The following is a 72089-nucleotide window of genomic DNA, read 5'->3' as shown; positions in this document are numbered from 1 at the left end:
TAACGCCGATGGCTTAAGTCGAAGCCCCTAACGTAGGAATCAGCCTCAAAATTGTTGGTTACTGATGTTTTTCTTCCTGAGGCAGGATTTTTTTTAACATATTGCTTTTGTTTAGTGTTTCAAAGTGATGATATGCTTTCTAGTGCAATTTTCCAATTTGTGGACGCGTTCTGAGTGATGCTAGACTACTGTAAGGAACTAGGCAGTGGTATAAAAAGGGGAAAGAGCCTGGCAGGGCTTAGTGAGGGTTGTGCCGTGCTTGCTGACTGAGCGGTTGAGTTTCAGCGTAGTTCTAACGCTTGCCGGGAACGAGAACAAAAATGTGAACTCTCCCGAAGTCACTTTGCAGTGTCCCGTGCGAACCTGAACGAGAGAACGAGGCCTTCTCTGTGCGCTGCGCTCAAGAAACGTCGAGGGACGCCCGACTTCGGTTATGAGCATCATCGAGCGACATCCCTCCGGACAGCGGATGCAGTCCCCTGTCCATCGGGATCTCCTTCCCCCGGCGGGGCGGTCTGTTGCGTTTCGCCTGCGACACGCGGTTTTGCCGGCGCGACTGCGGCGGGGCGGCAGACATTTTGGCCCGATCGTCGTCGCCGCAACGCTCCCCGCCAGGTGTTTCCAGGCGTTTCCAGGCATGTTCCGATGCCACGTGTCTTCATGTGCGTGTGTGAGTGTATGTGCCATTGTGCCCGAACCAGGCGATGCGAAAGCAGGGATCACCCTCTCATTCCAGTCATTGTGCCCGACCGGCAGCGCTACGACAGTGTGCGTCACCATTAGCCCATTGTACATTCACGTGCTCGTCTATTGAGGGGTTCCTTCTTGCCCTCAACTGCGAGAGTATAAAAACAGCTGCCCCCGGACGCCAAAAGGAGGGCTCCGATTTCTTCTGTTGAGTAAAGTGCTTTCCCGTCTCTCTACTTCGGTCAACCTGACCGCCAACTCTTTGCAATGTTAAAATAAACAAGTTGTTTTGTTGTTACCAGTCGACTCATGCTTTGCCGGGACCTTCGGATGCTTCCAGTTGTACCCCAGGCCGCCAGGCCAACGCTACCCTTGGGGCTTGCGACCCAGGTACAACCACGGGCGTCAGCGCCGAGTTCCCAACAACCGATGCCATCGGTGGGATCCAAACAGGACTTTAACGCACATCATTCGCTTTGGGAAATAATATTGTAGATTTGCGCGGCAAAGAACTTGTCGCTGCCGCGGTTGCTGCTGATTTATGTGCGGCGAACGATGGAAAACCGACTTTCTTCAGGCCACCAGATTCATAGAGTGTCATAGACCTCGTGCTAAACTCTACAGACATTTTGGTATACTCTATAATCTACAATGGCCCCAGACAGGATGGGCAGAGACTATTTCCTAGTCTTCACAAACATGATCGGATTTAATACAGCTGGCCAACAATTATGTACTGTGACACACTGGGACACATACAGATGAGTGTTGGACGAATCTCTTGGTAAGCTGGTCAAATATATGTTGCGGAGGAAAAGAGTGGCTATTTCAGCGTTGAAACTGCCAGGTCAGTTCCTTACTCCTCACTTATAGACCGTTTTTTCGTAGGCGCCGCCATATTGTGAGCTCAGTGGCGCCGCCTATGAGCAGCGCCATACTGGCTTGGGTGAAAGCGGTCTTTTGCATGGCAGGTATACGCTCGGCGGTCGGTACTGCCGTTTGTTTTCGCGGTCGTGCGCTCTGTTTAGTATGACGTGCGTATGCTACGTGGTAAACGGTTCTGTGAGACGTGCTGAAGTGGTTTAAGGAGTTATGGCCGGAATTTCTGCTGGCGTTGAGGTGGACGGAACACGCAGCGCGATGTGTGCGCTCATATTTGAGCCTACGATCAGCCTCGGAGATCAATTGTGTATTTCTGAATGTTCTAGTCATTAATGTGACCTTATTGCAGTATTATCCTCTAATTCTAAGCTGCGGTTTAGGAGCCATGAAACATAAGCGACGATCGTAACAGCGTGGGTACCGTTCTGCTACGATAGGAGCTGTGATGTTATACTTTGACAAGCGTTCAAACCGTTCGCTGCAGGTTACATTGCGTGACTACTTGGTTCGATGGATGAGGTTTTTGCCCCTGAATAAAATAGTTTTGATAAGTAATAGCAGCATACTTTACAGTCTGAATTAGGCTTGTCCAGCAAAGGGACTGTTTACGAACTGCGCGAGCGTCCTAAGCAGTGGTAGGTGCTGGATTACATATATCTTTGTTCTATATACCGCATGATCCAAGCATATGGCATCAGCGGATATATATTCATAAACGTTGTGCGGCGTGACTATGCGAGGTCCTATTGCGGCGTTAGCCCGTTTTCTCTTGCTCTTGAAAGATGATGATAACCGAATTTTATTTTCGGTTGTGTTCGTTCCGTTCTCTACGACGCACTCACACGTATTACGGAAATTTTGTCCTCAAAAATAGGCATCGCATTCTTTTTATGCGATTCTTCATATATTATGGCTGTATGCAGGCCAAAAAGGCAATGCCGAAGCGCACAGCTTACATATGTATCGTGCTGGTTCACCAACCGCAGTGATCGCTGTGCTGAGCAGCGCCATCGGCCTCATGCAGGAAGGCTAGCGTAGACATATGGTAATTTGAAGCCTACTAGAATTGAAATGCGCGAGAACGATGCCGGCGCACCACAAATATTTGATAGCGCCTGCAGCTTAGATGTTTCGTGGTTGGCTTAGGTTGGCCGTGCACGAGCATGAGCTCTTATGCTTTATGTTTTACTCCCTACGCCAAGCAATCAGATAGTGAGCAGATTTACCATTTCATGCTGCTAATACAGAGACACCACTTTCCTTTGTTGAATTAAAACCGATACAAGCAAAATAATTCACAACACATACACACACCGCGACTGATAATGTGCGTACACCGCGGCTGATAAAACGTGTCACATTTTTGCGCCCCCAAGAGATATTTCCGCCTACTGTAGTTACCGATGCACCGAAAGGCTTCCCTGACGACCTTATATGAACGGACATGGCGTAAATTTCACAAAGTACCATCTAAAACAACTCGAAATCGTTCCGCAGCACGCGACAGCAATACTTTCAAGCAGCGCCGCGCCGGATCGCCCAAGCCAGAGAGGAGGAAAGGCTCTCCGCGCGCCCTATCCTCCTCGCCCGATGAAACGGTCTATAACTAAAGAATCTCTACGCAGCGCGTAGGAGAGCGGACCCGGAAACTAAAGAGAAAGAAAGGGAAATCCTTCTGCGAAAACGGAATATAATAGAATAAACGCTATTATCCTTCGTCTCACAAAAAGGTTGAGACGAGTTCAGTGGGCTGCTTTCTGTGAGAGATTATCGGCGTTTACTCCCATGACAAGAATATGAAAAGTAATCAATAGCCTATCCGGAAAGATTCGCCGACGCAGGCCATTCAAAGCACTTGCTTTAAAGCAAGGAAACGATTTACAAACCCTTGCAGAAGATTTTGCAGATGTATATAAATCCTACAGATTAGCCGGAGTGACGAACCCTCTGTCATCTCATTGATTCCATACGATGGATATGCCATTCACCTTTTGTGAGTTGGATTTGGTGCTTAGCAAATTAAGAAGACGCTGTGCTGTGGCTCCCGAATAGATCAGCACTAAGATGTTGCCAAACCTGCCATATCAGCAAAGGCAAGCCCTTCTCGACATATTTAATCACCTTTGGAGTACAGGAGAGATCACAGAAGCGTGGGTGGTGCCAGTGCTCAAGTCTGGAAAAGATCCTGCTAACCTTGCCTCACATCAGACAGAAAACGTAATGCGTAATGCGTAAGAATGTGAATGGAAAGACTAACATGTACGAGTTTAACTTGGTATATTGAACAAGGAAGTACACTGCCACCGTGTATGACCAGATTTCGCCCACGATTGAGTGTACAGGACAGAGTGTTGGACTTACTAAGCCACATCGAGCACGTTCGCGTCGGCGGCCTTTAGGTACTCGCCATCTTTATGGACGTTGCTAAAGCATACGACTGTGTGCTTCACACAGACATCATCAACAGACTTAAAGTCCTGGATGTCTCTGCAATTACTCTTCGATTCGTCTATGAATTTCTCAGAGAAAAACATGTTCGGGTTAAGCTCGGAAATATAACGAGCGAAAGGAAACGCATTTACCTCGGCGTCCCACAAGGAAGTGTCTTACCTCCACTGCTTTTTATCGTTTCCATGTCCACCCTTGTAGGCGCACTGAAGGTTAAGGGCACAATTGGATGGCAGATAAAATGTCCATGTACGCGAACGACATATGCATTTGGATCTTAGGGTACCAACACAAATGTTTGGCCTGTACATCCCAGGGCGCAATCTCGGTCATCGATCGTCACTTATCGACGCTTGGCCTATCTTTATCATCAGAAAAATCTGCCTTCATGCTTTTCCCGGGATTGATGTGAAAGTCAAGTCGCCTGTTGTTGAATATTAGAGGCCACCCAATTTGCCGTGCATAGAGTTCGATTCCTGGACATCACCATCGACAGCACGCTACTATGGTGACGCGCAGTTGAAAGTACTGTGGCTGCATCAGTGCAAAGACTCAATGCACTTCATCGCATGGCAGGTGTACGTTGGGGAAACAATCCTATGTCTATGCTTAATCTGAACGCGGCGCTGATAACGAGCCGCATTCTCTATCAGCTGCCGCTGATATCACCATCACCGAGCCAATTCGAGCCCTTGGAAGCAGTGCACATAGAGGGACTTCGGTTGGCGATGGGAGTACCTCAGGCCGCTTCAAACAAGAAGGTTAGCAATGAAGCGGAGGCTCTTCCTCTCCGCCTTTTGGCATCCCAGGCCTTGTTGACGCTGGGCGAGTCCCCCGCAGGTGCGGCGCTTCTCTGGCGGTTAGGAGCAAGAACTCGCTCACAGTTCCATGCGGCGCTTAACACCTTTCGACTTTTAGGATTGGAGTGGCCTAAACGGGGTCTCCTCGACCTGCTATGGTCTTTCTACGTTTCAACATGGCCAGAGGTGTTAATTAGGGGAGCTCAGATAATTTTTTGGGAACGCGTTTAGCCCTAATCGACATCGATATTCTTGAGATAGGCAGCCTATTTCTGTCTTGCCGAGAGCTGGCCACCCCAAGAATGCAGAGAAACAGAGAGAGGGTATAGGATGTTGTAAAACGTTGCGGGGATCATAGCAGCCGGTAGGCGTATCGCTCGTGCACGCCGACCAGTGTTTGTGCGCGCGTGTGTGCCTGTGTATTGCCAGGGAGATGGATACAACGAAGCGAGGGCTGGGCCCTCGAGATGCGATGTGACAGCAGCCATCACTTTAAGAACATTCGCCGAGGCCGCGACCGAATATCGGCGCTTCGGGCAACCTGACAGCTGGCACACCCTCAAGTCGAACCTTTTGGTGGTGGAGGTGTTTGTTAAGTTTCAACACGTCTAATGGCGTAACTTATACGTTTGCCACGAGGCAACGCCCACCCATCCATCAGCGCCTACCAAGAAGTCAACGAAGCGTTGACACCGACTTCTGACGGATCCACAAAAGACACCGCCCCCCCCCCCCTCCCCGTCACACACATTGTCTAACAACCTGAACTATTGATGAAAAGGGCCAACGTCAAATGCTACCGAAGAACGGCGCCGCCTTAGCATTGCCAGAGTGCTACCCTACCACCTATACCACACCATTGGAAGGGGGGGGGATTTGCTGCGGTTGTGGGGATGCTGCGGAGCGTTGCGATAGCATGGGTGTGGTATAGCAGCCGATTCGACCATGATGGGCTGCGATACAGTCATCAGATTCCCTAGTCGAGTCGCCTAGGGAAGACGATGGTATTAAAAGCGGAGACGTTTCGTGCAGTGGGGCCGATGTGTCTTGATGTGAACTCGTATGTTTAACTTGCTTCTGCATGGAGTAGGCTTCCGTAACTGGAGCCGTGAACCTAAGGTCAAGTAAACCCTTTTTCCTTCATTCCTACTACTGGACGTAGTAGTCGATGGACTTTGTGGATTCCTTGCCCTAACGCCACCTCGAGCCGCAATTGTCTCTGTGGGACGTTCCCTGCAGCCTCAGTGTACCACACCAAGTGGCGAAACGCACCATTTCAACTGCCGAAGCAAAGTTTCTTGAGCTAGACCACTTGTGCACAGCGTTTCAAAGCCACCTACGAGTGTTCAAAGACGGGTTGGTGTGTGCACAGATAGCTACGCAGTGGCATTTTGCATAAGCTCCCTTGACGTGTCATGGTCTGACCGCCTGGATCGCGTAGTTTCTTCTACAGCAGTAGAAAGCGCCGCAATTACCGCGGCCTTGCGATAACTACGCGCTTATTCCGCACATGACATCGGGGTGTGGACGGAATAAAAGTCATCGTTGCAACGCCTACACCGTGGCCTACCTCTAGACAAGCTTACAAGGCAATCTCTGGCACTATATGGCAAAGTTCTAATAAGTAAGGGATTAACCACAACATTTCAATGGATCCCATCCCACGTAGGAACTGAAGGAAATAAAAAAGCTGGCGCTCTTGCACGCCTGGCACTGACATGTGTCCCAAAAGTAAGAGCGCCAAAGATGTTTAAGAACCCTAAGGATGCAATCCGCATTGAGTTTTAGGCGACCAACCAGACTGCACACCAAGCCTGTGTTTTCCGGGGCTTACTCGGGACGAAGCAAGGCTGTTGTACTGCACCCGAACGAATCCCGTGTACACCCCGGCTTGGTTATTCAAGACTGGACGATGCGCTGCCCCGCTCTGTGCCTTCTGTGGTGATATTGGCGACATCGAACATATCATTTGGCTACGGCCGCAGTTCGGCACAGAAAGAAAAGCGATGGTCGACAACCTGCAAAAGAATGGTCTTTTGCACATGACATTTGAAGACGCCGTTTTCCAGGAGGGCCCGCTGCTTTCAGCAAGAGAGTGTAACGACTGCTGATTGCCTTCATGTGAGACAAGGGGCTCTTCGACACCTGGCGACCCACATAGTGACACTCACAGGAGGCTGAGGTGGAACAATTGCCTGCTATTTATGCCAGGCTAATCTCGCCTGCTGCAAACACCACCACCACCGCCACGCTGCACTGAACGCACCAAACAAACGCTACCACCACCACCACCTCCTATGCGCGGGCGCGACATACGGGGTTGTGCCAAAATTTCTCACCTCCTAAAAGCGTTAACACATGTGTAGGGAATATCATGGCGTCGCACCGGCCCCACAGCACAGTTAAATCAAAGCACTTTCAGATTGTAAGCAATCTTCAATAGTCTGAGAAGATTTAAGGCAAAAGTCATGCGCTGTGAAGGTGATCTCGTGTGACTTTTGTTTACGCGCCACAATTGTCGAAAATCCTGTGGTATAATTCAGTCAAGAACGTCAGATCTGGTTTGAGGAACTTTGGAAAGAATGAAAAAGTGGAGAAGGAAAGGCAGGGAGGTTAACCAGTTTTCCTTAACCGGTTTGCTACCCTACACATGGGAGCGGGATGGGGTGATGAGAGATGGGGAGGAGAGAGAGCACATAACACAGCACACACATCGTCAGTTACAGTCCGTCACTCTTGCGCGCTACGCGACATCACTGTCACAGCCGCTTGTACAAGCCCGCCTCTTTCATAATCCGAAGTAGTCCCTTCGTCACCTTCAGCTGCGATGTCTTCTGTCGGCGATATGTGAAAATAGTTGCGACTGCCAATGGTCTATTGTCAAGGTGCGCTGGAATGGACGCCAGGGACTGTCTCTGAACTTTATATTCCGGACAGTCGCACACAATGTGTTCTAGCATCTCCTGGCAAAGACAGGCATTGCAGAGAGCGTTGTCGGCCATTCAAATGCGAAATGAGTAAGATTTCGCGAAGGCCACCCCTAGCCATAAGCGATAAAGCAGAGTGGCCTCACTTCGGCGGACTCCAGTTGGCATACAGAGATGCATCAAAGAGGGCACGTCGTATTTACAGATTTACAGATACTGCTGTCTCAATACATGAGACATAGCAGGAGTGGATACACTAGACCAACACAACATACAATGAATTTGAAACGTAATTACAAAATATGGTCAGATAATTCTTTCAAACACTCTTCATTGGGGTTTTTCCGCAAGGAACCTGCTAGGTTGTTCCAAATTTCAACAGCGCTTGAAAAAAACGATTACTTAAAACAATTTACAAAAGACTGGAAAGGAACAATATTAAGTGGGCGTGAATGGCGCGTGGCACGCCCAGTGGGATGACTGAAGGAAATCGGGGCATGAATGCAACTGTGGCCGTATACAATCTTATGTAGCAAAGCGATACGTTTAAGTGTGCGTCGATGAGCCAAGGGTTCTATTAATAATGCGCTTGCGTGAGATGAGGGAGAAAGGTTTCGGTCATATCGGCGAAAAAAAAAAAGATCAAGGTGACTCATGAGCGCGAGCGGTAGTTCGAGGCTCGGCTGAGCGCTCTTGGGCGCGGGCGGCCAGGAATGGGGCCTGCTGGCGTGGACTGAGGGACCACGCCGTTCCAACATTGGCACCCGTAACGTGGGGCCCCGGCTGCGTTCCGGGACGGACCGTGGTCGGGGGGAATGTGGGCGGCGCCCCTTCCACGGCCAGCAGTGACGCCTGCCTAGCCTGTTGCGTGACCATCTCCGCGGTGCGAGTTGCAGCTCTGGCGTTCGCTGAGGAGCGTTTCCGGCGGCTCCTTCTCTGTCACCGTCATCGGGTCTGGCATGGGACATGGGGGCGGAGCAGTTTCCTAGCTAAGCGCTGCTGAAGCTCCTGGCACCTTTATAGAAGGGACCTGCCGGCGCGGTTACTACATCAACGCGATAAGTTGTCCAAGCACAGAGACCACTCGTGGCGCCAAACCCGGCGGCGACGCCGCGTCCAGCAACTCGGAGATGTCGGAGAGCGACGACGACTGAACCGTTGACGCTAAGGGAGCCGCCAAGGTACGCAAAGGCAATCTGTTGAAGAAAACGGCTGGGAAGAACCACTTGTCGGGTAGTGAAGCCGAGAACAAGAGCGGCGCGTCGTCCTCGTCCGAGCCTGAGGAGGACGAGGTCTCGGTCTTTGGCGGTGGTTCCTCGGCGCCATGCGGCGGCAGCGGCAGCGAAGACGACAACGACGATTCCGAAGAAGAGGCGTTCAGCGACGGCTACGACGAGAACCTCATGGGCGCTTGAGGTCAATTCCCAATGGTAGTGAAAGCGGCACCATTCGAGCGACTATCATCATCATCTGTGATCTTCCCCTCCTGTTAACTGCGTGGTGCGGTACCGTGTGGCCTCTGTGCGCTGGAATGGCAGTGAGCGGGCGGCTGCTACTTCAGGCGACCTCCTGCGTGCACTTGTCAGGAAGACGTTGAGGAGGAAGACCGGATGAGGTGTGCCTCCGGGAATGGTTTAGGGCTTTTTGGTTCCTGCAAGACCTCGACAACTCGGAGGCTTAACTGGTCTGCCTAATCTTCGCCGAGGGGTACGCCCGGGAAGCCAGCCAGGTTTAGGGCCTTCGGGTTTCTGCAAGACCTTGGTGACTCGGACGTTGCCTGCTTCGCCGATCATCGTTCGGTGCAGCAGTCTGCAAGGTTTGCCCGCTGCCGGGGGTTCGGTGCTGTCACTGCAAGCCGCCGTGGTCCAGTGCAATCATCGCCTTCGCAGAGGGAGGGGCAGTATGGGAACTCCGGCATCGGAGCCAGCAGTCCAAGAAATGGAGGTCAAAGCGACTCGTGAGCATGAGTGGTGGTTCGAGGCTCGGATGGGCGCTCTTGGGCGCGGCCGGCCAGGGCTAGGGCCTGCGGGCGTGGATTGAGGGATCGTGCCGTTCCCGCAACCTAAATGTACGGGAAACATGACGGCGACGGCCCAAAAGCATGCCTGGAGTGTGGATATAGTTGCTATCCCATTAATATGTCGTAAACAGGAGTCAAAGGAAATGTTTCATTGCGAAAGCATTATATGCTTAATCCGGCGAGCGTGCGAGGTTAACCCCTTTTCGTACCAAAATCCACGTTACCAAGTGATGACGTCACGTTGGCGGCGCTGAACCTGCTGCAGCTCGCACAACGAAATCCCACGCTCAACAGCTGCGGCGTCGGAAGGACGCCATGGCCCACACCAGAAAAAAGTGAGTTCACCCACTTTCAAAACCGACTTGGCGCACTGCCAAAGCTGACTTGATCGACCGCCAGAAATTCGGTGGCCCACCCTCAAAATTGCCTTTGGCCAATTTGAGCACAAGACGAAGTGAAAATTATCTTGTGGGAGAGCTGCACTGCCTTCGCATTCAATGCACATAAAGAGACTTAAGTGCCTCTAACTTGTCGACCATTTTCTATGCGTGCTGGCAAACAGTGCTCAAAACAGCCAGTAAGGCTGCGACGGGGGCTAGTTGGTGCCTGTAAGGGGCAGTTGTATTAGCTTAAACTGTGTAAGTAAAAACTCATGTTTCGATTTCCGTTTCTTTATTCATGGCCACTTCCCTTTTTAATGTATCTTTGATTTGGTTAATGTAAGTAAGTAAGTTAGTATGTGAGTGAGTGAGTGAGTGAGTGAGTGAGTAAAGCAAGTAAGTAAGTAAAGTAAGTTAGTAAAGTAAGTAAAGTGAGTAAGTACAGCAAGCAAGCAAGTAAGTAAGTAAGTAAGCAAGCAAGCAAGTAAGTAAGTAAGTAAGCAAGCAAGCAAGTAAAATAAGTAAAGTAACTAAAGTAAGTAAGTAAGTAAATAGAAGTGCTGCTAGCGGCAGATATAAGCGACAGACTTGTGGTACTTGTGTAAAGCAAGTCACCGCATGTGGGCCTTACGAAGACAACTCACTACTGAGAAAGCAAACACCTTGAATGTGCACCCGGAGTTCCTGTAATTTGTTAATTTGGCTGCGGCATGCACTCTTACGTCGTAAAATTGCTTGGGAAATATTGCTTTTTCTTTTGTCCTACAGAAAACACGGCTCAATGAAGAATGATTTAGCATGCAAAAGAAGAAAACTAGCCACCCTATTCTTGACTACGAACAATTCTTAAATTGCTCGTTTTATTTCCGACTACAACAGGTGTTTTCTTAGCGTGGTCAACGCAGTCTTGGTCTGCTCTGTGCACAAAATCGTGCGGACTCGTTCGTCCCTTAGCGAAGAGTTGTTTGCAGCGGCTTGGCCGCCAAATCGCTCTTCACCTCCCGGGTCAAAGGTATCAGAGCGCCGCGTACGAGGTTTACGGCAGAGGAACGCAAGTAGAATCCTATCGGGGTCAGGGCTGAGCCTAGGAAGGAGCACTTTGGTAAACCTAGCACAAGTTAAGCGGCATATGACTGACGAGCACGTGCATATACGTTAAGCGTCTAATTAACCCAGATATCACCGTCGGATGCGGGAAAGTAGCCGGATTCCCATTGCACAAACGGCCATCTGGGTACGCCGATCGAAGGGGCTTAGTTGCTCAGTGATCTGAAGTTCCCGGTCGTTAAAGTTAGAGCAGATACGAAATTAAGCACGTGGCTTGGAGAAACCTTTGGGCGGAAAAGCAGTGCCGAAGTTCCGGCGAAGACATTCGGAAAATGGCTTAAAATATACGATTTCTTGAAAGCCCCTAAAGGTTCCCAGAAAATCCGCAGGAAGAAGAACGACCTACATAATTTGCTACCAGCGCTGGACAGAAACAGCGCCGGCCGTCCCCCACCCCTCCCCCCCTCCCCCCTTTCTTTAACGGCGTTGAAAGGAAGTATCGCTACTCTAAATAAGTTGTTTGCCTTGTGGTGCGCTCTGTTGCTTCTTGGAATAATAGATGCCACGTTGAAGATATGCAATCATTGGGAAAAAGAGTTCTGACCGTGTTAGCGATCCCGTTACGCCATTTCGTTTGATGTTCTTGCGCTTCATGTCTGCCGCCTTTCAGCACTTTTCCGTTTATTGGAATTGCTGTACATACCGAGCCTTCCGTGCGCGCACAAGAAAACCAACGAAAAAGGAAACATGGGAAAACACACGTTGGGCTATAATTCTTATATGATTCCCTCAACTACAGCGTATTTAATAGCTACTTGATTTGCAGAACAATAATATCAATCATCTAAGCAATTAGTTAGTCTATCAATAAATATAATGCAATTGTAGTGCAACTCGTTCAACTGCAATGTCAAGATTTGATAGAATGTGGATAGTTAGCACACAAGAGGCAATACTTACAATGTCGGCTAATTATTAAGCCGAAAGCACTTACCACTGAGGAGAATATATTAAGAAGCTGAGGAGGAGAGCACACGTATGACGCTGCCATTGATCTAACAACAGGAACAGAATAAGCCTTGCTGTCGCTGCTCGTCTCTGTCTTCTTGCGGTTTCATCTCAATTGGCAGGAAATAAATCTGCTCCGAAAGTGACACTAATTATGTTCATATTGCATGTTTTGTTGCCTAAAGTTAAAGAAGCTTGGAAAAGTTGACAGTGACTTTCGCATACGCTAAAGAGAATGAAAGCAATAGCCCGTGCACTCAAGAGACATTCATTACATTACCAGACATTTTCATTCGAATACGTTACATCCTATTGTTTTCTCCCACCAAAGGTCGTTGGTTCGAGTGTCTTAATTAACTGTATATTAATCAATTGTCTCTTAATTAAATTCGTCTTAATTAATACTGAAGGTCGTGGGTTAGACTCTCGACCTTCACCATGTGAATTGGAGTCGAACTTCGTGATATGGCCGGTTCGCCTATATCCATGTTGGGTGCCCGCGAAACCCGCAAATACACGCAAAGTGCCGCGCGACAGACCGCTCGAGGCACTTTGGGCATTCGCGGGCTTCTTTCGCGCTCGGAAAAGCACGTTTCTGTAGCACGTAGCGAGCGACAGAAAGCTGTATCGGGAGTTTTTGATGTTGCTCTGCAAATTTATCATTGGCACTTTTCATCCAATTATAATATTTTTGAAGTTGATCGATTAATACTAATGATCTAATTAGGCGGAATGAAGAAAATGCGGGTATTTCTGACCGACGGCAAACATCACCTTGGTTCTTTGCAGCTACATGGCATTTGCGCGTTCTTAATGTTTGGCTCAAGTTAAGTGGGGCACCCTGTATAGGTTGTCTCGCACAATACCTTCGAGCATGTCGCTCTCGGCTAAACTCGCGGTCCTCTAAAGCTCGAAAAATGTTGGGTAGGTGACATCAATTACTGTTTGTAGTTTACACTAACCAGAAGAAAGTATCTCGTCCCTCACGGATGAGCTACGGATGCCACGGACTGCCAAATTTGCTGAACAAGCGGCGAAATAAATAGACCCCTATGTTCTTTTCGTCTGCAGAACTCCTCTGCTCGCTGACGGCACAACATTTTTTTGTGTGTTGCGTATTTGTGCGTAGTAGAACATCGTTGCATTTTCCTCGTATATGCATTTTGCGCGTGGTCATGCGAGCACCGGGCGTCGCTGTTACTCGGCTACCTTGCGCAAGGACTGCCTTGGTCGACCTAATGCTGCTGAAGAAGAGTACGAGCTCGTGCGTGGCGGTGAATTGGTGCCAAACGCAGATTTAGACGCGCCAAGTGAGCATACTGCCTCATCTGTGACCTACACGAGCGATGTCTTGCACAGCCAGACATGTTATCCCCGCAATTGCTATTGCTAGGCCACGAGCACCCATCTCTGTGCCAGACAACGCATGCTTCCTTTGATACCACCCGGGCGCCGCGGCAATTAGGCGCTGCCCACCACGCGGAACAAAAGCCTCCGGGCCTCGACGCGCGGGGCTCGAAGAAGAAAAGGGGCCGAAGGGGGGCGGCCGGCGCTGGTGCGAAGAACAAGAGGCCCGATCACGACAACCGGCCAGGGCGCGCTCCGGCCGTGACCTAACGATGCCATTTGGAAACAATGCACTTCTTCCGATTGCCGTCGCAGAAACCTGCGCGCAGCAAGGGGCTATAGGCCGAGCTAGGGGAGGGCGCGCAGAACGGTGTTATTTTCCAACGGTATGTGGGACACCCGCGCCAGCGTGCGTGCAACGCAGAAGACGGCGTGCTTATCGCATGAGAACGCAGAGTGGTGCCTTCGACGCGGATTCTATTCATCATTATTCACCATCCACGTTAAGTAGCGGGGGTTACTGCTGTGGGAGAGTGCGGAAAAAAAGAAGCTTGGCAAGAAGGTGTCACCTATTCGTGGAGAATTAAGAATTGAAAACAAAGTATTTTACTCGGTCGAATCCATAAGCAAAAGCGTTAAAGCCTAAAAAAAAGGAAGGATTAATCCCCATCTGTGTAAGAGCAGCTTATCACATCCGCAATATATAGGGATCGACGTGATAGCTCTGAACTGCATAAACGTCTCTGAGTAACCGATGTACATGCGGACAGCATTAAAACAAAAAGCGAGATTTTGAAGGTATTGCGGCTTCAGCGGGCCATACATAGCTGAGTTAACAGATGCAATACCGACGTTTTATTTCCTTTCTATGACGTGTATCCTAAGCTTAGATAGGGCTGTTATGGGAAGGGCGGTGTGGCGATATTTCTTTTTAATATCACGTACCGGCCGTTCCGGAACATTTTTCATCGTCAGTGCTTGCGCAACAAACTCTCTTGGTGAGGTCGCAATATTGGATTACACACGTAATAGAACTGAAGCTTCGCCTTTTTTACTGTATGAGGAATAATGAGAACTGATTTAACCGAAGAAGAACGAAGTCACATGGTGAGCTTCTGGAGAACAAACAGACTATATTTACGAGAACGTCTACAACGCGTCTTCGCTGCGTAATCTCTCAGTCCGTGCTGGCCTGGTTTCCTAGCCGACAGTCTTCCTGCGAGGTGGCAACCAGGGCCCGCCTCGCGTCTGTAAAACCGCTGCGGGGCCTCAGTGGCAGTGGTGTTGCGCTGCTAAGCACGACGTCGCGGGTTGGATTCTGCGGAGGGAATCGAACGTGCGCGTGTGCATGCGCGTGTGTTTTTATACAATAGTATAATAAGCGGAAATTTAAATTTATTGAACAGAATAAGGTCCTCTGGCCTCGTGTTAGCAACCTGACTGTCAGCATGTGTGAAGTGAGGAGGTCCAAGCGTAACTTCTGACAATTCAATTACCATTGATTCTTGACAAAAAGAAGTTTAGCAGGTGTTGCACTCTTGTAACACAAAAAGGCGAAAGCCTGCTGTACATTTGGTAATACGAAAAATTATGCAATCGACGGTAGGCTTCTTTATAAGACGTGTTGAATTAATGCGTTAAGTTATACGATCGGGGCTAGACTTCTTGCCAGACATAACGAGCCGCAATGGGAAGTGCGCGCGTGGCGACCTCCTCACGATAAGGCGCAGCGGCGCGCGCTTCTTCCGCAGCGGCGTACTTGCGCAGCCATCCTCGCCAGACGCAAGAGCGTGCACGCTCCTCCATCGCTCGCCGTCGACAACCGCCGCCGCCGCTCCGACTGTGACGTCAGTGCGCAGAGCGCAAAGCGCCGGCTGTTCTACGCAACACCTGGCACGACAGCAATTACTAAACTTAAAATTCGACGTACACTTAAGACTGCTTACGTGTGGGAATGCGAACGCATTAAGCCGTTCGTAGGTCTTGGAACGTCGTCAATGCGCTCATTTTATACACTTGTGACGTGGCCGAAATGTACCAGATATTGTACCAGATCCAGACCGAAATGCACCAAATTTTCTTTTCGAAGCTACTAATTTAATTTGTTTACAGGAACCTCTCCGAGAAATGTGACGTCAATTCCTGCATTTTTTAAGCGTTTTTACTTTTTGCGGCTCTGGCTATTTTTCGTCAAGGCGCAGTTTGTCACCGGGTCGGCGGCCACCAAGGTCACCGCCAACACAGAGACCTAAGGGTTTCACCTTAAAAATACAGTGTGCAACGCTCATACTTTGCAGGTAATTAAACAAGGAGGTGTCACTTCTAGTATGACAAATAGGTAGTCCTCAAGCATGGCTACGGAATACTATTTTGTTCTTGTTCCGTGTACACATTTCATGAAACAGGCCTCGCTAGCGCAGACACGGCGACATTGCTTTTCAAACGAAGAGTGCCACTTGTATCTGTATTTAACACTGACGCAAACACGTTTTCACACACATTACGACGGAACAATCCCTGGTCATCATGAGTAAGCCGATGTGACGTCACCAGTCCGTGGAAATCTGTAGTTCAATTCTTATGCGTTACAACACGTCAGTAATCTAGTATGTTCAAAACACAACCGACGGTTCCCGCATTTTCGTATTAGACTGAGTGAAATGACTGATGCTGCTGCGGACGCGAACGGGCCTGTTTACAGTAAACCACGAAGTAGCGATCGCCGTGATCTCCACGTGCACACACTGGCGAACGCTAAAGTGCTAGTTTCTTCAAATTCCACGAGGGTAGGCCACTGATGATCACGTGATGAAGAACTGCGCCCTCGATGTTCACCGATCCGGCACACATCGTCCGCCGCGGTCGTCGCTGGGGCTCGCCGCCTGCAGAGCGAAGGGTGCCATCGCGATGGTCTCGCGCGAGGAGACCCCATTGCTGCCGCCGAGCATTCTGGCACGGCAGCAGACACGCTGTCCCCTACAACCACCGGTGGACTCGAAATCCACGAGCGCCGGCTGCTGAACGAGCGTCACGTTGGCCTCTGTTCCCTGGGTTGTTAGCTCGGGAACCATTCCGCTCGTGGCCACACCGGGGCTGACGTTCTTGGATGGACAGCGGCACACCTGGTACCTGAGCGCGTTCATCAGGTTCCGGTTGAACAGCAGGTAGATCCACGGGTTCACGCAGCTGTTCAGGCTGTTGAGCAGCATCAGGATTGTCACGACAGCGTCTGCGAAGCGAAGAAAGGAAATGGGCACAGTGCTTCAATGGAAAGCAGAGAGAAAGGAGCCCGTAGAAGGTCGACGAAATTGACCTAATGACCGTCCATGTCAGCCATGTCGGCCACTTCTAGAAGATACCACTATTATAGATAGAGTTAAGCGCGAATGTGTAAGACTAATAATAGAAACGGAGCACATCCTCTCGGTCGCTGACCAATGCATCAACAAACCGTCACTGTCATTGTCCGCGAGAGAGTTGGATTATTTGCGCACGGCATAAAGACTGAAATGAATTTTCCACATGTGATTTAGATTTTCTTGTCTTTTCTTGTTGTATTGGTTTTAAATAAAGAGAAAAATCAGACATCCACCCAATCGTAGCAATTGCTACAAAGGAAACCCATACGGGTTCCTCGAAAGAAAAGCCTCATAGTTGAAGAAAATTCGTCCTGGTCCGGGATTCGAACCCGGGACCACCGCCTTTCCGGGGCAGCCGCTCAGAGCGGCTGCCCCGGAAAGGCGGTGGTCCCGGTGGCGCTGGACGGTGGTCGGTGGTCGGTGGCGGTGGTCCCGGTAGCGCTATACAGATACGTTTCAATGATGACCTAATGAAGTTCTAGCGTCGTTTAGTGTGCGCCACTGCCTTATCCTTTCTTTGAATTCCCTGAATGTTTATTGTTTGCATTGATTTCTTTAACAAATGTGTAAGCCCACACTCACTCCCTTTTTCAGTATACTTTCAGGTATTGTAAGGTATTCTGAATAAAGAGATAAATAAATTAATGAAATTGAGCAAATGAATGCCAGGTCATTAGCCCCCTTATTTTGAGCGAAACACAGGTCCACTGAACTAGTGAAGACAAAAAAATTCTCTTAACGAAGCCATACACAAAAGAGCTCCAACGTTCAAGAAATAACGTGAACGCATTGAGTCAAGTTCACAAAGTATTTAATCTGCGTTTAGACACCGCCTACGCATAGTGTGTGTTACCAGCCACAAAAGTTAAGTAAAGAAAAAGAAGAAAGCGATAAAGGTATCGGAAGAAGATGCTAAATTCGCATCCAAATTTGGACTATTTTCCGACTGCTCCGGGATTGAAACCTTATTATCCGGATTATCCGTATCCGGATACCGCCAAAGTTTATCTATTGAACGGATGACTGACGATACCCGCGCGTAGCGCTGTTCAGGCGTAAAAACAGGCTGAAGAGAAGTGCGTTAAAATGAATGCGTATATTAGTCGCAGTGAGAATCTTTAGAAACTGACCCTGGCAACGAAGTCAAGGGTTCGACGGAAGCCCATCTCGTCGGGATAAAACATGGCGCAATAAAACAATAGACACCGACAAAAAAATGCCAAAAATGAATAAATCTTCAAGATGTTTCAGCTTCGCTACGGAAGCCTTGTTCACAATGGGTTGAAGGAAAGTTCATGGAAGTTTCAGCACGTGACGTAAGCAGCGCGTGTACGACCCATTGTGAACAAGGCAGTGCGTGTAGGACCATCCTTCAACCCAATGTGAACAAGGCATCCGTAGCGAAGCCGAGACGTCTTAAATATTTGTTCATTTTTAGCAATTCTTTTGGTCAGTGTCTGTCGTGTTATTTCTTCCTGACCCTGGCAACATTTGACACCCGAACTCTTTCGAGTGAAGCTAGCTTAGCAGGGCTCTTTGAGGAACCATCAGGCATTGTTTGGGATATCTTTCCTTTTTTATCATTGGCTTTAGTTAATTTAGAACTGGTGAGGCCTCTACAGTGCTGACTAATCGCCACGTCCTTTGCTATAGAGGACTTCCAGATGAGAAGCAGTACGGAGTAGGATTCCTAATCCATAGGGACATATCGGGCAACATTTACGAATTCTACAACATTAATGTGAGGGTAGTAGTAGTCGTAATAAAACTTAAGAGGTATAGATTAAAGGTAGTAAAAGCCTATGCTCCAACGTACAGTCATCATAATGATGAAATAGATCAGTTTTATAGACAGCTCTGAACCAAAAGAGATATTGCAGTTTCGTAAACTCTAACTGTTGCAGCACCTCAAACAGCCAAATGTGATGTACGAGCCTACCGCTTGCGTAATGAAGTAATGGTTACAAAGTCTATAAGCGTTTCCCAAATGAATGGTGGCGTGTTTCAAGGTAGTGTGTAATGCATCAATTTTATTCGTTTATATGAATCAGTATGTGCAGTGCATACAAAATTGTGATATCTTTTTTTATTTCTTCGTTGTATTTGCAGTAGATCAGTTTTACGAAGATGTTGAATTAGCGTTGAGAAAAGTGCGAAATCAGTATACTGCATCACGGGCGAATTCAATGCAGAAGTGGAGACAACTCAGGCTGCTGAACAAGCAATTAGAAACTGCGGCGTCGATTCTAGGAACACTCGAGGAGAAATGCTGGTACAATTCGCGGAAATGAACACCTTCTTCAGGACAATTCGCGGCTGCGGATAATGAACACCTTCTTCAGGACGCCTTGGAAAAATAAAGTGGACATGGAAAAAAGCCCTGATGGAGAAACAAGAAATGAAATTGATTTCATACTTTCTGTCGATCCCAGCTAGTGTAGGATGTCGAAGTGTTAGGTACGGTAAATTGCAGTGATCATAAGTTAGTGAGGGCAAGGATTCACCTCGATTTGAAGAGAGAGGAGTAAAATTGGTCAAGAAGAAATAGGCCAACCTAGACACGGTAAGGGTAAAAGCAGACCAATTAAGGCTGGTAACAAATATGCAGCCTTAGAACCGAAAGATGAAGTTGACAGAAACATAATGAAGGAAACCATAACTAGGCTGGCTTCAGAAGCAGCAATTGAAGTGGGAGGTAACGCACCAAGGCAGCCAAAAGGTAAGCTCTCCCAAGTAACGAAGGACCTAATAAAGAAACAACAAAGAATGAAGGCGTCAAACTCAAGAGATCAGACAGAATCCGCAGAACTGTCAAAACTGATTAACAAGGAGAAAATAAAGGATTTTCGAACCTATAACATAAGAAAGCCTGAGGAAGCAGTAAAGTATGCACGCAGCATGAAATCAGTGAGAAGAAATTTGGCCTAGTACAAGCCAAGATACATGTCAGGCCGCCATTGGAATCTGAACCTGGCAACGTTTAACGCTAGAACGTTATCTATTGAGGCGAGTCTAGCAGTGCTATTGGAGGAATTAGAGGGCAGTAAACTGGATATAGCAGGTCTCAGTGAAGTTAGGAGGACAAAAGAAGCATATGCAGTGCTAAAAAGCGGGCACGTTTTGTGCTACCGGGACTTAGCGGAGAGACGAGAACTAGGAATCGGATTCCTTATTAATAAGGATATAGCTGGTAACATACAGGAATTCTATAGCATTAACGAGAGGGTGGCAGGTCTTGTTGCGAAACTTAATAACAGGTACAAGTTGCAGGTCGTACAGGTTTACGCCCCTACATCCAGCCATGATGACTAGGAAGTCGGAAGCTTCTATGAAGACGTGGAATCAGCGATGGGTAAAGTCAAAACAGAATACACTATACTGATGGGCGACTTCCATGGCAGGGTAGGCAAGAAGCAGGCTGGAGACAAGTCAGTGGGGTAATATGGCATAGGCTCTAGGAATAACAGGGGAGAGTTTATAGTAGAGTTTGCAGAACAGAATAATATGCGGATAATGAATACGTTCTTCCGCAAGCGGGATAGCCGAAAGTGGACGTGGATGAACCCGAATGGCGAGACTAGAAATGAAATAGACCTTATACTCTGCGCTAACCCTGGCATCATACAAGATGTAGACGTGCTCGGTGACATGCGCTGCAGTGACCATATGATGGTAAGAACTCGAATTAGTCTGGACTTGAGAAGGGAACGGAAGAAACTGGTACATAAGAAGCCGATCAATGAGTTAGCGCTAAGAGGGAAAATAGAGGAATTCCGGAACAAGCTACAATACAGGTATTCGGCCTTAACTCAGGAAGTGGACCTTACTGTTGAAGCAATGAAGGACAATCTTATGGGCATCATTAAGGAGTGTGCAATAGAAGTCGGTGGTAACTCCGTTAGACAAGATACCAGTAAGCTAGCGCAGGGGACGAAGGATCTGATCAAGAAACGCCAAGGTATGAAAGCCTCTAACCCTACAGCTAAAATAGAACTGGCAGAAATTTCCAAGTCAACCAACAAGCGTAAGACAGCTCACACAAGGAAGTATAATATGGATAGAATTGAACATGCTCTCAGGAACGGAGGAAGCGTAAAAGCACCGAAGAAGAAACTAGGAATAGGCAAGAATCAGATGTATTCGCTAAGAGACAAAGCCGGCAATATCATTACTAATATGGATGAGATAGTTCAAGTGGGTGAGGAGTTCTATAGCGATTTATACAGTACCAGTGGCGTCGACGAAGATGATGGAAGAGAAAATAGTCTAGAGGAATTTGAAATCCCACAAGTAACGCCGGAAGAAGTAAGGAAAGCCTTGGGAGATATGCAAAGGGGGAAGGCAGCTGGGGAGGATCAGGTAACAGCAGATTTGTTTAAGTTTGGTGGGCAGATTGTCCTAGAAGAAGTGGCCACCCTGTATACGCAATGCATCATGACCTAGAGCGTACCAGAATGTTGTAAGAACGCTACTATAATCCCAATCCATAAGAAAGGGGACGCCAAAGACTCGAAAGATTATAGACCGATCAGCTTACTGTCCTTTGCCTACAAAGTATTTATTAAGGTAATCACAAATAAAATCAGGAACACCTTAGACTTCTGTCAACCAAAGGACCAGGCAGGCTTCCGTAAAGGCTACTCGCATTGAAAGATATCAGTAATCTCATCAGTAATATCAGGACATCAGTAATATCAGGATATCAGTAATAAAGACATCAGTAATCTCTAAGCTATAGTTAAAGCATTGGAAGAATTCTATACAGACCTGTAGAGTATCCAGAAGAGCCACGATACCTTCATTCGAAGTAGTAATGAACAGGTTACAGAGACTCCTATAACTAGCGATGAAGTTAGAAGGGCCTTGCAAGAGAGAAAACGGGGAAAAACGGCAGGAGAAGATGGAATAACAGTCGATTTAATAGAAGATGGAGGAGACATGATGCTTGAAAATCTGGCCGCCCTCTGTACGAATTCTCTTTCGACTTCAGGGGTCCCAGAGAACTGGAAGAATGCCAACCTTATACTAATCAACAAAAAGGGGACGTTAAAGAATTGAGCAATTATAGGCCTATTAGCTTACTCCCAGCATTATGTAACATATTCAACAAGATAATCCAACAGAATAAGGGCAACCTTGGAAATCAATCAGCCAAGGGAACATGTTGGCTTCTTGAAGGGATACTCTACAATGGATCGCAGCCATCTTATTAGTCAGGTAATCCAGGATTTCAGGGAGTACAATCAGCCTCTCTATACAGCTTTCATTGATTACGAAAATGACTTTGATTCAGTAGGGATACCAGCAGTTATAGAAGCATTACGTAAGCAAGGAGTACAGGACGCTCAGGTAAATATCTTGGAAAATATCCACAGAGATTCTACAACTACCTTAATTCTCCACAAGAAAAGTAGGAGGATACCTTTAAAGAAAGGGGTGAGACACGGACACACAATCTCTCCAATGCTTTTCAATGCATGCTTGGAAGAAGTATGCAAGCTATGAAACTGGGAAGGCTTAGGAGTAAGGATCAACGGCGAATATCGCAGCAACCTTTGGTTTGCAGACGACATTGTCCTGTTCAGCAGCACTGGGGACGAGTCTAGGGTGGCTAGAATGGGGAGGTGTGAAGACCGGCCTCCGGAAGCTGGCCCCAAAACGCGTTCCTGCCACGTGACGGCGCTGCCGGCCGGGGCGCCGTTTAGGGCGCCGTAGTTTCTCGGGGCGTCTGCATACCTCCGAGCGGGAAAATCATTTGGTAGCGCTTAGTTTTTGCGTTTGAATTCGTTAAAATGTGACCAGACTTTTTTCTCTACATTGTAGATGCTGAGAGAACTTAATGATATTTCGCTGCTCTCATTCCACATGGGAACAGCGAGCACCGACTACGCAGCCGACACAGCAACGGTTTTTGCGACCACCTCTTGCCTAGATTAGCGCGCTTATGCCTTACCGAAAATATAGTTCATAGGAATTGCCGCGCAAGGCGAGTGCATTGGAATAACCTTGAATGTGTCGCCCGCACATAAGTCACATATTTGGGATTGCAACATTACTTTAAATGGAGGAAGTTCATGCAATATATCAGCATTGTGGTGAAGAAATTCTAGAAAGTACAAAGCGCTTGCGACTTAATACATGTTTATTGGAAATAACACAGTTATTGCATAACATCACATTCTTATAAAACGCAGGGCTTAACCTCCTTGGCTTTGTTGTGGATGACACACTGATTTAAGCTTTTGAGGAAAAAGTGAATACGTGTTATACAATAAAACCTAGAAACTGATCCAGTTAGATCAGCGGAATGCCTCCTGCAGCCAATCTGTGGCATATTGGCTGCTAAAAACAAAAATTCTTCCCAACTTTTGCGTGCAGTCGCGTAGTGCTAAATGCACGAGTGAACCTGTCCTCGAGTGTCTGAATGACGATGTATAGACATGCTGAGGGATACAGAAGCCCCCGAGACGCGGTCCCGTATGACAACAGCAGAAGTCGGTCGAGAATACAAAGCTTGGACCATCTGCCGAAAACCCACACTAAAACCAGCCCCTTGCAGAACACGGAAAAGGTACCTATGGCTAATGATGCCGAAAGCCTTCTCCTGATCGAAGGAGCAAAGAATACCGGAAGTTTCCTGGTATTTCCCTCCAGGAGAAAGTCCCTCACCGCTAAACCGTGAAGCTGAGTAGAGCGCCCCTGGACACTATACATGCCCGGTATGGACCCAAAACAGTGCTGAGCACTGCTGTGAGTCGCGTACACAGGCACTTTGCTATGAGCTTATAATCGCAGTTCAGAAGCGTGATTGGATGCCATGCTCTCAGATCGGAGCTCCTCGACTCGTCCTTACAAAGTAGAGTGATTAGCCCCTCTCGTTGAGACGCCAAGTCCCTTCACCGAGTAGCCTGTTCACCAGTGATATGAACGGCTTCGCTAACAGTGTCCAAAATTTAACATAAAATTCGACTGTCAGACCATCGGATCCTGGCCTGCGATTACGCTTCATAGACTTCAAGGCCGAAAATAGCTCGTGCTCATCTATGGCTGAGTCGCACGCTTGTGGTGGCTCAGCTGGTGAAGCAAACGGAAATACAGCTGGAGAGGCAACTAGAGAGGCACACAAGGTCATGTAAAACTGCCTCGCCAGTGCAAGAACTCCATCTGGTGAGTCGACTATGCTACCATCACTTGGATCTATTAGGGAAAGAGAGTTGTGTTCTTCCTTGAAATATGCTTACGTAGGACATTTCTGCTGCACCACGCTTCCATTTTCCACAGCTCTGCTCAGGCTGTGGCCCTCAAGCCGTCCCAGCGTCGGTGCAGGAGAATCCGAAGTTCCTTTCGGAGTGAGGCCAGAGCCGAAGCAACACCAGGCCCGCCGGACAGTGGCCTCGAGAGCAGGAGGATCGCGTCGGAGACGATTTTATTCGCCCCACGCTCCTCGTGCGCTCGAAGCTTGCCCCAAGACCTGAAGCACTCACGCACTCTGACCTTCACGTCATCCCATTCTGTGCCACTTAGATTCGCTGTGTTGTGAAGCGATCGAAATTTAGGAAACGCGAAAAAAATACAGCTGCACTATACCGACCACGAGAATTACTTTGCACTGCACCGTGGCCTACGAGACTGATAAGCACACGGCGCTCCCGCGCTAGCCACCCTACCCGCGCCCCCGACGGAAGCGCCAAATTTTACCCCAGTGGGAGGAACGCGTAGCGGGGCCTCCCTAGGCAATGGCGGCGGCGCCGCGGTCTTCACACCTCCCAATTCTAGCCACCCTAACGAGTCTCAACAAATGAATAAGGACTTATACAGAGAGAGTGTAAGAGTGGGGAAGAATAGCCTAGCAAGGCAAAAAATTTTCAGGATTGCTAGTCATCCTCTAGAGTCTGTGAAGGTGTATATTTACCTCGGTCAATTACTTACAGGGCACCCTGAACATGAGAAGGAACGTTACAGAAGAATAAACATGGGTTGGAGTGCATACGACAGACATTGTCAGGTCCCGATGGGAGGCTTACCATTATCATTAAAAAGAGAGGTGCACAATCAGTGAATTCTACCGGTATAATATATAGGGAAAAATGGAAACTGAAATAGAAGCTGGAGAACAAATTAAGGACCGCGAAAAGCGCGATGGGACGCAGAATGTTAGGCGTAAGGTTAAGACACAGGCAGAGAGTGGTATGGACCAAAAAGCAAACGGGGATAGCCGATATTCTAATTGACATTAAGAGAAAAACACGGAGTTGGGCAGGTCATGTGAAGCGTAGGTTAGACAAACGGTGGACCACAAGGGTTACAGAATGAGTGCTAAGTGAAGGGAAGCGCAGTCGAGGATTGCAGAAGACCAGGCGGGGGTGCTGAAATTTAGAAATTTGCTGGTGCTAGTTGGAATCGGTTTCTGCGGTAAAAAGAACAGCGAGCTTGATTAGCTTCCTTTATGAGGTCCTAATATTGTACGTAAAAACGAATACTCTAGTGCTCAGAAAGATTTCTTATTTGCAAGTTTTAATGGCAACGTTCAGTCATGGTATAGAGTACCACATTTATTTTGACATGTTCGCATTTGACTTCTAAGGTCGCAGATATAGTTTCTTTTCTTATCTATTTCAGCTTGCTTTCTGCAAGTATTATGCGCAAATTATTCTTCTTCTCAATCATGGGACTAGACTCCCGTCTGTAATGCTCGTACTCTGCTTGAAATTAGATTGTGTTGCGTTGTTCTCCTTCCCCTTTTCTTTCTTTTCCTGCTTTCTCTTCTATTACTCGCCACTTTAAGTGGGTGGGTGTGATATCTGTTTTAGGAGACGATTGCTTACCATTTTCTCTTTTTCTTTGTGTTATTTAGATAAGCTTTTATGATTACCACTGTGTGCGTGAAAATGCCGTAATATAGGTTGGACCTCGATTGCTGGGTCTTTATTGTGGGAATCGCGAGCGTTGTCTGAACCTGATAGACAAAGTTTTATTTTTCTGCGCTATTATAGGTCACGGCGATGCGGATGAGCAGATGGCTTGACAAGGACACTCTAACGTCAGTGACAGCCATTGTCGCCATCTGCATAAGAGAACTCAACAGACGGACGGACAAAAAAAAAATAGAGTCAACCTTTAGCTGCTGTCATAGTAAACGCCGAGAAAGGCAAGCAGAGAGAGAGAGAGAGAAGGGAAGAAGCTGTAGCAAGCAGCTTGCTAGAGAAACTGGCAACTGCGTGCGTGATTAAATTGTGATTTGTGAGGTAGCAGTTGGTATTTGTTTACTGAAGTGTCGTGATTGGTCTTCGCAACAACAATAAATATTGAAACGATACACTGAAACTTTAGGGTCGTTAGCAAATCGTCGAATTTATCCAACAAGTGTCCAAGGAGATGTCGAAAAGGTTTTTCTTGCACTGTATATATCTTATTTGCATGGACGGGTTCGTGGAAATCGTATGACACAAACACCACATAAACTCGTCCGAGTGTCAAAACCAGCCCACGCAGCATCTTCCATGAGTGACGCAAAAACAACCGAAGAAAGCGGGCTTTCAACGTGCCCAGTGCCCGATGAAAAGAGTAGTGCCAGACGCTCCATAGTGATAGTTGATGAAAAGCGAAGAAGCCGATGAAAAAAAAAGGAGATGATTGAAAAAAGAGCGCGATAAGCGTGGGACGAGACACGGCACGCCTCCGTCTCGGCCTTCGCGTCCAACCTGAATGAACCCGTACATTTGGGCCCAGGCACGTCGTGCGTATGACGTAAGGAACACAGTTGATTGAGTGGTTTTTCGTCCATCACGCTGCCACCGATTGCGCCGGTGACGTACGAGGATTCCGGCTAAGTGGGTTGTGAGCGTACACTCTTCTGTGGGGAAGCAATAACGGGCACCGAAGTTAGCCGTTCGGTCAACCGAAAAAGCTGCCCAGGCAGCATTCGATGGCGCAAGCGGTTGATCAGAGACGGTGGCTAGTACGAAGGAACGACAGTCACTCTAACCTTCTTTCTGAGTACATTGCTGCGCATTTTGCGCTACGGCACGGGGTTGAGTACAAATACACCGCGAAGCTAAGCATGAGTTGCACCAGAACTCCCGAATTTAGCCTTTGGATGTGGCTGCATGCAGTCGGCGATATCACACGTGCCCTGCGGATCCAGAGTTCTCGGCGAAACGTTGCCCAAATTCTGCATATTCTCTGCGCCGTTCATTGTGCGTGCGTGTGTGTGTGTGTTCAAGCATACTATGGAGTTCGATCGGTCTTTAGGTCCCCTTTCCCCCTTCTCCAGTGCAGAATATCCTACCGGGATCAGCCGGGCTAACTTTCCGGCCTCTCCTTTATGACTTCTCTTTTTCTCTTACTTGGGTAAAATATCCCATACTAGGAAATCAACGAGGAGAATCAAGAGAATCGAGGAGCTCAAATAACAGCTACCTGTAGTCAACAGATATTGAAGCCAAAAAAATGCGTGGAGAATATTTATCGCGCTTCTTATTTGAAATGCTAGAAATATTAGGTAACAAGGAAAGGATAGGAACATATACCTTGGAGTTTGTTCAAGTACAGAACAGTGCCTTACAAGAAGGTCATTCAAGGGCACTAACAAGAAGGATATTGAGAATAGCCGGAACAGACTCGTTCAGAGTTGAGGTGGCGTAGCGTGCAACATTGTTCTAGTGAGTAACATCGACTGCTCTGAAATTTACGGTGACACGTATATATGCACAGGACGCCCAATTAATAGTTACATTATCAACTCACATCTTTCGTAATGTCTCTTGTTCTTCTCCGTTACTAAAACGTGGCAATCCTTATGCAGCCACCTCAGTATATATGAATAACTTGTGAATACGGCTTTCGAAGCATTCGTAAGCAATGAAATAATTTTTAGGTAGCAAGCTGTAAATTATTAGATCGCATTTTTTGGCTTTAAACAGTTTAAGAGATACAATATATAGAATTGTGTTGTCTGTCGTTGGTCTAAACTGCCAAAGACCTAAGCTTGGTGGTTAACTTCTTTTTATTTGTCTGTCTCGGCTCTAAATGAAAAGTCAGTTTTCTACAATCAGTGTGATTCAGCTTTAAATGCAGCAAGTATTACTCAAATATATTCCGCGCTTGGGAACTAGGAGCATCTCTACTCTTCATCTGTGCTTTACTAAGGAAATCGTAGTTGGCGCGGAGGGCCTCAGGCCCTCTTAAGGGACTCGGGAGCGAATGTATTGCTAATAGTGGTAATTCTTGACTCACATATAGAATGTGAAATTCTTGCAAGCGCGAATTGCTTTCTTCGAGCAAACGACGATAAACTTTAAACACACGCTTCCCTAAAATTCTCTTATTCGTTACTTTTCGTTGAACTAAAGATGATGCTGCCTCGAGAAAAATCAGTGAGAGCAAATATTGTGAACTAAGCGTTTATTACCAACAAAATTAATTTCATACCCTCTATTAACTAGAAATCGGTCACATTGACTGGATGCACAATATTGCACCAATCCACGTTGTACGGGGAACTGCCAGTGGTTAGTTCAGTGCTTGCTCGATGTTATTCTCTTTGGTGTGTCGTCCAATTTGCGGGGCTGTCATTCTAACCTGCTCAGTAAGTCTCGCATTCTTTCGTAACATCAGTTTGTTTCTTTTTTGTCTGTGGTGTGCCCAAGTATCAACTAAAACACGTGTTCACTTCGGCGCGCTTAAAGCCTGCGTATGGGTGGTGTCCAAATCGCACAATCCAATGATTCCGTCTTTCGAGTGACAGAAGCTGATTTAAAAGGTCATGACTTTGTACTGCAGGTGTCGGAAGCAATCACTGGAGCTGGTAATACGTCATGGCCACCATGCTCCGCACAACACCAATTAGTGCTTCCTTGAAGGCCGGCTCTATGTGCAGCCCGTCCGGCTTTTTCATAGCTTGACTCTTTATTCCAGGCAGAGACAAAAGAGAGCCTGACAGCTCGAGCTGCTGCATAAGTGTGCGCAACGTAGCAGCTGGTACATGTTCTCACGCGTAATGCATGGCGCCGAATCACCGCCAGTTAGCTCACGCAGGAGAACTCGCATCCCCTATACTGGCTACCGTGCACAAGCTTCGATGCTCACTTGATGTTTTTGTTGGAATGCTCTTATAACAAATGTTAGAAACGCGAACGATTTTCACTGCTGATAAAATATTTCTCTTCTGCGCAAGAGAAACTTTGCTATTACGGAGCACCGAAAGCTACAATAAGGCTATTACGCACTGAACATAGAAAATGGCACCCCGCAGCGTCCCTGACATTAACGTATTGTAGCTTAGAACGACAGAAAGCTGAGCTAGTTGGTAAGGATTCATTATGCAAAAGAAGGTGAGGCGTGCAGACAGGACACAAGAGAAGAGAAGTGGACAACGCGAACGACGGCGTTCGTTTTGTCCACTTCTCTTCTCTTGTGTCCTGTCTGCGCGCCTCACTTTTTTGACTAATGAACCGTAGTGTAGGTTGATTCGGCGACGCTGCCGATACAACTGCCAAAGTTCCTATAACAAAGGGCTACAGTTCAGGTCTACATTTGGGTGAAGCCTGATTGGATCCTGATCTCTCATGTCTGATCCAACTGCGCACGTCATTTTTTATTTAAGCTCCTGTCTCTCTGGTGTATACATCACTGTCAGCACTCCGAAAACACTTCTTTCCGTCTTTCGGTCTTGCTTTCGCGAAGACGCAAACAGAAACCTGCAGCAAGAAACCAGGCTCTAGGAAGGATTGTCGCCCTACCGCCGCTGTCCAAACACTGCACAAATGGGACGTTCAATAATTCTTCGATCACGTATTTGCCCCTAACTAGCGCAAGGCAGGACATGTTGCAGTGCTTGTTCAGACAATGGCTCGGGTTTCGGTGCACAAGTGTCCCTGGATCTGAAAAAGACGATCTTTGTCAGCACCTCCCTTCTGTCGCTGCTGGCTCTCGAGAGAATAAGTGCTGCAATATACTGTAGTCCTCGCGCACACGGCTGGGAGGGGCAGGGGCGCGTCTCCGACAGTTAGTCACCTGGCGAATGCGGCTCCTATGCGTCGTGCCGCTCTCTGATTCAGCATTCCTACAGGGTGTTTCACGGAACACTTTCAGAGATTAAAAAAAAAGTACCTCCGTCAAATAGCAGCTTTCTAGGCCATGAGCTGGTATGCTCGAAGAGGCGGGCATGCATAATCGACTAATTAACAAAAATCACTAATTATGTTTATTACTAATTACCCTGTGGCACATACTGCATTTTACAAATTCTAGCCTGTGAGACCTGCAAGGATAAACACTTGAAGATAATTGTGTGGATGACACGATTTACGAGGTATGCGCCGTCAAACTTGCGGTAAGAATGCACTGTCGTTCCACTTTCTTTCTTACAAAAACGTCGTTTTATGCACTTAAGCTCAATAGTGACGGGGACGCCAATTCCTTTCGCCGCTAAGTACGGGAATTAATATCTAGAAACTGGTGTGTACATTCAGACAATTCGTTCTAAGTGGACACACTTTGCGAACTCCCCGGTTAGAATTTTTGTTAATTAGTCGATTATGTATCTCAATTTTTCGTGACAGTAATGTCCGCCTCTTCGAGTAGACCAGCTCGTGGAACATAATTATGCTGTCTGTCAGAGGCAATTATTCGAAACATTTCAATGTATTTGCTGAAACACCCGGTATTGCCTTCCTCATTGCGGGAGTAAGGAGACTGGGAAGGATGAATATTTTGTCCGTTTTAGGGAGAAACAATGAGGTGGAGCTGTCAGCTGCGCTGTGCTGACATTCAACACTGCTTAGCTAGGTTTAGATTACATGAACAAAAATGGAGGGCTTGCAGTGCGCTTGCACTACCTGCCACGCAGGCCGATTTGATTCTTGAGGTTTGATATGGAGGTTGCCCGATTTGATATGATATGACATGATATGATATGATATGATATGAAGGTGCCGATTTGATATGGAGGTTGCCCCATAAATAAATTACAAAATGGCACGTTGTTGCCACCGCGCTCTTCGCTGTGCAATTTGAATTTTTAGCGAGGCCGCTTCTTAGAATATAAGGCGGGGAAATTTGTCGTATGGGCTATGGCGGTATGTGTGTAGCGTATTGAGGCGGGTTCAGCTTTGGCGACGTGACGTGGGCATTTTAAGTTTCGTCAGCGCAACACAAATTACAACTGTTTTTGTTAGGGCGACTGTTGCTCTGACGGATATAAGTCCGCATGTTGTTTTACTGGCGAATACTAGGGCCCTTGTCGAAACGTTGGCTGCGTGCTCAAGCTTCCATTTTTCATAGCTAATTTAGTCAGTTAGTTATTTATTACACGCAGAAATGGTAACTGCTACTTGGGTAGCGCGACAAGGCTAGAACATGTATGAATGAACCATGGAACATGCGATGCTCTTACAACTAAATTTTTATTGAAAATCAAACACCTAAACACGACAAAAACTGCCAAATTCATGCTATTTTGCCAAGTGACAATAATTTCAGCGGAAGCACGTCGCAAAACGAGAGAGAGCGGCATGGAGGCATATCACATAACCATAGTGAAGTCTCACTTAATTATTATAGAACTCGGAAATAGCTATATTATTTTTTGTTTATTAAGCTGTTGTTGTCTTGCTGATATTGTTCTCTTATAATCCGTTGTGGGGCTATAATGACAATCAACATTCGCTCGCTCCCATCTTGCCTTTCTCAAAAGGTAATCTTTTCTCATTTTTTAAAAACAATGACCTCACAAACACTCCGTACAGATGGTTAATCCGCGAAGCTGGAACATACGACCCGGTGTTTATCACTGGGTTAATCCCGACGGTTCAGTAAACGACGGTTTGGTAGGCTGCCGGATCTTCGGTACACAGTTGCTGTTTGCGCTCGGCTGCAAGAGCCTTTTCTTGTGCCCGGGCTGCATAATCGGCACGGCGTAGACGAGCTCGTTCCCGGTCCTGTTCGCGGCGTTGGTGATTGAAAGCTGCCTGCTCCTCAGAGTACGTATGCCGGAGAGAAACTGCTGCGCGTGTGATCGGCTGCGCCGGAGAGCAACGGCGTCCCTACTGGCGCAGCCAATCGCGCGCCTCTCTTTCTCTCTCTCTCTCTTTCTGTGTGCGTGCGCATGGAGTTGTACTGGAGGAGTTTTCGGCGTACAGGCGACAGACGGACGGACGGGCGGGCGGAAATTTCAGCTAGCCATGTATAGCTTCGCTGTAAAAGTCAACCGAGTCTTGAATTACATTCTGTTGTAGTAACCGCCCACCCCTTTAAGTTCACTGAGCATCAAGTGTGCTGACAGCATCATTCAAGGTCGAAGAAACTACTTTTATTTATTTATTTTGTTTTATTGTGGCCTCCAGACCGAAGTATAGTGCCCTACTAATATAATTCAGGCCACTTCAAGCTTAATAAGAATGGCATTGCGCAGTTAGCTCTATGTGTAAAACTTATAAAATCTCGCTTTTAATCGGTAGATGTAAGTGTTAGGGATCCGCTAGAACAATTTCTTATATATATATATATATATAATATATATATTTATTTATTTATTATCATACTCTCAGAACTGGATGGGTGAACCGGACGGAGTGGATACACAGCTTGCAAACAATCGCCAGAGAAATAAAAAGGCAAAAAAAAAGCCCTGCGACATTCTAGCTTATAAGGATAAGGACCTAAACAAGTAGACACAACAAAAGAAAAAGAGAAAAAAGCAAGAAGTTGTTTTAAAGATGGTCCGTTACAGCGGTCCTAAATGACGACGCACGGCTGTCGTGGCGATAGAAAAGAGGAGGTGTTTCCACCCAGCACAAATTTTGCACAGCGCGACATCGACGAACGGCTACCTTGCTGCAGTAATCGATACAGGGTGAAACGTATATTGGCTGCAAAATACGTTACTGGTTCAAGGAGCGGTGATGAAACACTTTAGAGTAAACAGAGGCGAGAATACGTCCACCGAATTTGAAGCTTAGAAAGATTAGGCGCCGATTGCATCTGTGAGATACTGGTGGTACGGGAACAGCTGGACACAAATTCACGGAATTATTGATTCTGAGAAAGTTCTATGGATTTGATGGAGTGCGATGATCCCGATCCCAAATTGCACACGAATATTAAAGCTTCGGACGAACGAATTTTTAATATAATACGAATTTTAGGTGCTGTATAAATTGAGAAAAAGTGCGTCGAAAATAACCAAAGGAGCGGCTTGTGTTATTCGCTGTGTCGTCAATGTGAGGGTGCCATAACACATCATAAGACATGTAAGCTGCTCCGAGATATTTGTATGCAGCCACGCCACTCCACTCCACTCCAATGTCATTAGTTCTGTGGTGTTTAGATATTCGGGTATCACTGCTTTTCGAAAATATCATGTACTTGCATTTACTGACGATAAGCGTCTTTAACCCTTTGCTGCATAATTTGCAAATTGTGTCACGTTATGGCTGTTTATTTGGCCACAGATAAAACAGTCATCTGCAAATAGCCCTATAAGAGAGGTCATGTAATCTGAAATATTGTTCATGTAAATAGAGAACAGTAATAGATCTAATACTCGGGGGGGGGGGAACCTTAAGGGACGCCAGATTTAAAAATGTAGGGAGCGTAACTATTAGCCATGACATACTAACTGCCACAAAGTACAGGCACGAAATGATGAGTGGCTCTTGTAAATCACTTCTTACATTCGTCAAGCGAGGTAATGAGAGCACTAGTGCAGCGAAAAAGAACTAGAAATGCGGGTTTTCGGTGATTCATAATGTGCGCAGAACGTCGCATGGCCTAAAACATGCCGGCAATAAATTCGTCTTACATCTTTTTTTAAAGCCAAGCTTTCTATATATGTCTTGGACGCAGCGGTTAACTAATTATATGCAGCGGTCAAAAGAAATAAATAACGAGCAGTTGAAAATTCTGTGCTAATAGCGTAAAGTAGTGCGAATTGTCTACTCTCTTCTGAATAGTAAGTGCTAAATGCAACTCTACCTACATCATTTGTGTTTAGTAAAAGAGCACAGGGCACTGTCTCAGCGCCAAAAGATGATAATAACGTGTATAGTGCCCTGTATCTGCCTTTTGGACGTCGCTATTGGAAATAACGAATAAATCTTCAGCGTACTAGAAGTCGCAGCTTGCGTGACATTATGAACAACTATTTCGAAGAACTCAGAAGCAATATTTTTCGTAAGTTGTTTGGGAAATACCTAGCGTATGTAATGCAGTCTTGACTGGTAATTACCCGCATGATCTCGTTTTGTTCTCGCAGCTTCTCCGGATGTTCTTGTCTGAGTGCCCGAATAACGGCTCTGGCTTTTGGCTTAAGATCACCTGAAGGTCGCCGACAACGGGAGCTAAAAGCGTTTCATGCTTAATAGGAATTTCGAGCACTTTTATGAATCATACTACAACTACATGCGCGATTGTTTTTCCCCGTGCACCTGGCTTAGCCGCCGCTCCTCTGAGGCATGGCAGAAGCCAACCTTAAAACTCATGTCACGCTTTGTAAGTTCGTTTTTTTTACACCGCCGATGTACAAGCTGGTGAAGCACGGCGGAAGGAAGAGAAAACTTGGGAGGCTATTCAACTTTTGTTACATCACTCACGAGCAGTGTGTAAGCGCAGAAATCAGAGGTGAATTAACTGCATACAGGTAGCCCGTATCACTATACCTAAGCATTTAGATTTAATTTTTGTATTTATTGAGGGCTCAGATTTGTTAGGGTTCCTTAATCCTTCACGCGAGCGCATTTTGTCACAGGTCACGGTACGAACACTGAGACGTCTAATAAGCCGGCTGCTAGGCCCTCAGGGCTGTTTATCGCGTGACTGGCGATTTAGCTGCTTGTTTCACCCCCCTTGCACATCCTGTATGTGAAACACTACCGGAGGCCTAGTATGTGTTCCTTAATTATACAAGCGCACGCGCGTTGTCTCCCCTCGCAGAACGAGAACCGTAAATGCACCAGCTTCTGGAACTTTCTGGCCGTTTCTCCCCAAACGGATTTACATTTCCTGCTAAGAAATGTTAGAATTCTTGGTGTTATAGTCCGTCCTAGGCTTCATGAAGTTCTAAACCTGTCTCCAAGAATAGATTGAGGCTTCCTCCATTCGCATTCGCTAGAGCCGGTTACAGTTGACACATAAGGGGTGGTGCGCACGGGGCACGCAAAGGCGAAAAAATAAAAGAGAAGGGCTCGTATCACTGCGCCTTCCTGAAGAACAGCTCTGAAGGCCTCGCATTGCGATGGGGGCGAAATGGGAAAAGACCCGTGTACTTAGATTTAGGTGAACGTTTATGAACCCCAGGTGGTCAAAATTTGCGGCTTCTCTCACTACGGCGTGCCTCACAATCAGATCGTGGTTTTGGCACGTAAAGCCCCATATTTTTTTTCTGGAGGCCTGCCGGTACACTTACCAGAGGCCTCGCTACTGGTGCTGTTACCGGACATAAGTGTGCGCACGTGTACAGGTCACCCTTTTATAGGAGCAGTTAGCTCTGTCGGAACGAGATGGCACTGTTGGCGGCGCACCGCCAGTTGCCTCAACGAAAGCGAGCGGACGCATACGAAATCATCACCACTTCTGTCCTGCTACTGTGCAATCAGCTACAGGAAATGCAACTGGGTGATCGCTAACGCACTGTGCTTCATTGGTGCTGCAAAATGTGGAATAGCAAATGGAAGACGCGTGCAGTAGTTGGCTGCAAAAGTAGTCCGCGACTGCTTGTACTTCGGGCCTTTCGCGATGCACGGCTTTCCTCGAGGATAAAAGTTACGCAGTCCGCTAGCGTTGTATTTGCTAACGTCTAAAGAAAGGACCACTGGAACGTCGACAAGAGTGAGTATCACTCCTCACACAGGGACAAAGGAAGTAGCGCCGCTTCCTGGCATAGTAAGTTTACCACACGTTATCTGCACATGTCTACGCATCCACCACAATTCACATGCGAACTTACGCCAACTCTATCGCCAACTTAACAAGACTAAGCGAATGGACGCGCACTCGAATCAATGAGCCGAAGCATAGGTGACGGCGACGACGCCGATAACACAGCAATTTTGGACGCTGAACATTTCGTGTCGATCGGTAATACGCCTTTGCTACAAGGTAATGCCAAGTACAGAAAATTTACGTTCCAAGCCTTGTGCGCTGGAAACAATTCACACTGATCCTGATTTAATTCAAAAGCGGAGTGTTTCGACAGGCTCTTAGAATAAATTTCTTGCCCCGCATTCAGTACAAGCATCGCACACACTGCTCGCGGCGTTTGGACAAGGTGTGATGAGCTCCAAAAGCGCTTACATGTCTTCCGAAGCTCTGGTCAAAGCTTCGTGTCGTACACCCAGTCATCGTCTACGATTTCCGCCGAAACAGAGGTTTGCTGAGTCACAGCCCGGAGGCAGCTGAGTAAGCAATGGACACGTGACCATGTAATCAAACATGACGGCATGCACGGGATTATAGCAAAAGGGTCTATAACTTATATATATATATATATATATATATATATATATATATATATATATATATATATATATATATATATATATATATATATATATATATATATATATATATATATATATATATATACTACGTCCCAGGCCACTGGCTCATTTACAGTCTTAGTATATTTCACTGCACAACTTATGTGCACACAATGCTAAATAAAAGCTTCGTTGCATATAATGTCTTATTGCGGTGAAGCTAATTAAAGAAGACCGATTGCTTCGGAGAATATGTAAGACCGTCGCCGGTATCCGCATCCCAACAGCGCCCCAGCTCACACTGCTTTGTAGTTGACATATTTGCCACCTCAGGGGTGAGCCGGTGTTCTTCATCCATCCTTTTAATCGTGCCAAGCTCTATTTGGTTCTTTCCCCTGTATTTTACATTAAAGAAGAAAACACAAAAAGAAGACTCGCCATGTGCTAGAAGTGAAAACAACTTCGCAGAAGCCACTCAATAGCATGTAAATTGAGGAGTTACAGATGTATTGGCTCCAATGGAGATCGTGCCAAAGGGAACTATAGGTGATTTAGTTTCCCAATTGAAAAATAAGGTTTTCTTTTGGCAACAGTCCTTTATGTTTTCTTTTTGGGGGTCCGCACTCGTGTAGTTGAAGTACACTTCCCAATTAATACGCAGCACGAAACTTGATTCAATCTCCTTTCATGCATTATGTTTTGTACACGACGACTTACGGCTCGCTTATAGCTTACCAGTTACTACATGTTACCTCTGGGTTCCTGGCAAAAGAGCTGAATGTACACATTACGCTATAGAATGCTGTGAAGAACATCTTTCGGAATGCATTAGGCATTACACTTCCCTTGAAACCTGTCACACCGAAGAGACTGACGGAATACAGCACGCAGAAGTAGGTAGAATAACATTTTTTTCTATGCAACGTTATTTTGAACGCCTCGCCATTTGTTTTTAACAAGCTTGATTAGTACTTATGTATCTTTGTTCGATGAGCACTTAGGTTATTAACCATTCATCCTCTTCCTTCTTGCCGGGTATTATTTCAGTTTCGAAACTGAACGAGAGTTATCCATCTTAGGTTCTTTTTTTGTTGCAAAGCGGAGATCAATCTAGCGGAAAACCAACTTTCCACCGCTTCCGCAAATGTAATCCATGTTTCATGCATGGCCTGCTCTTTATCCTAAGCCAGTAATAGAAAAGCACTTTAGAAACATGCTCAGTTTAAGCTCCAGCATTAGGGTTGCGGCATCCCACTTTTTTTTTTAGAAATATGCGAAGGCAACCTAACGAGAAAAAAAAAAGAGTGGCAGGTCAAACGAAAATGAGGGAAGCGTCAGCCCGAGCGCAAGAACGCTTAGGCCAGCACTCGCTGCCCACGCGTCTGTTCTCCTTTTCAATTTTTCGTTACCTTGGCTGAGTTGGTTGAAGCTGTCTACTCAGCCGCACCATTCTTTTCTTTTATTTACATAAAATCGGAACTGCGACGCGGAACTGTATCAGCTGGGTCGGAGAGACCGGCGACAATGGCAAGAAAATGGTGATGAAGATGACGTCATCACAGGATGACAAGCGACGGTGATAACGACGAATACGTGGTGAAGACGGCACAGACGTCATAGAGACGATGGCTTGAACGACGACAGCACGAGGATGGCGTTAAGATGGCAATGAGTCCTGCATCAAACGATGCGTGAGTAAACGGGAAGCTTCATTTTTTCGCAAGTCCTATGAAGGCATCGTGATCAAGAATATGAATGAAGATATGTAAGGCGAGCGCTGATATTTAGGGCAGACAATATTAGCGTTAATCTGTAGTGCTTGTGAAAGGTTTGTAAGCACTAGAAGACTGGCTTTCATTTTTGTATAGGCATCACTATGAAGAATGTCACATTTTATTTTTGTATGCGTTCTAATTAATTTCGAGTGACTGCACCGTGTTTGGCTGTAAACTATTAAATATCTGAAGTATGTCACTTCACCTTCCTTTATTAATTTAATAATTCATCGTTACACGTCATTTCTGTTCTTGGAACGAAATACAGATTACATAACCACGCTTTTAAGTATAATTCCAGGAATAAGCTGACATATGAACAGACGAAATTGGGAACAAATACGAATACATTGCCGGTATTTATGACTGTCAGAAGCAATATGCCAGTCAACTCCATATATCTCTTAAGACGCAGATGCAGAGATAGCTTGCCACGCAGAAGGCTATAGATTTCAAAATCAGTTAATCGAACATTGAATGAAATATCAAGAATGCGATGTCATACACCAATATTATTGCTATAGAAACAATAATTTCGTTCATTTGTGAAGCAGCAGATAGGCAGACCCTTATTCAGCTCAAGAAACTAGGCGCAGCCCATGATAAAGAGCACATACAGGTAATGCAGGGTGTAGACATACACTTGACACTATCAATATTGTAGATAAAGAAGAACACAAAAAATCTCTATGAATCAAATATTGAAAACTAACTTCACAAGCTACATAGTGCCCATATTGAAACCGGGAAATAAATGTCTGTGAGGGACATAACCACTGAATACGAATGCCGAGGCTAGCGCGAGTCTCCAGATAATAGCTTGCAAATCAGCGGTCTTTGTGCATTGGTTTCCTTTAATTCCTCTCCCCGCAAAATCTGTTTTTGTCAATAAAGGAGAATGCTACGTAGGATGAATATTCCAGTATGTTCGCTTATGTTACCAATTAGTTATCTATTCAGTTATTTACGCTGACTAGGAAATAATTAAATAATGATCTTTCTTAATTAAGGAGCGCGTAATGATTATCGCACATTGTCTGGTGTCGGCCGCTCTTACGACTCAAGCGAAACAAAAACTGGGATTGTTTTCCATAATTTACTTTGAACACCTTTACAGATAGTAGCCCTCACTGGAATACCTTGTACATCGGCCTCTCTTTAACCTTGTGGTAGCATAATATCAAGCATCTTGTCCGCAAGGGACAATCTGCTCTCTCTGCTCTCAACTCGGCAGACTCGCTATGTTAGATTTTTTTAGGGAAGTAGGCAACCTTAACTATTTCCACGCAGCAAGAGCAGAGCGGAAAGTGAAGCGTTCAGCGAGCTAGAAGTATATAGACCGGCATAAGCCAGCTCTAAGCAGGCGCAGGGCGAAATATTCTTATTACGGAAAGCCTAAGCCATCAGATGGGGACCAAATAAGCACGAGTATACTAGGCTATATAGGCACTCGAATGACCAGCGGCAAAAGAACGGAAAATTCTGAATAAAATCCACCACCATAGGTTTCTGCGTCGCATTTACATACGTGGTTCTCCTTGTACTGTTTGCTTTCCGCTCCATCAGATCGCCTTCGTGAAAGGGGAATCCTCCGGGACGTATATCTTAATGGGAGTACATTTAAGAGATGCTGTCTTCTCACAGCCATAGAAGTTGACTAGAATAGGAAGAAACCGCCGATCCAGTGTTGTGCCCATCGCGCACAATTGGCGCGCATCCTACCGCCAGGCAGTTGCTGTGGAACTGCTTCAGATACCAAGACCTAAAGCAGAGATAACTGCGGCCAAGTATCACACCGTTATAAGACTGGGTCATCGCAATACAATCTAGACCACGAGACGTTGCTTTCTACCTGGGACCTTGCAACTGAGGTGGGCATCCACCGTCGCGTGTGTTCTCCTTACCTGAATCCCTGCATCTTGTAAGGTTAAACAGCCATCCCGTTTCTTAACAACACATTTTCATTCAGTCATACGGGCGCTTCGGCGCTGTGGGACAGGCTGCGGTTCTGGCAGTTCTCTCGCTGGCATTCGATGTCGACATACCCCACAACAAATTCCCGACGCCGGCCACCGCTACTGCCATTTCTGATTACGTTTACTGCCTGAAGCGATGGCATTCGAAGGCCGCCATCCACCGTGTGACAGGTTCATGTTGGGAACAGTGCTTTCTTCCCTCGATATTGAGAGCTACACTGCACGTAGCTACACTAAACACCTACGCCAAGTTAATGACCAAGATCTGCGGCCGGTGTTATACGAAGGAAGGATCAGTCACTCACCACGGAGAGGACAAATGGGGCAGAAAGTGCGGTGGGTGTGGCCGGAAGCGGGCAGGCTCCGCTCCATTATGTCTGTCTAGCTGATGCCGTTGTTTATGTTTCTAATACTGGAGTCCTGTGGGAGACCTAACCATAAACTGCAGTCTTGGAAGCCCACCTAACAACCCCCAGGTAATATAAGCCCCAGGTTTAATATAGGTACAACAAGAACGGTAAACGAATAAATCTTAGCGAAGGAAAACCACATTAGGAATGGGAGCTTCCATTTGCGTATTGAAAGCAGCTTCCGTTTGCTTTTGATACAATTTAGAGAATTACGTACGCTGGTACGCCGATCATCTGAAAACGAGTAGGCATAGAAAAATATATTTCACGTTTTTCTTAATATAATCGCTGCAGAATCAAAAACCTATATAGCCTTCTTTCTATTCACTCTATACATCACTTTTTACGCTCCACATTTAACCACACAAATGTCCGCAAATAATTGTGCGTTACTCACTGGTCCATGAATTGCCATAGTCAATCTCGGGGCTCCAGTGCATCCACATCTGCACGCAGATGAAGGGCGATGAGCAGACGATGTACAGCAGTATAACCACAACCGTTATCTTGACGGTTTTTATCTTGGCCCGGGACAAGCCGCGCACAGAATGGCTCCGGGGACCCATAAAGCTCGCTGTCTTCGCTTTGTGCGGACTGACGTACGGCGTGCCACAGCTGGCCGAGGCCCCCTTGAAGCGATAGGCGCGTCCAACCATGCATGCCGCTTCAGCTTCAGAATTACGCCGCTTGAGGTACACGTTCCTCCAGATGGTGCGGCATATCGCGACATACGTGAAAGTCAGCACCAGCAATGGCACGAAAAAGACGGAGACTCCGTACCAGGTGACATATGCACGTAGGCCCCATGGCTCGACGTACGTACCCCAGCAGTCGTGAACGCCAGGCGAAATTTCGTGGTAGCTGAAGATAAATAGCTGCGGCACGCAGCACAAAAGCGCCACGATCCAGGCGACGGAGATGAGTAGCTTGGACTTTGTAGGCGTCCAGGAGCAGTTAGAGAGGGGGAAACAGATGGCCTGGTAACGGTCTATTGCCGTCACGACAAGGACATAAGAGGATAGGTACGGTCCCAGAAGCTGTCCAAACTTCACAAATTTGCAGGCAATATTTCCACCCCTAAAACGGTAAGTCGCGTCCCAACCGAGTTGTGGCAGCACCGTCAAGAACGCAGTGGTCAAGTCGCAAACGCAGAGCTGCAGTAGGAAGTAGTACATTCTCGTCATCTTCGAGCGCCGCGCTGCCAAGGCAGCTAGAACGCAGCCGTTGCCGGTCACGGTGAACGTGAAGATCAAAGCGAGCACGCCGAGCTCCACGTGCGCCAGCGATTCGTCGCGACTGCCAGCCCACGTTGTGGCATTGACCGGCTCCGCAATGCTGTCCGTAGAAGGCTGCGCAGGTGGCGTTGAGAATGGTGCCTCCTGGTTCACCACCAATTCCATGGCAGTGGTTCAATAGCGGATGAACTGGAAATGAGAGGAAAGAAAAAAAGAAGTTATGCAGACTCAACGCCATGTATAAACTTATATGTGAAGAAAAGCTTCAGCGGACCATTTAATGAAATGCTCTAGAACTTAATGAGAATTGTGCAGACGTCTTTACTTTCGTAACGAGTAATCTCAGGCGATGTTTATATTCGTGCGCTTTAATGGTCACAAACTGTGCCGAAATTTAAACACCAAATCAGGCGAATGCACAGCGTGAGACGTCGACGCAGAGATGTGTGATGCTTGTCGAAGGAAGCATGGCTATGAGAGTTGAATGCACAGGTATGTACGACGCATACTTGAATACATTTAAGGCATCTATAACCATTCTGTCACAGTGGCACATAATCAGTATAGATAGATAGATAGATAGATAGATAGATAGATAGATAGATAGATAGATAGATAGATAGATAGATAGATAGATAGATAGATAGATAGATAGATAGATAGATAGATAGATAGATAGATAGATAGGCAGATAGATAGATAGATAGATATAGATATAGATATCGATAGATAGATAGATAGATAGATAGATAGATAGATAGAGAGAGAGAGAGAGATAGAGAGAGAGAGAGAGAGCAAGGGCAGGAAAGGCAGGGAGGTCACAACCAGACGAGCGCGCGGTTTGCTAGCCTACACTGGGGTGGGGGAAAGGGTAACAAAAAGAGGAAAAGGGAGAGACAGTATTATGACCAAAAGTGCCCACGTACCCATTTGCACATACCCAGTGTCGCATACGCAATGACTCATTATTGGTGGCTCATTATAAAAAAATTAATAAAATGAAAGAAGGTGATAAGTATCACGCGCAATTCTGTTAAATGGTATGTGGGATTTAAAGGCACCTATGAGCTTACATAAAACATATTAAAAAGCTCTATGTCATGATGTTTTATGTCTTTATTGTTTGTTGACGCAAACAGAGGTGCTTTGACATGAACTACATTGTCGGTTCTGGAGCGTGTGTCGCGAGCCTATTATGCGAATACAAAAAAAAGCAAAACAAGAAGAAAAAAAAAGGAACGACGCGTGCCAAACACCGAGAATGTTGGCAAGGAAAGCGTCGCGTTAAAAAGAATCTTTGTTTGCCAAGTTCAGAAAAGTGGATTCCGAAATCAAGCTTCTCGTGGCGGCACTTATCCCAACCTGTGTATAATACATTCTTCCTTCACTGAACTAAAAGTGCGTCGATCTTTCAATGAAATGCCAGGGGTCTAAGGACTCGTATATCAGACTTTCTTCAATTCATTTTCACAAATCGCTTCCCCATACTGGTCATTTGCGAACCAAATACATCAACTCCACTCAGACTGTCCGGTTATGAATCTTTCGTCTCGTCCACATGCGGTGCGAGCACGAAAGTGATCATCTACATCCGCACGGACTTAACATATGTCGCTAACGCGATAGAGCCTCATGACAACAACCAATATTTCTGCCTAAATGTCCAAAAGAAGAATGTGTCATTTACACTAATTGGAGCCTACATATCCCCAGCGGGTCACTTTGACGGCGAACGACTTAAGAAAATATTACTAATGAACAATGGCACCTGGGTTATCACAGGTGACTTCAACGCGCATCACCAGCTATGGGGAAGCACTAAAATTGACTCCAAAGGCAGGAGCCTTGCCTCCTTTGCTGCCGACCATGATTTGTACTGTGTGAATGACGGCAGCCCTACATTTCTGCGAGGCACGACCTACAGTAGCTGCTTGGACTTGACTTTGGTGTCACGGCGCTTTGCCTCGAGCGTCCAATGGTTTACAGACATAGAAACACATGGAAGCGACCATATTCCAACATACATAATGATTAGAGGAGTTGAGCAACTCTCCTCTACTGTGTTGCGTACAGTTGGTTGGACAAAATTTAAGAAGGATATGGATGACACATGTCGGGAAGGCCTCTCACACACTATCGAAGAAGCAATCGCAGAGGCATTGAAAACATCCATCTGCTCGCTTACAAGGTCAACAAGGCGATAAAAAATATTAATTAAATTATGGGGTTTTACGTGCCAAAACCACTTTCTGATTATGAGGCACGCCGTAGTGGAGGACTCCGGAAATTTAGACCACCTGGGGCTCTTTAACGTGCAGCTAAATCTAAGCACACGGGTGTTTTTGCATTTCGCCCCCATCGAAATGCGGCCGCCGTGGCCGGGATTCGATCCCGCGACCTCGTGCTCAGCAGCCTAACACCATAGCCACTGAGCAACCACGGCGGGTGACAAGGCGAACAGATTTGGACATGGAACTGGATCGGCTGCGTGCCGCACGCCGACAGGCGGAGAGGAGGTATCGGCGCACGAAGTCCGTCTTGGATATGAGGGCTTCACGTCGCATACAAAAGAAAGTCCAGCGTCGCATGGATAAATTGGAAGATAAGCGATGGAAAACATTCTGTCAGTCGCTTGATCCCCGAAAATCGCTCTCGTACATATGGAGAACGGTTAGGGGTCTTCGCTCATCTCCGCATGAAAGGAAGCCCTTCGCTGCTCTGGCCCTCTACCAATTCCGCTCGGAACTTCAAGTGGCTGAAGAGTTCTGTGCACGGGTTGCTGGGTCCGTGGCCATCATTACTGACGCAGCATTGAATGACATCCCTGAGGCACGTCTACCAGAAATGAACGTGCTATTTTCACTCGAAGAGCTAGATGCTGCGTTGGCGACCTGCAGGCGTTCTTCGTCACCAGGACCTGATGACATCACGTATGCTGCCCTATGCCACCTTGGACATGACTCACGTGATGAGCTTCTCAACTACTACAATGAGTCTTGGCAGAACGGCGCCGTTCCTAAACAATGGAAATCGAGCCGCTTGATCCCCATTCTGAAACCATGAAAGTCACCGCTTGAGATGTCATCATATCGTCCGATTGCGCTTTCGAGCTGCGTCGGCAAAGTAATAGAAAGAATGATTCTTGCCCGATTGGAATGGTACCTAGAACGATTCAACATCTATCCGAACGCCATGACAGGCTTTCGTCGAGGTCGCACGTCCATCGACAACGTCGTTGACATCGTAACATGGGTCCAAAATCAAAAATCTGCGGCACTTTCTCTGGATATAAAAGGAGCATACGACAACATCGCCCATGAGGCCATACTAAACTCACTTGAGGCTGTTGGAGTTGGTGGCCGGATGTATCAACGGATTCGGGACTATTTGACTGAAAGGCGTTTTTTCTTACAGACCGAAGACGGCCCAACTTCAGACCATTACATCTGCCGTGGTGTGCCGCAGGGTGGAGTGTTGAGCCCTATTTTGCTCAACCTCGTCCTGGTAGGACTAGCGGATTACCTACCGCAGACAGTACATGTCTCAATATACGCCGACGACATTTGCATCTGGGCCTCTGCGGTGACTTGCCCTCAGCTAAAAGCCAGGCTTCAGCGGGCGGCAACCATGACGGCTTCTTATCTCCGAGAACAAGGCCTCAGTGTGTCTACTTAAAAGTGCGCATTACTTGGTTTTACGCGGAAACAAATGTCATCGTATCCTGTTACCATCAATGGTCAAGCTGTATTCTATGTTAAGACGCATCGCTTTCTGGGCGTCATCATTGACCGCAACCTCTCGTGGAGCCCTCACTGCGTATATCTGAAGAAGAAGCTAGTCGCCATTGCTCAGGTCTTCAAATTTCTATGCGGGAAAAACTGGGGTACACCAGTCCATTCTATGTTGCAGCTGTACAGGGTTTTGTTTCTCGGACTCCTACGTTACAGCCTACCAGTGTTGTCAAATGCATGCAAGACGAACTTTCGCGCCTTGGAGAGCATACAGGGTCAAGCCCTACGCACGTGTTTGGGGCTGCCTCGGTGCACGTCAACAGCAGCAACAATTGCCATCGCAGGAGACCATACAATCCAGACACATGTAGCTGTCGACTCTCTCAGAGCGCACATTCGCCATCTGTCAAGGATCCCCGACCACCATTTGGCCTCCCTACCAGCCGAGAGACCTCAAGCGACCTTTTCACGAGTGATTAGCGCTCATCAAGAGTACATGCCAGCATCTTTTACACCAGCGGCGAAGCCTTCCTCCCCCCTGTGGTGCCTGCGACAGCCTGAAGTAAATTTTGCTATTCCTGGAATTACAAAAAAGTCCAATCATCCATCGCCGGCTCTGAAGCAACTTACACTCCTATTACTGCACCAGACGTATCATGACCGCATACATATATATACCGATGGTTCGACCTCACCTACCAGCTCAACTGCCGCATTCGTCGTTCCAGCCAAGAACGTTACAGTTAAATTCAAATTGTCGCACACGACTACATCTACATCGGCAGAACTTGCAGCTCTCTATGCCGCTATGATGTACATCACCGAAGAGCCAACAGAAAAATGGGTCGTATTTTGTGACTCTAAGGCAGCCCTTCATAGCATCAAGTCCGCATTACGTCACAGAACTTACGAGCAAATGACATCTGAAATCAGGGAACTGCACCACCTTGCTCTGGAAAGAGGATACCACATTATATTTCAGTGGATTCCTGCTCACTGTGGCATCATCGGCAACAACCTAGCTGACAAGGCTGCCCGGTGTGCCCACGAAGATACCCAGACGCGTTCAATACCCTTGGCGAGGTCGGACGCTGCCAGGAAACTCCGCCTACTTGCGCGCAAGAAGTCCCAAGATCTCTGGATTTCAAGTGGCTTCAATTGCAGATTACGTAAACTGGACCCCACGCTACGGCTACAACTGCCATCTAGCCTTTCCCGCGGCGAAGCAACCTTGTTGTGTCGCTTGTGGTTGGGAGTGGCGTTCCCGAACACATACTCCTACCGTATGGGAATGGCCGAGAGCCCGATGTGCGACTCCTGTGGGTGCGAGGAGACCATCGAGCACCTATTGTGTACCTGCCCTCGCTACGATGTCCAACGCCTCTCTCTGCGGGCAACTTTGCGCAGACTAGACTCGAGACCGTTCACCGAGTCAAAGATACTCGGACAATGGCCACAACCGTCACTGGCTCGAAAAGCGATTCGTGCACTAGTGCGGTACTTGAAGTGCACGGGCTTAAGAGACCGCTTATAGTGTCATTGTGTACGCTGTCCCTCCCACACGTACTCAGTACTTACTCTCTCCCTTTCTTTCTCTTTCTATTCCCATTTTCCCCACCCCCAGTGTAGGGTAGCAAACCGGATGCTATTCTGGTTGACCTCCCTGCCTTTCCTACCCTTGCTTTCTCTCTCTCTCTCTTCCTTCACTCCATCAGTGTACCCCAATATTGAGCTCAGGCTTGCTTCATTAAGTTGGTACAACAGTACTGCCATCCGAAAGCCAACATGTGAGGCATGGAGCCCGCTACGGCAGCTTAGCGGCTGTGAAGTTGCCCAACTGAGCACTAGATAGTGGTTCTGATGCCGCCAGCTGTGGCCACATTTCCATGAAGGCGAAATGAAAAAGCCTGTACACTTAGATTACGCGCACGTTACTGAAACGTAAATGGTAAAAACTATTCCACAGTTCCTCACTATAGCGTGCCTCGTAACCGGATTGGAGTTAAGACAAATAATATCGCAGAACTGTTCTAAATTTATTTTAATGCGAGGCTATAAAGCCAGGAGGACGCAGACCTTTTAAATGTGACGTCAACTGCAACCTACATTGTTTTAAAACAAACAGTTGTCACTTTCTTACCCACGTATTTTCATACCATACACGACTCGAAGCCCCTCCTCAACTCCACCGAGCTTAACAGAGCGTTGCCCCTCGACAGAGGACACTACGCTTTTCCAGAATTTCCGTTGAGTACTGTAAACAAAGTGCAGGGTCAAGGAGCGGTGCTGCCATTCGCCTCCCTGAGCCGAGGTCGATCGTTGAGTGAAAGGAGCAGCGCCGCCTCCATTCACGTTCTGCTACAGGGAGGGGAGGGGGCGGGGTTTAGTGTTGCCAATTGAAAAAAGCTAAACGGAAGGAAAACAGAAACAACTGCTGTGGAATTCTGCTCGGAGATACTGGAGATTGAACAAAATTCGATTTTATTTCCTGGAAGCTTTGTGTTGAATAATTGCACCCTGTTGATCACACATAAGTGTTCACCGTATGCGAAGATTCGCTAATGTAAATGAACTAAGAAAAGCAATGACCGGTGGCTATAGGTGTGACGTGTCACAACCTTTACTGCGCAGATAAATAGTTGCATGCATGAAACGTTGGCCAGAACTGTCGAAAAAACGTAATCAACCAGTACAGAAAGACAAACTTAGTCCTCCTTAGCAGAATAATGTTTTTTTTCTTTTTCTTCTTAATCAGATCACACACATGACGATGTCTACACTGCACTCACCTGAGAACGCGCTAATTGTACATTATGACGGCAGCTAGGTGTTTTGGCAATCAGACTAAAAAAGCAAAAGTATCTTTTGTTCTATGTTCTAACAAGAAAGTAATTTGAAAAAAAATTAAATTATGGGTTTTTACGTGCCAAAACCACTTTCTGATTATAAGGCACGCCGTAGGGGGGGGGGGGGGGAGGGGGCTCCGGAAATTTGGACCACCCGCGGTTCTTTAACATGCACCTAAATCTAAGTACGCGGGTGTTTTCGCATATCGGCCCCATCGAAATGCGGCCGCCGTGGCCGGGATTCGATCCGGCGACCTCGAGAACGTAAATTATTTCGGTTTAACTGAGGCATTTGTGTCTTGTTGAACTGATTTTTACTTGTGTCGCCGAATTCTTTTAGTGTTATTACTACGCACTGTTCTTTCGGTCGACGCATAAAGCGAATCCGTTCTCGAATGGGCCTTTGAACGTTCATTTCGCCATATAGTTAAGAGAGGGCTCTAGCCCAACTTCGATATTTCTATTAAAATGCATGTAAAACGCAGGAAATCTTTCATGGCAAGAAGGTAAATAGAGAAAAAGGTAACAAGGACGGGGGTAACGTAAGAAGGCGCCTGACCTCTTTCTTTACAGAAATTCGTAAAAATAGGTAAGCTTAAAGAAACTGAACCGCGAAGTTTACAAAACCCTAACTCAGCAACGAAAACAGATGTCGCAGCTGTGTAAACGTATCCGTTAAAGCATCTGAAGACGACAAATTTTATATATAAGCTTCTAATGTACGTAAAATATACTGCCTAATATCCTATATACTATATTATATATACTATATAGTATATAGTATAGTATATATACTATATACTATACTGCCTAATAACCTACCTAGGTTAAACAATAAAAAAGAAAAAGAACGCTATGAACTACCACGTCCAAATTTTCTGATCCCCTATTGCGAACTGTGCTTTTGTGCGTCTCCGTCTTTTGTTGTTTCCCTACTTTACTTCCACCAATCCTCCAATCGCATCTTAATAATGTCTATTGCGGACATGTTTCCTTTACCACTACTCCCGCTGAACCCAAGGGCTTCAAGGAGGCCAGTGGTGAGCGTCGTCGTCGGCGCAACCTAGCGAGCGAGCACAGCGGAGGGTGAACGAGCGACCGCGGAGCACAACGGGGGATGAAAGACGCGAGGAGGAAAGCGGAGGAGGGTTTGGCAAAGCGTGAGAAGAGCGTAGTGCAGCGACGATCCGTACGAGATGGCGCTAGAGTAGCGCGCGTCGTCTGGCGCGTCGTCTGCTGCGTCTGGCTGTGAATCGCGCCCACACGTCACGCACGCGATGCCTCTCGCGATCTCCAGATTAGCGAGGCAGTCGCGCCACACTTCGCCCCGTTTGCAACCTGCCACGCGAGACAGATTGCCCGCGCCAGCCAATATATCCCGAAATAGAAACGCGCGCTCAAATTTCGCAATTATGGAGCGCTGTGATTGTCGGCGATTTTTTTCCCTGGTGAGCTAGAGTTATAAAAGTGACGCATGCGTTTTTTTAAGTTTGAAATTTTTATTATTTAACCAAGAACTCACCGCTAAAATAAAGAAAAATTGCTTTTACAGTCTCTAAATTTTAAGCGTACTTTTAGGTGCAAGAATCCTTATCAAAATCGGAGTAGTGATTGCTGAGAAAACTTTTCTCTGTTGCCATGTATTCAGATAGGTGCTCGCGAGCTAAAAAGAAGCATCCTAGAAGTCAGGCCAGGCTGGGGGTTCGGTATCCAACCGTTTGCGTTCCTGATGTGTCAGAAGAGGTCATTAGGCGGGGACCTTGGTCTTGGTGTGATATTGTTTGCATAGAGCGTCTAGACAAACAAATTACTGTGGCTTTGTTGCAACTTTATTGATTTTAGGGACAGGAACGGGCCATAAGCTGCCGTCGTACGTGGGCACCAAATTATGCCGTAGTCACATAAAAGAATCAGAGCTGTCTTCATACGCTCACACGCGCACGCATATATGTAGAAAGAGAGATAAAGAAAATCGTACGCAGAGCAGAGAAAAAGACAATAAAATATCACTAGATGTCCTTTTCGATACGTATACTCACTTCTCTCGAGTTATAAGCTACTATTTTCACTAAACCATAATGTCCTAAACTCGTGAACAAAATATGCTACACAAAGATCAGCTTCCAGATAAGTACTACACCATGGTCACATTTACACCCAAGTGACGCAAACGGTAATTTCTGACTGGGAATAACCGTAAATCTTCGTTTCTCTGGCTCACCGCCAATTTTCACACACTTCTGGCTATTCTCAGAAATGCAACTGTCTTTCTCGCGAGGACTGAGGGGCCTTCAAAACGAGGGTTACTTAATAACTGTATTCACGTACTGTCGCAACCGTTGCCACAACAATAAATCGCCCCGATGTTGTAAGCACAATTCTCGCTCGGCAGTACTGCCAGTGGTTGCGCTGCGCGCAGATGTTCCTTTTTCGAAAAGCAACGAAGTACAAGTAATATTTGTGGGCTAACAACGACTGCGAGTCACGTGTTGGATGTTGAACAACAGTGCCTTCGGGGGTCATGACCCATTCATGACGCCATGATTACAGCACGCTAAAGTGAATACAAAAGGAGGTTGGCTTAGCATTGTAAATGCAGGCATTGTGCTGATCTCAACGATCTCGTGGATGGATAACAGACCATTCTTTCAAGAAACCAACGTCACTACCCATCAGTGAAGTTGGAAGTTTGGAGCTCGGAACGTGGAATTAGGTGTGAAGTTATATTATATATAGGTGAAAACAAATACTACCAGTAATTCTTTATTCGCATTTCATGCGAATATAAGAGTTCTTTGTTCAAATTCCATATAGGTACCACACAAGAGAGGTCACTTTGTTTCACCAAGTTCGACAATATGTGTAAATGAATTAAGCAAATTAAAGTCTCTAGGTTTGTAAGCTGCAAACAAGACGTAGATGTTAATTTACTCAAGTATCTTGCAGAGCAGACGCTTAACATAACAGACAAATATTGTGTAATGCTGAGCGGCGCGTAAAACGTTCGCTATATGAGCAATCCGATAGAAAGTTGTCCGTAGTAGCCATCAGAACCACGGACTGAGGGCAAATATACCAAATCCCTTCTTTCGTTTTTGCCAATCCTGCTATTTCTATCCAGCGTTCCGTTTCAAATGTTTGAATAGTAGTGCAGGTATAAAATGTGAAAACCTTAAAAGGTGACTTAAACAGCTACTTTCTGATAGAGTTGAAGTTAATTCAGCGTGCAAGTAATTTTAGTGTGAAGATTGATGCAGTTTCAGTACACAACTTTGAATAAGGGACGCAGGCGAAAACTTAAGGTCTAAAACTGTCGTTTGTAATCGGTATTTCTGTTTATACAACAGAGAATACAACACTAGCAAGATAGGAACAGCTTTCTTTTATTGTGTGGTTATGTACTTTGCTTGTTGCTGTCCAATGAAATGTTTTTCTTTTTTGTTTTTGAGATATAGAAGATGAGAAATGAAAGACCGTCAGAAGCTTCATTAAAATTACATTCTTACTAGGTGTTTTATTGACAATGACGGGCCCTTCCATGGGTTTGCGGGTGTCCGAGATCTCCCGTTCAAGATTGAGGCGGTTGAGTGAAGAATTTTACATCCGATTTTTAAAAGCATCATAATGTGACTGAAGACTGAATGACTGCGATTAATAAAACACACCTTTCTGGGAAAGCAGTTATTACTTCATTTTCCAGTCAAATGTCGTTATTTCTTGCAAGATATATCCTTCCTGCCCAGATGCGGAGTGTTCTTGCATTGGTAAAAACCACCATGTCTTTGTCATCACGCAATGTAATTGTGGTGCCCTGTTGTATAGGCACTTGCTCACTCTAGCGAACTATGTCGGATAGCCAGTTTCTGTCGTATATTATTAGCATTATTTTTCAGCCCATGCGACCACGGCATCGTGCTTCCTCATATTATAGTTGTGATCGCTGCACACGTGCTTGCTTAAGAAATTTCGTCCGCTAAATGCTGCTCAGCCTAATCAACTTGAATAAAATATTGACATCGTATTTACCGATGGATGAGTATTTTCCATGGTGTTCATTTCTCTTCATTCTTATTGCTTATTCTTTTTAGGAATAGAAAATAAATATGGCGCAGTTTGATACTATTGCTGGTCAGCAAGTGTGATCTCTTGCATAGGAGCCTAGGCGCATGCTTTTGAAGCTATTCTGGACAAAATATTCATGGTAGGGCCTCGTTCGCCAGGTATTGCCCGATTAAGTCGTGGCAGAGCCAGCGACGGTGGATTTGCCACATAACTTATTGACGAGCATAGCGGCGGGCACTATGGTCTGGGAACGTTCGTGAGATGTATAACCCGTGCTTTTGTTTACGACATTGAGCGTATTTGGATTTGTTACGTGAAAACTGATTTTGCGATAGAGTTTAATGGCGTGAAAACACTGCTTTGACTACCAGAAATCTCGTAATAGCTTTCCTGAATAAATCTCACGACCTGTGTTTTTTTTTTCAGGTCACCTAAATAAACTAACACCAGTTATTGAATTCATTCTGTCCTCCTTCGAATGTCGCAGTATTCATGTCTTACACTCAGCAGCCGAACGCTAACAGCGAGCTTAGCTACCAGCGTTCCACTTTTGCGCCTTTTGCTTTAGGTGCGAAGCGAGCTTTGTTTTGCGCTACATACCAATGAAGGTGCACTCCAGGTACTTGTCAAGGGCAGACCAGGGAGCGCTGTTACGTATCCAAGGTTTGAAACGGAAGGGAACCGTCGTAAACTGGCGATGACTCAAGAACAACGCGAGAAGAGTTGTTTGGCCGTTGGTTCCGACCACACTCCGTAAACATGGTCTTCGACAACGACAGCCTCGAAGTCCGACGAATCAATCTCGCAGGAGTAACCACAGCGACGAGGGCGAAGAGATCCCCACAAGTGGAGAAATCGCCTTCCGCGTTACCATCATTCAGCAACAACGGAACGAGGTAGTTGGACGGCACAGCGAACTGGGAGGAAGCCGTGCCCACGTGGCGTCGGCGACGGGACGTCCGTTTCGCGCGGAGGTGAGAGCTGTTGTGCGGCGCACGCTTTGGAGCGGCGGGCGTTCGATCCCGCGGCGTCTCGGGAGGAGCACTCCCGACTCCTTTCCCTTCCGGGAGAGCATCGCCTTGCCACGCTCGCCCTTCTTTCTTTTCGTTCCTCCTTTCTCTCTAGCGCGCGCTTCTTACGCAAGGGAAGGAGGAAGAACCAGCGCATAAGCGCCTCTCTTACGCTAAAGCGGGGAATGCGCGTAGACATATAGTAGGACAGAAGTTGTCTCCAGGGCACACTGCTTCGGGCACAGAAGTTGATAGGAATGAGCACTTCACGACATACTTGCTAAAACGAGGCCATTATTCCGCAAACAACCATTAACTGCTTCCTAAAAAAATTTACTCCCAACCCGTATCCTGAGGTAACGCTGCAGCACCACTTCGGGCAATGAGAGTCATAGATTCAGTCAGTCATAAATAGTCAGTCATAGACTGGCTGTTTCGCCCAACTGGTGAAAGACTGACAGCGATAGCAAGGTTTAGCTTTGCTAATGAACTTCTCGGGCGGTGTTCTAGCTATTCGCGGGTGCGACTACACAAGAAAGCGCCAATGTTTCTGGCACCCTGAAAAGCTTTAAGACACCTTGCAGAGCCTGCAATGGCATCGCACAGGCGCGGCTGCGCTGCCTCTAAAGAGCGGCGCCTGTGAAGTTACATCACTTCTAGATTGTTTGGAATGTCCTAATAGTCTGACAAAATTTAAGATGGAAGGCATGCACTGTGAATGAAATACACTTTTGCTTCTAGTCGGGAACTCTTTAAACTTCAGACGAACAATTCAGTGAGAAGCAGAAGACTATGCTACAGAGACTTTGGCGCTTGCTTAGTATAGCATCTAGAAAAACTGATAGGTTGCCGTTTTTGTACCTATTCATTTTGATGCTTTTGGTTGCGCACGAAACGGACGAAGGAAAGGAGTAGACGGCAATGCGCAATGCTAGACAATTTTAGTTCAACGTTATTGTAATAGTAGGGTTAAGGGGGATAGCGTTACAGTTCCACAAACGAACTTTGCAAAAAGCGAGTTTTGATACAGCCTGATAACGTAGTTTAGCTTGCTATTTAACTACGTTTTACATATCTCGTATATAGTGAACATACTCAAGTGATTTTATCTTTTTCAAGCGAAGCTTGTATTGGCTCACAAGTTTCGGTGGCGGTCTGGTCACGCGAAAATCTAGTTGCTCCCAGAGCAGAGCAGCTGCGGGAAAGGGCGGTTTGATGAGTTGATAGCGGCGCCGGCGCCGGAGGGTGAGTCAAAAGCAAGGACTCCAGCTGCATAGGCGCGCGCTCACGCCATACGCGCAACCAATCAGAGTCGTTTCGCTTTCGCCGGGGAGGAAAAGGGCAGGAAAGGGTTTCGCGTGCACTGCTATATTTCCATTCCTTTGAATCTCGGAAAACGAATGGGACGGCCACGCGTTGTGCGTTCCCCGGAAAAACCGGCAGCCTTCGACGAGCGGCGGCGAGAACTCGCCCGTGAAAGGGCTCGCCGTCGGCGCGCCGATCCAGCCGTTAAGGCCTAAATATAGTCCGGCATAGCCTGAGCGCCCACACACGTTACGTCACGATGACGTCTGTAGTATGACCGATGGTTCGACATACTGGCGCACCCAACGTAACCCGACGCGGCCAGCGCGCTCCGACGCGCCCGGCGCCCATCGACACTCGCCCGCGCGCCGATAACGTCTGACTATAAACGCGCCTTTAGATCTACCCGAGCCCAGGTAATCCAACAGCAACGAGAAAATCCCGAGCTGAGGGAGCGGAAGGCCGAAGCAATCCGGCACCGTTATCTGTGGGTCACTTAGCCGTGACCAAGGTCGGGTGCACGCAGGACACGCTTCGCTAAACCCTATTTTCGTGTAGCGGAAAGCTTGGTATTCTTTTTTTACAAGCCTTGCGTGTGTGTCCGAAAAGTGCGAGAGGGAGCACAACAACAGCCGGGTGCGCAGTGCACAACTGTCTTCCAGGTGAACGTACTTACACGGACAGAAAGGGACGACAACACACGTTGCATGGCATGTGTCATCGTCCCTTTCTCGCCGTGTCCGTACGTTCTACTGGAAGCCATTTGTAGTATGTGCAAGCGACGAGCCTAGGCAAACGCTATTCGGGAGCGCAGTGTTTTTGTGCTTTCCATTTCTGCTGTTCTGGTGCGAAATCAGCACACGTCTTCCGTTTACAGTCTCCAAGGTCTCCCAATCATGGAGGCCATATGCTGGAGTGCCTATTTCTTGACTTCGCCGATAGGTGGCGCTGCTATTCCTGAAATCAGAGAGGCTGAAGTAATCTCATGGGTGGCGGCAATGGAAAAGAAGCCTGTCATGAGTAACTACTCATGACAGGCTTCTGACAGAGGAAAAAACGAAATCAGGAAGGAAACAATTTAATATAACTCAAAGGGAAGCTCATTACCTTCCGAAGCGAGATCAGGCTGCCTTAGAACAGGCACCTATAAAGCGAGATATAAGCAGGAAGAAGAAGCATGTGTCTGCTGCGGTAAAGCTAGGGAAACTATGGAGCATGTTTTATTAGAATGTGAAGGCGTCTACTCATTGGTTGATTTTGGCACCACTGGCCTACTTGAAGCCCTTGGGTTCAGCGAGAGGAGCGGAAAAGTAAACATGTCCTCAATAGGGATTAGTAAGATGTGATTGGAGGATTGGTGGAAGTAGGGAAACGGCAATAAACGGAGACGTACAAAAACACAGTTGGCAAAAGGGGATCAGAAAATTTGGTTGTGGGAGTTCATCATTTTTTTCTTTTTTTATTGTTTAACCTAGGTAGGACATTAGGCAGTATAATAGCAAGAGCTTGGCGGCGCAACCAACAGTCGCGTTCCAAAGGGGACACTCATAACATCCACCCATCCAACGTAAACATGTCCGCAGTAGACATTAGTAAAAGGCGATTGGATGACTGGTGGAAGGAAAGTAGGGAAACGACAAAAAAAGGGAGACGTACAAAAGCAAAGTTCGCCATAGGGGATCAGTAAATTTGGTTGTGGGAGTTCAGAGGGTATTTTTCTTTTTTTTCTTTTTTAACCTAGGCAGGGCATTAGGCAGTATAATAGTAAGAGCTTGGTGGCGCATCCCACCACCCCATTCCAATGGGGACGCTCATAACATCCATCCATCCATCCATCCATCCATCCATCCATCCATCCATCCATCCATCCATCCATCCATCCATCCATCCGTCCGTCCGTCCGTCCGTCCGTCCGTCCGTCCGTCCATCCATCCATCCATCCATCCATCCATCCATCCGTCCGTCCGTCCGTCCGTCCGTCCGTCCGTCCGTCCGTCCGTCCATCCATCCATCCATCCGTCCGTCCGTCCGTCCATCCATCCATCCATCCGTCCGTCCATCCATCCGTCCGTCCGTCCGTCCATCCATCCATCCATCCGTCCGTCCGTCCATCCATCCGTCCGTCCGTTCATCCATCCGTCCGTCCGTCCGTCCGTCCGTCCGTCCGTCCGTCCGTCCGTCCGTCCGTCCATCCATCCATCCATCCATCCATCCATCCATCCATCCAACCAACGCGCACTTTTAAAGCGAGATATAAGACCGAATAAGAACCATGCGCTTGCGCTGTAAAGCTAGGGAAACGATTTAGCATGTTTATTAGAATGTCGATATATCGGCCCAGTGGTCGATTTTGGAGCCTCTGGCTTTCTTCAAGCCCTTGTGTTGAGCGAGAGCAGGCGGAAAGTAAACATGTTCGCAATAGAGATTAGTAAGCAGCGAGTGGTAGAATGGTGGAAGAAAAGTAGGGAAACCACGAACAATGGGAGGCGTACACAAACAAAATTCAAAATAGGGGTTCAGAAAGTTCGGTTATGTGGGAATTCGTCGCAGGTTTTGTTTCCTTTTTTTTTCTCTTTTTAACAAAGGTAGCAGATTAGGTAATATAACAATAAGAGTTTGGTGCCCCCCCCCCCCCCCCCCGTTCCAGAGGGGACGCTCATAGTATCCATCCATCAATTTCTGTCGTTAGGCCTGGACGCGTTCGAAGCGTGAAGCGATCTAGAAACCTCCGCAAGCTTATATCCAAGGCACACTGTCGCCGAAGCGGCCTCAGAGTAACTGAAAGCCGTTTACACGGTCATTTGCTGTACGAATGAAGCGAATTCTACAAAAGCAACGCTAAATTGAGTTCAATGGGGGCGGCCGGGACCACCACCATATATTACGTAAACTACGTAAACTACGTAAATTACGTAAACCCCGCAACGATGGTAAAGGTACATCTGAGAAATAGCGTGCGTAAAAACCTACAGTATGAATATGAGTATAGCATCTACCTTAAATGTACAGGCGTAGATAGACATATATTTAAGCACATATATGCTTAAATATCTACGGGTCATAGGGGAGACGCCGAAAGCGAAAATTCGCTTGGAGCGTTCATATAATTGCTATCGCGATAAAAGCATTTCCAGAACCACTAGGAGTATTGCCAATCAGCTGCACGGGAGCAAGAAATGCTTGTGAGCTGGTTCGTTGCTATTAAAAATTGGAGCGCGTTGTCGCCTTCGCACCTAAACATGTGAGAATCTTGAAAACATAACTTTAAAACCACGGCTACCTGCTTTGTGCAATAAAATGGATCAAAATTCACTTGCACGCGTTATAGTACAGCTTATGTTATTGATCTCTTTTAGCAGAAATATATCAATGGACTGGAATAATAGATGCAGTGCGGAAAAGGCAACGAAAGAAAATCCTTTTCTTCTAATGCACGTGTCATTTAGGCAAGCCACAACAATCATCATTAAATTGAGGCGCTGTTGGGAAAGAATAACTTGAACAAAAATTTTATTGTTTCATAAGTCCAGCCGATTACAGTACTCTAGTATAGAATGTTCGAATGGTGAAAATGGAAGCAATAGAGTATGTTACCAACGAGTATACAAAAGGGATTTGTAAAAACTTTGCAGGTTATCTTTATAAAGCGAACCACCTCAATTCATAATTGTGACAGGACGTCCCAGCTTCTCCATTTTTGAGTTTTTGATTTGCTTGTGGTCCCTCTTCTAAATAACTGCGCCATTTCAGTTTCCCGGAGTAATGCGGGAACTTCAAACTTATTTATTTAGTCCCATAATTGTAAGCATAATTGGAAACCACATTTTGACAGTAAGGTAGTGTTAAAATTTTTGCGAGATGTAGGTACATGGCAAGTTATCAGCCCGAGATATTTATAGCACTTCCTATCATTAGAGGCTGCTGCTGTCATAGCAATTTTGTAGAGCATGTGCCTTCCAGCCCTTCCTTTCAAGGGCTCACTGGTAAGATTCGAGTACAAGTGTTACGTCGACACCATCCCTTTGTATCAGAATTTTATGGTCATGGCATGCATCCCTATAGGTGTCGTCATTATCTTATTGCCAATGCATTTTAAGCACTTTACAGCGATTAATTTTGGCCCTGTGAACAGCCATGTTGCATTCGCCATTCACAACTCAAAAATCTACCGCGTTTTATCATCGACAATTCATTCATTACCTTTCGATTGGCGCTCTTGATCACATCTGTACCCTCGCCCCAAGAAAATCCATAAATAATCGTAAGGAAAATTCCCCATTTCTCACTGCCACCTGTACAGCCTTTCCCACTCCTCACATTGAATAATATTTGACGAAATATTCCTAGGCTTCCTTCTCCCAAGAAGCGGAGCATGTGTAAATTGCGCCAACTATGACCATGGCTGTGTTCACAAAAACAGCTCGTCTTGTCGAAAGCTTGCGGCCTGAATAAGGTGTCCACTAAGTCCTTTAGTGGCTTCTCGCTGGCTTTCAGTAACCTCTTTCGGTACAACCATGTTTTTCACGATGCACCAATAAAAATACAGATGCGTGATGCTTAGCAGCAGTTGCTAACCTGGCAACTTTGTAAACAAAATGCAATAGCAAGGAAAAAAGTGAAGTGATTGGCACATACGCACGTATACGGAGAAAGAAGACGCGCTCACTTTCCGCCGACTGCTTCGAGCAGTATACTAAAGAAAGGTGCCTGCAATGCTCAGCGGAGAAATCCAAGCTACTCAGAGTCTGGAGACACAACTTAAACAAGATGGTACCACGGACAGAACTCTCCGCCTCAGCGTGTACCTCGAGGGCCAGGAGATAACAGAGAAGGCCATGATAAGATTGCTGGGGATGTGGCTCCAATCCAACCAACGGAGCAACCACACCCAGACGCTCCTGAAAAATAAAATGCTACAAGTTACCAGAATGATTAAGTGAATGCCCACTCGTAAGACAGGACTGCGCGAGCAGGACACTTTGAAACTAGTAAGAAGCCTAGTCATCTGCAGAGTCGTGTATCTACCGTACCAATGGCTGAATCTCCATAAAGAGAAACAAGCGGAAATAATCCTTCGCAAAGCGTACAAGGCGGCACGGAAACTCTCAATCAGTACGCCTACAGAGAAATCCCTTGCCTTGGGGTGCACAATACCTTCCAAGAACATTGAGAAGCTCAGCTCTAGGCACAAAAAAAGAAAGACTCCTGCAAACACCAAAGGGCCAAGCACTCCTCAAACGCCTTAGCTATACCGAACAAATTAAGAGAATGACAACAACAGCTAGCATACCAGATGAAATCCGCAGGCAGCTCCGAGAGAAGCCCATACTGAAGAACATGGATCCGAACTGGCACGAAGGCAGGCGGGCACCACGTGCCGATTACATCCAATGCACGCACTCCAGCGAAAACGGCGCAGTGTACGAAGAGACAGTCAACCAAGATCCTAAATGAGGACGCAGCGTGGCCACGGTCATCAACGCAAACCCTCGCGAAATCTCAAGCGGCTCAATAAGCCAAAGCACCGTGACAGAAGCTGAGGAGCTAGCTGTCGCTCGAGCAGCGGCGGAGGACTTCAGAATTGGCAAATCTCTTACAATTCTGACTGATTTTCAAGACGCCTGCCGGAATTTCCTTAACAGTAGACTAAGCCACCGCGCACTCCCTGTACTCCTCGAGACGACAGGCGGCGTAACACACAACACGACACAACCACAGCCGATTCAACACAAGATACTGTCTGTGCCGGGACATGCAGAAATAGCTGGGAACGAAGAGGCGGATAGGGTGGCTCGAGGGTTTGCAGTCCGAGCACCGGAAGAATCCACACTCGAAATTCTACCATAGGTTCCAAATGAATACTCGACTTTACTGGCACACTACAGGGGAACGAGCATACGGTATCCACCCCAAATAAATCACTCACGAGGGCGGAAGCCACTGATTGGAGTTAGCTCCAGAAAGGAACTTTCCCCAACTTGAGCCTAGTGAGTAAAATGTACCCCACAAGATACGCAGCTAAACGCCCGGGGTGCGGTCAAAAGCCCACCTTGTGTCACCACCACATGACGATTCCAACTTATAACAGCAGTCTCCAAAACATAAATCCAAGTGCGGAGCAGTTGGAGGCACCGCTGGCCAGCGACCGCTGCGAGGACCAAATTGGTCTCGTGCAGCGAGCACGCAGGGCAGCTGAGGCCGTTGGAGCCCTGGACAAAGGGCCCCGCCCATGCTAAACCCAATCAAGAGCGTCCAAGAAGACTTTGGCGGACTACAACAAAAGATCCTGCAGAGACCAAGAAATGTATTTATCATGATGATGATTTCACGAGTATCTCATTTGTAACTTCTGTTAAATCATATGAAGTAGCACGAGGAACATGTTTCCAATCACTCCAAATGACCCCCTAGCTAAATTTTTCCATCAGACTTCTCCTTTGTCATTGGCGTTGTCTTTAGAATGACTGCAAATCTATTATTAAAATAAACAGGTGCGCGATAGTTTCCCTCCACGGTCTCTGCGTTGCAGTGACGCCATTCTCATGTATTCTGTTGCGAGGTACGCATGTTTTTGTTTCTTCTCCATTTCTCCCTCTTATACTGTTGAAATTTTATTATTCCATTGGAAATATATTTTTCTGAGAGAGTGCTGTCAGGTATGAAGGTAGAAAAGAAAATCATTTGTATGTGGGAAGAAACGCCCATTTTTCTCTATCAGAAGAAAAAGTATTCTCCCTTCGTATTTTGCCGAGTTCTCCGCGGGATAGCATTCCCAATTTGAGCACTTCAGTAGGGCCTGTCTGAGCAGCCGAACGCCATGTCTTCTCTTCCCTAATCCCAGATGCCAGATTGGCGTCAGGCCGCGCAGTTTGCGGGTGATGGCGCCACCGAGGCACGTTCTTTTTCCTGTGTTCTACGGCACGCCAGCCAAATGCGGGCTATTACAAGCTATATTTTCCCAATTCCCTCTCCGCCTGCCTTGCCTGTCGCGTGCTGAGAAAGGATACGGATACGGCATCGATAGTCTGCGCGCATTTCTAGATGCAAGCATAATCCGACGTAATGAGACATTGTATCGGCGTGGTGCCGGCATCTCCTTCTTCAAAACGCTGCGCTATCACATGTTTATTTAGCTATAGTGCAGGTTTTTCAGCTTGATAAGCGCACTTGAGACGTTCTGCTTTGTCGGAGAAACAGTCATTTTCTGCGATTTCCTTTTCTGCTAGTGTGTCCTTGTTTTTCTTGGAAATCTCTTGGTCCTGCATCATTGAAGCTCGTTTGATGAATATAGGATATATATAGGAATGGGAACACAGGGTACGTGTGCCGCTTCTTGTCGTTCGTCTATTCGTGCTGTTCTCCTGTTGGGCATGTACTGACTACTCCAAGTCACCACGGTGTTTCAATAGGATATTGGTTTGAGCAAGTTCGTAGAATTCCATGACAAAGTCATGAGGCCAGAAATTTACGAAGTTCCATTATAAAAAGCGCACTGTTTATATATTCTTGCCGTAGTGGCATTTCTCCAACCTTAATAATTGTGCATCCTAACCACTGTGGTTGCTTAGTGGCTACGGTGTTGCGCTGCTAAGCGTGAGGTCGCAGGATCAAATCTCAGCCACGGCGGCCGCATTTCGATGGGGCGAAATGCGAAAACACCCGTGTAATTGGATTTAGTTGGACGGGAAAGAACCCAAGGCGGTCGAAATTATTCCGGAGTGCCACATTACTGCGTGCTTCATAATCAGATAATGGTTTTCGCAAGAAATACCGCATAATTTAATTCTGATCCCACAGGAGGTAGTTTTCTCACATGAAGATGTAAGTAATCCATGCTGTGTGCACTTACTTTCTTTGACGTTGTACACCTGTTAATCCTAACAGAAACATGTCAGGCGCGCTACATTAAAGTTTAAAGGATCCATGACGCGTATTGTGTGACGAAATTGTGCACCCATAAAGTTGTAGAATTACTGTGCGATTGTCAGGAAATTTATGGCTAAGTCTATCTGCGTGTACAAAGTGTGTTTGCCAAGTCCATGACTAAGATAACATAGGAGGGAATTGCGAAGAGGCCGCATATAACGAGGTTACTCGATGACTTGTATATGAGAAAACAGAGAGAAGCTGCCAGTGAAATATGAGCGAACTCATTGGGCGTTTCGTGCCTTGCGCAATACTCTTCCGGCCGTTGTCGTGCTGCTCCGCAATGCTCGAGAGTTATGCGACGCGTTCGCCAGTTTATGAAGCAGACCTTCATAAAACGCGCAATAGAAGGAGGGAAAGAACCTGAGGAAGGCGGCTTGCTTTCTTTAAATAAGAGGATCAATATAAAATCTAGCAGAAGAGAAGCGAACCGTAACGCCATACTATAAAAAAATATTAATGGACTTCATGCAAGAATTTAAGTGCGGTGTCGTCACATCAAGGATGCGGGAAAAGCTTAATTGACGTATATACAGAGCTGCACACGCCATTGTTGTTGTAAAACAAAATGGCTGACCACTCATTGAAATGACGAGCCAGCTTCAGATTGTCCTCTTTTGATTCAGCCAAGTTTTTTACATGGCTGCCGCAATCCCGTAAAACCGTCTTTAAGACACAAACCTTTTCACAATAAAATCGGGAAGTAATCGACATGATCTTTCTTCAGGCATAGGGCATTATTACCGTATGCACTGGCTCAAATAAGCTATTTTAGTGCAGCAGAGCGTCTCTTATAAGTGTCACGCCATTTTTTCCCATATATAAAAAAAAACTATTGTCCCTTGCTAAAACAAATATTCGAATTAGGTCCCTTTCGCCGGAACTTCATTGGAATACCTTCATGTAGTCACTTCATACGAGCCAGTTCTTTGCTTTTGTACTAATTATTTACTCATTTAGACTATGATTGCACTCATTTCTGGCAATGGAAAGCTTATGAAGCAAAAGGGTTGAAATCCGGGCCAGTTGGTACATAGTTGAAGTAAAAAACCAGTCAAAAAACACAAAGGACAAGAAGAGAGGTTCACACCACAACGACTGGAGCCGTTGTGGTGTGAACCTCTCTCTGAGATAAAGCTCCCTTCCCTGCACGTTGCTAGTGTAAATATTCATTATTTTAGTGTTAACTGCACGTGTTATTCCAATTACATCGAACCATTTCTTTTCATGTTTCTCATGGGAACACAAGGAAGCTACATAAAAACCTATTCTTGAAATCTTCCCCACTCGACTTTATCTGACAGCCGCTGTAAACAATTAAAGCAAACGTAATTAAACGATACATAACTGCACAAACCTGTCCACGTAATGTCAATTCATAAGCATTCCTAAAGCACACCGACCCCTTATTGGTATGGCGCATGGCATTCAATGGCTTAATTGATTTTTCTAAATTTATGCCATTGGTCCGTCACCATCCTATGGTGTAATTATAGTGTTCGTGTGGACGTAGACTCCCGTGGTGTGTGCGTCTTCTGGCCCCTTAACCTCCTTTCAAGAAGCCTCCAGGACCTCCTGCTGCCGTCTGGTATATGGCGCAGCCTTGCATTCAGAGCTGTGCGGAGGGCAGCAAGATCTTCGCTTCAGGCGAAAACCAACAGAAGGCAAGAAAAAAAAAGACGATGCGAAACTCAACATACGAAAGCTAAACCTCGCCCTTAGTCCTTTGCACATGCGCAGGCCCTTTCGGCAACAATAACGCCAACCATACGAGGAATGCTACTACAGAGGTACACAAAAGAAAAGATTGCCTTATCGCACAATTGTTTATGAAAGGTCGTGGTGTTCGGTTTACCCGAATGAACATTTCTTCATGGCCTTAGATGGACCTGATCGGGACGGCACTTCGAGCACTCGCCACATGGCCCGCCTTTGTCTCTGGGTGGTGCTGGATCCTAAGTGGAGTGCTATCCTACGGCAAGGCTACATGTGAAGCACGACTCCACGCTGAAAGTGGCGGGCAGGTTGTTGCACGGCGCAACCTTGTGAATGTTTACTGCGGCAGTTATTGCGAGGGACACCAAGAGCCCTTTGCGCATAACGGTATCCTAGTTGTTGCTGTCGTTGCTTCGCACATTGAGCAAAACTGTGAAATTATTTTACCCTCTTAAGACGTCGTACATTTCTAATGCCGGTTCAAACTGATGCTTCGCAACCGCAGACAGCAATCAAAACTCACTCACGAAGTCTGAAGAACGCTTTCAAGTGCTTGAGAAATAGCGTTGTTATATTCTTGTTTTGACAGTAGTGAGAGCGTTATCGCAAGGCCAAGCCGCTTGACGATTATTTCAAGAACCAAATATAAAGCAGCGCGATGTGTCTTTTTCACATTTGCTTTTTGAACGATGACATACAGGCAATCGCAAGAAAATGTAATTCGTCGACAGGATAAAAGTGCAAACTTGGGTTCGACCATGCAACTGAGGTTTAAACTGTGTAGCATAGAGATAATTCTAGGAACGCATAATTGGCAGTGATAGCTTAAGGCCCAAGCCTAGTAGAGCGAGAGTCAACTGCGAGCTCGGTTGGACCTTAAGAAGAACGTTGTTAGCGTCGCTATTACGAACGACTTCCAATCGGTACGTGGTGGTGATTTTGCAGCAGGCCTGACATATATAGCTGGTACTTGGTCCGCCTGAGCCTCCTATGGGTTTAGATTAGGGGTGTGTCACCAGTTGTTGTTGAGGCCCGCGTCTCGCAGGAACGCAATCAGAAGTCGTTGCATTCTCTTCCTCATTGCCGCAGGCCCTCTGGCGAAAACGACATCTTCAAAGGTCCTGTACGTAAGAGGACTCTTTTGCAGGCTGTCGACCATCGCATTTTTATGTCCAATTGCGGGCATAGCCAAATGAAATGTAAAATGTCGCCAATGTTGACACGTGTATTTGTTTATCTTTCTTGGCTGACCACTTTCGATCGTCTAACAGATGTTATCACTCAACGCAGGACGCGCCCGCATGTATCGGAAGTTTCTCCAATGTTATCGAAGGTTCTATCCGCAGTCTATTGTCACCGAACCTTGTGAATCCTGATTGTACGCCCGACGAGAATTGTGTAATACTTTCTGGAAGGCACGCGAGCACCAGCGGTTACTCTGGAACATTCGAGGAGTCATGTATAAAAGCTGACGTGCTTGACCCGCTCTATTTTTTTATTGAAATGAGACGTAGTCGCCTTATAATGGTGACGGCTACTCCTTTTCTCATAGCGGAAGTAACAATATAAGAAATATGTAGGAAAATGAAAAGAAATCACTTCATACGGTCAGAAATCCACAACACAGTCCTATACGCCCATGAGCATAACAGTATAAAAGTCAAATACAAGTTGCCCCACGAAGAGTTCGTAAACAAAGTCACAAACACATATACGGCCGTGATGTAGACTGCGATGAGCATATATATATAGATGAGGAATTACACATTGCTGAAATAATTCACGTACAAAAAATGTATAGCATGTAATATACAAGCACTAATGATTGCAAATAATAGAAGAACGTTATAGTGACATAGTGTGATTATTCATTGCAATACCTAGCATTCATCTTATTTTCGACGATCGCCGACTGTGTTCTCTGCTATCGTTGTGCTCTGAGTATAGCCTGTTTTGCTGGGCACAAGTTCGCCCAACAAAGAGTTAGTTTCACCATTCACAGTTTCGCTACAATGTTCTCGATCGTCGTTACCACGTGACACTATCACCACAGAAGGTGCAGAGCTGGGAAACACGACGTCCAGTCTTGAATAACCATGCATGGGTGCACGCGGAGTCGGTTTTTATGCGCTACAAGAGCGTGGCTTCCGCGCGAGTAAGTCCATGGATGACACAGGCTTGATGCGGAGTATCGGGGAGCGTGTTAAAGTGGTTCTGGATTGGATCCTTAGTGTTCTGAAAAATGTTTAACGCTCTCACTTTGGGGCACATCTCAGCGCTATAGGAGTAGAAGAACGAGATCCTTTCGGTAGGTTACAGGCAACTGCGCTGAATTCGATGACCCTGCCTTTAATTACCTACCGGAATTAGAAGAACTTGCGTTTGTTGGTGCTTACTGCGTGTAGTATTGACCGCTAATAAAGACGAAGAGAGGGGAAAAGAACACAAAACAACGACACGGGTGGTAACTTAGAACTGATTTATTCACTGCAACACGTAACAGTATACACATAGGCAAATAGGACATGCGCAGAACGCAGCAACAAGACCGCTCATCAGCCTAGCGGGGCGACAACTTATCAAAAAAACGTGACTCCGATTGAAAGAGCCTAATGGAGGTACCACAAACACCACGGCTAGGCCAGCTTGTATACCTCCCAAGTAAACGGGAATTGCGTCACGAGCGCCAATTCGTCCCGTGGTGCTTGGTAGGCCAAACTCTGGAAGGAAAAAAAAATGAAGTCTGCTTCCATGGCAACGATCTTGCTGATGTGCGAGGGGGAAACGCCTGCCGCTTGTCGTCTGTTATGCGCTCGACGATCACAGGGCTTTCTCTGCAGGCGCCAAAGGAAACCAACACCGCTTGCGTTAATTTTTTTCAGATTGTTTTCCTCTTTCAGATTTTATTTTGAACACCCTTGAGCTTCTAATTTTTTTTCTTACTCATAACATATGTGCAACAAAACTGTGTGAAAACGTATCTTCTCCTGCTCAAGATGCGCGAGCCGGCATGGCATGCCACATGCTATGTTTCGGCAAAACATAAGCAGGTAGAAACATGTTGCTTATTCGCTGTTTTTATTAGCAACCTATCGCACAGCAAAGCAATAGACAATACATATATGTAGAGCTGAGTATCTCATTAGTCAATACAAATGGGCGCAATCTGTACTACGATCATCCATACATAAGGCAGCTTCCTACAATTTCTCAAAGACAGAAAATTGCCACAGAGGCCACGTTTGTTTGATGTGCACAACACAACTCTACCAAAGCAATTCTTGTCGCAACAGTTATTTGTGACTAAGAAAAAGATTATCAAGAGCAGAAAATCCACATTTTATGCATACCAGTAACGAAATCTTCCTTTTTTATTCCATGCATCGGGTATACTTGCTAGTCCAAACAGCGTGCTATACGTAGACAATTTTCTGCATAGCTCTCCTTGTGCTACTGTGCCGATAAATATCCAGCAAATTATATTGAAAATGCTCGTAGTCTTTTTTCATAAATGGTTTTGTTTCACAATACAACATGAAAGACCACTGGAGCTTCATTCAGATCTGTAACATTGCGAACAAGGTAGCAATACAAAATTCCTCGCGAGCATATTGCAGATGTTTCTTAAAATTTGTTATGCACTTCGTTTGTTCTATCGTTATCTAGGCATAAATGGCATAGTTCAGGACAAATTACAACAAATAGCGCTAAGTTTTTCTGTTCAGAAACAGTAAATGCCGGAGGAGCATTTGTCAATAGGCAGTTGATAGGTTGGGCAAGGACACAGTAATGCACAAAGGCATTATTGAACGTGCAGCCTCGGGACATGGAGAAATGTTTTCTAAAAGCAATGCAAATCGGCTGCATTCAATGCATCAGGGCAACCGGCTCAGAGCAATTCCCTTTTAAATTGTTTTCAAGGCCTTCCTCTAATACGCTGACGGTACATTACGCACTTTTTTAACAATGCTTATATGCTCAGTTTCTTGCGAGTTGTTTGAAACAAAGGACAGGCGTTAGAGCTACGTTACGAGTTTCATCATTGGCTCGAGGTCATTCGTCATGAGAATTTCGGCGTCGACAATAAGAAGGCGAAAGCATTTCAACCTTTCTAGACACTCGTTTTGGGCACAGCATGCTTTCTTTGCTTATTTAGATTATTCGTGACTTTGCCGAAAGGAGACCACCCCCCTCCGACTTTTGCTATATTGACGAAACCACTGAAAAGTGTTGAGCAACATTAGTACTTGCACAACTTTACTGAAGTAAGCTCAGGAAGATTCTAGCATCCTAATATTCATGTATACGGTAGCATGTAATAATCTTTGAAGAGGAGGGTGCAAATGTAGGAGCCATGATTGTTTGAAGAAAGAATACGTTCCACGATGTTTATGCAAATATTGAAATAGGTCGAAATATCTTCTAAAGATAGGCAAATCAGGAGACCTCCCTGAGACCTACCAGATTTAAAGAAACAATAAAAGTTCGGTAAGAAAATTTTTCTTAATATTCAAGCTTTTGGAGCTTAATTTCTTTTTGCAGCACGTTTTCCCTTAGGCTGTTTCTTTTTTTTTGAATTCGAGTTTGATGTCATTTATGTGCAGCATAAGCAACGTATAGCAGAACTTCTGCAGCAGGTCTATGGGATACTTTTTAGAGCAAAATATTTCTGATAGTACACAGATGTGCAGCTTATTTTTCAGTACAGTGGACACACCGCACAATTGCGCGATCACACCAACATGCTCCGGAAAACATTTATCCATGCCCTTCCCTTCCTATTCCGATAATGAAGGGTCACCTGGAATCGCAAGAGTTGGTAAAACTCTTGGCTCACATGATACATCAACCTCTCTAGTGCTTCCCTCGTGGTAATCTTTCGGTAGCTCTTTCACTTCGCTGACTTGCGTTACCTTTGTGTATCATCTTTCAGTCGTTTGGATGACGTCTGCAGAACCTCGTGAGTGCATTTTTGGGGGTTTGCCTCACTGTGGCAGTGTAGAACCTGTAAAGACAGATAAATCATCAGAACATTTTGTCAGGCTAGATGGCAAATTTTCACCGAGGCTGCAAGCTGGGTCAAGGAACACTACATGCAGGCACACAGGACAAGTGCAGCACCCTGTCTCTGCTTGAGTGTCATGTTCCACTGTAAAGATAATTCAATTGACAACACATGGGTGCTAGCCTCCGAGGTTACTCAGCGGCTATGGCGTTGGGCTGCTGAGCAAGAGGTCGCGATATCGAATCCCGGCCACGGCGGCCTCATTTCGATGGGGGCGAAATGCGAAAACACCCGTGTGCTTAGATTTAGGTGCACGTTAAAAAACCTCAGGAGGTCAAAATTTCCGGAGTCCTCCACTACGGCGTGCCTCATAATCAGAAAAGTGGTGTTGGCACGTAAAACCCCAAATATTACTATATATATATATATATATATATATATATATATCGGCGAGATCGAGATTATGAGTCAAGCCCAAACCACGGCTAACGCTTAAACATTGACGTTACGCACGCCTAACCGTCCTCCGAATTTTTTGCTTCAGATTTTGCTCTTCCTATGTCGGGATTGTCTAGCAGCAAAGCATTAACAAAAACCTTAAAGTCATTCTGCAGCGAAGGCACAGAAACTGCAGCTGTATTTCATTCACTAGGTGAATATCATTAGCTGGCAAAATTCTCACGTCGCTGGTGACCTTGCACTCAAGAGAACCACCTGTTTCCAGTCCACATTCATAAAAGGTGCCCATTTTTCTATAGTAGACAAAAGCAATGTTGTTTTTCCATTCGTTTCTTTTAACGTTATATATTTTGCCGCGAGAACATTGCGGAAGAAATGGAAAAATGTTGCTCAAACGCCACGTCATCTCTACTTGTTTTCGACTGGTAGAAAAACAGAGAAGGAAAATATATGATGAAGACACTATTTTGGGTGGAAAGCTCCGCTCCTGTGTTAGTGACGCATTAAATCAATTGCAGAAAGAGACTGTTAAGACTCAAGAAAAGCAATTCTGCGACCCTCATAAGTGCAAGAGAAAGTCGGACTAACGCCATATGACACAGTTTGCCAGCAGTTTTTGCAAAAATACACCATGAGCAACAAGATCAAATTCCTCTGAAAATTCAAGATACACGGCGCCGACTTGCCTGCGGCTAGTGACGGAAGGGCCAATGATATTCACAAAAGACCCCGGTCTGATTCCTACAGACTTGCAACGAACAAAGCTAAGCTGGCAGCCGCTTATCTTACTTAAAAAAAAATAAACATTTGCTTGAACATTGTCATCCTAAAACCTTAAAAAAAGAGGAAAGAAGCGAGACGGGACTTTAGCTTCAAGCATAGATCATGATGGCTCACGTGTGAGGAGGGACGACTACTGATATTTTCCACTCAGAAGGTAGTACACTTTCGCGCAGACAAAGAATAAAAATGCAGATTGAAAGGGGGCTAATTAAAAAAGACCGTCACAGAAGAAGGCCGTGCAAGCACTGTTGCGCGTTTTGCAATCTACCGGCCTTTGTGAACGTGTTTAACTGGAACGCCTCTTGTGTGTGTGTGCCTTCGTGTGTGCGTGTTTTTTTAATGTTTTCCTCTCTTTCCTCTTTCTAACCCCTATCTCCCCTCATAATATATATATATATATATATATATATATATATATATAGTCAAGTCACTCAAGTCACAGAGAACTGTCAAACCCTGCATAAACATGGATATCTGATTATTTTTTCATCTGTGATGAATTATGCGCACATTTTGTTTAATTTTCTGTTGTTTCTGTTAAATTTAGAGGAGCATTCATGTTTTTCATGTTCTTAGCCTACCTTTTTATCATTGAATGTGGAGCATTTTAGGTTGTTTCTAAAGGGCCAGGACACTGAGTCTATACAGCGCTATCTAGTGGTGTACTGCATTGCTTAGCCAGCCACCCAAGTACTTGTGTTTATGCGGGCTGACTTTATATCGCACTGAATTAAAGAAAAAACAAATTAAGCAATTGGAATATGTGACTAATATCCGCAGCAAGAAACTAATACCAACCGGGAGATGGCCGAATAATAATTAGGCCAAAGATACGAGATAGCCTTGCTCATCAGCAGACTCGTGAGTCCGAACTGCTCTGAACGGAAGCGAAGGCACGACACGAACTTGCAGGGCTCCTCTACTTGGCAGGAAGCCAAATTACGTCCCGGAAGTCTGACTAGAAATGGACGAGGCTTTAAATATAAAGCACCCGTGCTAAATCAGAAACATCACCTGCGGCAGTCAGTTCGAGTACAGCGCGGAAACCAGAAGACAAGAATATCTTAAGACAGATGCCGGCACCCATTATGTGGCTTCATACTTTCACCTTTCAGAGAACTCAGATGACATTATAGGTCAGCTGAGACAAGTTTTGCCGGTTCTGCGTGGCTGAACAACAGTGTTAGTGCGATTTCAAGCTCGCTTTTTTTTTTATTTTCCGGGTACCACTCACTCCGTATTTGACGACTTCCTTTCTTGGATATGAGGGAAGATGCGCGACAATAGGTTTCTCGAGTAAAGTCTTGCGCCGCAAAAAGACCCAACCAAGTGACTCGCGCATTATCGTCGTCTTCGGCATGGCAAGTGCAAAGTATGCACTTTTAACCGAGAGACGCAGCTTTATAATAGCATGCACGTACCGTAATCTCTTTGGTGCTTGCAGAAGGCACCGTAAAGTTCGACCTGGCG

General features: G+C 46.2%; 1 pseudogene; it reads right to left on the bottom strand.

Moving 5' to 3' along the window:
* Nucleotides 1–15537: 15537 nt before the first annotated feature.
* LOC142570275 (oxytocin receptor pseudogene) lies at nucleotides 15538–41941 on the bottom strand (annotated as a pseudogene).
* Nucleotides 41942–72089: the final 30148 nt, after the last annotated feature.

This window comes from Dermacentor variabilis, chromosome 2, assembly GCF_050947875.1.
Source record: "Dermacentor variabilis isolate Ectoservices chromosome 2, ASM5094787v1, whole genome shotgun sequence".
Lineage (NCBI taxonomy): Eukaryota > Metazoa > Arthropoda > Arachnida > Ixodida > Ixodidae > Dermacentor > Dermacentor variabilis.
Note: the sequence above shows the minus strand (reverse complement) of the source record. Positions and strands in the feature narration are given on the sequence as shown.